This window comes from Populus trichocarpa, chromosome 3 (genome assembly GCF_000002775.5).
Source record: "Populus trichocarpa isolate Nisqually-1 chromosome 3, P.trichocarpa_v4.1, whole genome shotgun sequence".
Classification (NCBI taxonomy): Eukaryota; Viridiplantae; Streptophyta; class Magnoliopsida; order Malpighiales; family Salicaceae; genus Populus; species Populus trichocarpa.
The window spans coordinates 13,795,563-13,867,106 of record NC_037287.2 but is presented as its reverse complement, the minus strand read 5'-3'; the positions used below and the strand labels follow the sequence as shown (position 1 = coordinate 13,867,106).

The 71,544-nt window shown below is 31.9% G+C and overlaps 7 protein-coding genes across 13 annotated transcripts in view; 3 read left to right on the top strand and 4 right to left on the bottom strand.

The window, feature by feature from the left end:
- LOC7479233 (ACT domain-containing protein ACR8) overlaps window positions 1-465 on the top strand; it is a 3,298-nt gene extending 2,833 nt beyond the window's left edge. Inside the window, exon 7 of the mRNA XM_002304407.4 lies at window positions 1-465. This exon is cut by the window's left edge and continues 354 nt beyond it. Coding sequence (XP_002304443.1) covers window positions 1-12 — 12 coding nt within the window. The 3' untranslated portion in view covers window positions 13-465.
- A 17,093-nt stretch (window positions 466-17,558) lies between these two features.
- On the top strand, window positions 17,559-22,714 carry LOC7479232 (AT-hook motif nuclear-localized protein 1-like). The gene is made up of 5 exons (XM_052451640.1): window positions 17,559-18,493; window positions 20,656-20,723; window positions 21,077-21,208; window positions 21,782-21,943; window positions 22,093-22,714. Exons 1-5 carry the CDS (start codon window positions 18,112-18,114, stop codon window positions 22,318-22,320), a joined length of 972 nt encoding a protein of 323 aa, XP_052307600.1. The 5' UTR covers window positions 17,559-18,111; the 3' UTR covers window positions 22,321-22,714.
- Window positions 22,715-29,078: 6,364 nt separating this feature from the next.
- On the bottom strand, window positions 29,079-31,438 carry LOC7465811 (protein cornichon homolog 4). The gene is made up of 4 exons (XM_002303503.4): window positions 31,143-31,438; window positions 30,444-30,625; window positions 29,385-29,507; window positions 29,079-29,290 (listed from the first exon to the last, which is right to left on the bottom strand). Exons 1-4 carry the CDS (start codon window positions 31,212-31,214, stop codon window positions 29,251-29,253), a joined length of 417 nt encoding a protein of 138 aa, XP_002303539.1. The 5' UTR covers window positions 31,215-31,438; the 3' UTR covers window positions 29,079-29,250.
- Window positions 31,439-32,105: 667 nt separating this feature from the next.
- On the bottom strand, window positions 32,106-35,537 carry LOC18097026 (uncharacterized protein At4g22758). The gene is made up of 2 exons (XM_024596311.2): window positions 34,967-35,537; window positions 32,106-32,674 (listed from the first exon to the last, which is right to left on the bottom strand). Exons 1-2 carry the CDS (start codon window positions 35,355-35,357, stop codon window positions 32,517-32,519), a joined length of 549 nt encoding a protein of 182 aa, XP_024452079.1. The 5' UTR covers window positions 35,358-35,537; the 3' UTR covers window positions 32,106-32,516.
- Window positions 35,538-38,777: 3,240 nt separating this feature from the next.
- On the bottom strand, window positions 38,778-40,510 carry LOC7465809 (uncharacterized protein At4g22758). Of its 3 annotated transcripts, none has more exons than XM_024597077.2 (3): window positions 39,928-40,510; window positions 39,510-39,717; window positions 38,778-39,258 (listed from the first exon to the last, which is right to left on the bottom strand). In XM_024597077.2, exons 1-3 carry the CDS (start codon window positions 40,276-40,278, stop codon window positions 39,008-39,010), a joined length of 810 nt encoding a protein of 269 aa, XP_024452845.2. In that variant the 5' UTR covers window positions 40,279-40,510; the 3' UTR covers window positions 38,778-39,007. The 3 variants fall into 3 exon arrangements, with proteins under 3 accessions (XP_024452845.2, XP_024452846.2, XP_052307165.1); XM_024597078.2 differs by having other exon boundaries at window positions 39,500-39,717; window positions 39,928-40,327; XM_052451205.1 differs by lacking the exon at window positions 38,778-39,258 and adding an exon at window positions 39,265-39,438 and having other exon boundaries at window positions 39,928-40,327.
- A 2,642-nt stretch (window positions 40,511-43,152) lies between these two features.
- Window positions 43,153-46,814, bottom strand: LOC7479231 (pentatricopeptide repeat-containing protein At4g22760). Of its 5 annotated transcripts, none has more exons than XM_024596559.2 (2): window positions 46,666-46,814; window positions 43,153-45,662 (listed from the first exon to the last, which is right to left on the bottom strand). In XM_024596559.2, the coding sequence occupies exon 2, from the start codon at window positions 45,587-45,589 to the stop codon at window positions 43,859-43,861; it is 1,731 nt and encodes a 576-aa protein (XP_024452327.1). In that variant the 5' UTR covers window positions 45,590-45,662; window positions 46,666-46,814; the 3' UTR covers window positions 43,153-43,858. The 5 variants fall into 5 exon arrangements, with proteins under 5 accessions (XP_024452327.1, XP_024452324.1, XP_024452326.1 ...); XM_024596556.2 differs by having other exon boundaries at window positions 43,153-46,572; window positions 46,666-46,799; XM_024596558.2 differs by having other exon boundaries at window positions 43,153-45,821; window positions 46,666-46,775.
- A 13,612-nt stretch (window positions 46,815-60,426) lies between these two features.
- Window positions 60,427-64,115, top strand: LOC7479230 (methylsterol monooxygenase 1-1). Its single transcript, XM_002304404.4, has 5 exons — window positions 60,427-60,878; window positions 61,405-61,727; window positions 63,349-63,496; window positions 63,576-63,608; window positions 63,806-64,115. The coding sequence occupies exons 1-5, from the start codon at window positions 60,549-60,551 to the stop codon at window positions 63,884-63,886; spliced, it is 915 nt and encodes a 304-aa protein (XP_002304440.2). The 5' UTR covers window positions 60,427-60,548; the 3' UTR covers window positions 63,887-64,115.
- The last annotated feature ends 7,429 nt before the right edge of the window (window positions 64,116-71,544 follow it).

The following is a 71,544-nucleotide window of genomic DNA, read 5'->3' as shown; positions in this document are numbered from 1 at the left end:
TCATATTCTTAAAGTGGGAACATAAAAGACAATTTGGTGTTAGGCAAGAGATTTTTATTGTTCACTGCTCTTTTGCTGCTGCTGGCATATTCTTTGCTTGAGGTTTGGGCTTTTGTGTTGTTCTGTACATGTGGAAAAAGGTGGAGGAATTTGGTGATAGTAGATTAGTTATAGTTGGGTTGGGTTGGGTTGGATTGGATTGGATTGATTGAACAGATGGAGATACAGATCGGAGGCTGCTCCACCATTACTATTATTTATTAAGAGAATGCTTTGTTTGAAGGGGAAATATTTGAATTTGAAGAACAGATGGAAAGTAAAAGGTGTTCGGTGGTAAATAGAGGTTTGCTGAGGAGAAAATTAGGTAGATAGAAAATCAATGGCTTCATATACCTTTCACAGTTGTACATATAACAACCCTTTAATATATTAGTTTTAATAGTTGACTTGGTTTATTCTTTATAAGTCTTATTTAACTCTCTCTCTCTCTCTCTCTCTCTCTCTCCCTTCCATGGATGAAAAAGAAATTAGCATATGGTCCCTACAATTATGCATTAGAAGTTTCCACTGCTTCTCGATGCTCTTTTAAAACTCTTACAAGGATACTTAGGCGCAAGTTGTTAACCATTTTACAACTTGCCTAAATTCATGACTTTATCTTGATTGGGGATGGAAGTTAGAAAAATGGAAAAAACTGATGGCATCAAGTAAAGAACTATGTGATTGTTATCATTCATTGACAGCCTTCTGCATATTTATCAAAGGGTTATTGAGTACTTAGAACTTGGAAGAGCAGCTTACGATGACTTTTCATGATGTAGGTGGTGCGGCATGCATCGACCACTGGCCTAAACCTCATGATTAGTTGAATTTTGCAGACAAAAAGAAGGAGGTGCTTTCTTTGAATTGTTAGTTGAAATGGGGGCACAACCACCAGTTTCTTAGATAGTCCAAGATATGGAGGGATCCGTAGCTTCCCAATTATTCTAGGAACTTCCTGTCATGGCATCAAATAGAAATAGTGACATTAATCGTCCAAATGTCCCAAAAGCTTTCGGGTTGTTTTGGCTACAGCTCTGGTTCGAGGGTGGTGATAATGCTTTTTTTAACTGTGCACCAGAAGAAAAGTCTTCATGTCTCAGCGACCTGGTTCTTACCTTTTCGTGTTTGCAAACCGAGTACGTCTTTTTATGGTCTAAAACAAGCATCAATCAAGTGCTTGGTTTTCTCGCCTTGATACTTTACTTTTGGGACAAGGTTTCACTGGCTCTAATATCAGCTCAGTTGATTAGGTTACTGATGTCTTCACTAAACCACTCTCTTGTATTAGTTTTGATCTATTCACGAAAGACAAGCCTCGTGTTGCTCCTTTGCCCATGTGCTTGAGGAGGGTGTTAGGAGACAAAGTCCTTCTCCTAATCCTTCCACACCTATAAGTCCTAGTCCTGCTACAACTACTAAATCTCCGGCTGGATAGCAGCAGATATTGATTACAAGGTTCGCCTATGGAATTCTTTTAATTGGTTCCGAACTTGGAAAATATCGTGACATATTGGACGCAAGAAGATTATGATTGAATATAAGTCCCTTGCTTGCCATAATATTTAACTGTCAAATATTTTATTTGCAAATTGCAGAAGGAAAGCAGTCAAAGAAGGAAATAGAAATACTTAAAAAGATAATGCAAGACGGCTAGTTGTCTTTACTATGTTTCCATCTGTCGAAGCAAAACAACACGACTGCCGACATAGTCCCTCTCTTAAAAGCAAGTTTTCTTGTTTCAGAACTTCTGATTCGTCTTCTTCCCCAATCCCCCCCGCAATCAAATTTCAAAAGAAAAAAGAAACATTCTGTATATTTCAAGATGCCAAATCCCCTTGACCTTGAGTATTGCATTTCAACAAAAAAAAACTCCCCCAGTATTGCATTCCCTAATTAAATCAATTTTTGCTCTTAATAATAGAATTGAAATTTAATATTAGGTTTTTCTGTATATGATTCTTTATGCTATACCTTTACCAGACTTTTCAAACTGCACATTAACCAAATCATTATAAAATGCTTTTTTAAGTTTCTTACAAGTTCGATGACTATTTTGTTTAAACATAGGTGGTCTTTATTAACTAGTAACTGTAGATGCATATGCTAGCTCCCATGACAGGTCCAAGTGATAGGAATTAAAAAAAAAAAAAAAACTCATTTAGATATATATAGAGGTAACAAGTCTTGCCCCTGTCCTAGCTCGTGATTCACAGCTAATTCTTTTTTTAAATAACATAGTTTATACAAATTACAATTAAATAAATTTTATCTAGTCATAATTGAGAAACGTGAATTTTATAGCTTATCGCTATTTAGAATAACAATAAGTTATAAATTTTTTTATTTGTAAAATGAAAAAAATAAAAAATCATATACATAAATTCAATTTTATTTTTTGTTGTTAATGTTAGCTAAATATTAAGCTGAGAAATTAAGAGTTAGATATAAATTGAAATATATGATTTTATATTGCGAGGAGTCCTTCAATTTTTTTATATTTAATTATATGATAATAATTGTTTTTGTATAAGTAGAGTAATAATTTAAGTTTCATTGAAAAAAAATAATTTTCAAATATGATTCCTTTTTTAATTAATATTTTTTTCACAAAAAATATTTTTTTCTATGTTCTTTATTTAATAAAAACCAAAAGCAATAAAAATAAATATAAAAATAGATAATTTGAAACATAGATGAAAAAGTTATTTCTCTAATTAAAACCCTTTTATTTTATTAAAACGCTCCTCTTTTAAGGTATTTTTATATTGTAATATTATCATAATCATAAAAATAAAAGCAAGTTTTAATTAAAAATAATAATATTATGTTAATCTTTATGCACATATATTAAAAAAATATAACAATAATACACCAACCATGAGTTTTCACATTGAACTTTTTAGCAATGTTATTAAACCCGGCTTGGCAAGTCAACCTAAAAACACATTGATCCTTATTTAAAATCAAATTGAGTGGGAGTTATTTTGATGTGACTCGGTTGACCTGGTGACCTGAATATAATTCAATCGACCTAATCAAAACCTGACTTGACTTAATTTTTCTTTACAAGACAACATTTTTATAATTTTTTTTAAAAATATATTTGTCTAAATTGAACGTCCAATTAATGTTAGAATATTTTTTCAAAATCGTGAGAATCACATACTAAGCTATTTGAAATAAATCATCAGCTCCAAATCTTAATAAACACAACGTGTAAGGATAAAACTAGAGAAAAAAAAAATCAATAATCAAAATAGAAAATGCTTGAAGGACAAAAAGGAAAGAAAAAAGAGAACATTATTCCAATCCAAAGTCTTTTCCCTCATTATGTACAATTAATGCCTGGGAGGGGAGTTTTAGATTTTTTTCTTAATCTTAATGATCATGAAAATAGTTTTTTTGAGTACAAAAGTTCCAAAAAATGAACTTAATGTGACACCATTGAATAATAAGAAAATCCCCTAATTATTGAAAATAAAAGACCTCAAGAGTAATTGATTTTGAGTCATCCGGGTGGATGTAAATACGGCAATTCAGGGATCTTCATCTTCAATGCTAGAGCCTAGAAGTTCTTGGTGGAGCTACCACCAAGCTAGTGGTTCACGCGAGGAAGATAGAAATGGGTTTTTTCCTGTCACTTTTAAGTGAGGTGGGTGACATACAACTAAGAGTCTTGACTTGCGAGTCCAGAAGTCCTGAAAGGGCAAAAGACTGATTCTTGAATAGCAATTTGCATGCATGGTTTCTCCTTGGCCCTGGTTTGCGTGAGCGTGGGGTTAAGACTTAAGACAGCACCTGACTTAACTTACCGGCTAACGTGCCGGTTTAGGCGGGTAACTGAGCTGTCTATCACTGCTAAGAATTAAGAGAAGGTTGCAATGTGCAAGGCACGTGCTTGTTTACAGTTGAAAATCTTCATTGGCTCAGCTTTTAATAGAATCATGGATTTGTTAATTTCTTTCTCTCCGGCTCTGCGTACATGTCGTGGCCTAGTTTGGAGAAAAACTGGACACCAAGGGGATGTTGCCTTGACTTGACTGGGTCTGGGGCTCAAAAAAGCACACATGGCTCCCATATTTTATACATATTTGCTTTTGAATTCTCTTATTAAAATATTAGAAATAGTCTGTGGATTTTCTTCTTTTCTTGAATAGGCAGTAGTCCACAGTTCAAAATAGAAAAAAAAAGAGGACTGGACAGGAGTTTTAAGTGAGCTACCCATCTAATCAACCCTTGCCTAGATTACCGTTTTCTTGCGCTAAATATAGCTAATACCAGTTCAGAAAAGAGAAAACTGGGCAGTCGTTTTGAAGTTTGAAACTTTGAATACTTCGAAGTTTCCTTTATCAAGCTTTGAGAGGTCTTTTTCCTTCTTGGAAGAGAAACCCAGCAATCCTTCCATCGGTCATTGGTTTGTGTCTTTGTGAACTCCAAGGTTGGTGGATCTACTGCACATGTTAACTTCTGAAATTGTAAGATGGAAAAGTTTAGGGCAAACATGTTCATATATCTAAATATATTAACTATTTTTGTTAACTAATCAGTTATTAAGTAATTATAATGAATGTTGCTTTGTACTAACAGCAGGGGAGATTTCATGCGTATGCACGTGCTTACATCATATATTAATTATGTTCATCAATTATTTAGCTGGATAGTCCACACATATTGGACTCAATTTAATTTTGTAATTTATTTGCCAAACCTATGACAGACGCTTATAAAAAAACGAAAAAGAAGAAGAGACCTAGCTATCGCTAGACTAAATTGAACTGGGAAACATCCTTAATTTTTTTTCTTTATTTTTGTGAGTTGTTTTTTTTTTAATAAAAAAACTCTTCTTCTTAAAATAAAGCTTTCAAACATGTATGACATTCCGATGGTACGGCCATTCGTAGAGGCAATTAGAATTATTGACAGTGGATTTGGATAATCAGTGGCTTCTTTACGCTAAAGTGTGGGATAAAGTTGGAAACCGATTCGAATATAATGTTTTGCAGCCCATTTGCAGAAAGAACCATTATAAATCAGCTGCTGCTAATTATATAATTTTAAAGCCAGCTGAAGGCAATATCAGTTCAAAACATTAAAAAAACCATAACAGTGTCAAGCGCTTTAAAAGAGGATCCATGCCTTTAGCAAACCTTATCACGAAGGGACAGGCCAGCATTAGCTACCCCACTAGGCAGCTTAATTAAAAGAGGATTCATGCCACAAGCTACTTGTGCAACGCAGAGATTACGAGTAGAATATTTGCCCAGATGATCCAAGCATTTGTTCCAAGATATTGCATGGGGATTTTTCCGAGTCAGCTCTTAAATCTTTATACTTGCTTAAAAAAACCACATATCCACCCCACATGCGACTCTTTATCCTTACTTAAAAACCAAATATCCACCCCACAAGTGACTCTTTAACAGCCATCACTTTCTTTCCACCTCCATTAATACAGCCATCACTTTCTTTCCACCTCCATTAATATTCTTGATACTAGCTACTAGATTGATTCTTTTCGTGCAAACGAAAAATAAAATAAAATCCTCTTTAATGTCTAATACTATTGTCAAAAGGAGGTGTGTAGGTCCTAATAAAATTTAGATGCTTTTCCGAGTCACACAGCTTACAGATCTAAGATTAAACCTCAAATCAGTCCCTAAACATTCAGTTGGCACACGTTTCACTGTCAGTGCATGCCTTTTCAACGTGGTTTTTTAACACAATTTTTTTTATTTGTAAATCAAAATAATGATGTATATATTTAATTAAATAAATCTAGAATTATTTGTGCAAATAAATATAAAAAGTAGTTGTTAACGGTGACTAAAGAATAAATTAAAATGTTAAGAAATAAATGTAAGTCAATATATTTGATCTCGCAACATAAATTATGAATCCAATTGCCCCAACATGATCCAATAAATTTAAAAGGTGCAAAGGCAACTCGATCAATTAGTAGAAAAAGTGGTTTGATTTCTAAAAAAATTTTAAAATGATCTTTTTTTAATATTAAACCGACGACATATATGTTAGATTGACCTGGACTTCATGACTTAACCCATCAAATCTATAACTTAGATGATAGACCCAACTAGACTTAAAAACTTTATTTAAATTATTTTTTACTTAATTATAAAATAACTAAAATACATACTTATAAAATCAAGCACAAACCATGTATTAGGATGTTAGCTTGAGACTAGAATAACTAAATAATTTATGAAAATAAATTTAAAATCAAGAAAATATTAAAGGACGAGATTAAGAAATAAAAAACAAAAATGAAAGAAACAAAGTGGGGAAATTAGAAAAAAAAAATGAGAAAAATTCATCTCCTTACCCCCAAATCTTTTGAAGTTGTATGGTAATTCGTACGTAATTTAAACAAAAATATTGATTATATTTATGCTTAATAAGAAGGGACAAAGAATAAGTTAAGATAGTCGTAATAATGGCATGAAAAACAACCAAACACACACACACACATATTAATTAATGTGTTTTGTTTTGCTTAAGATAAGTCATTTGCTTTTAATTATATAATCCCACTAATCTATTCTTCTTGAACGCAGTTTTTTGCTATAGTTTGCTGGGGAATCCAACAGGCAATTGCTTTATAATAAGATTAGAAATTTTGTTTGCCATTAGTTGTTTTCTTTTGCAAGCAAGAATCTCTTTAATTTTATTCTTGCTTGGAGCCTTTTCTAGTTTCATATAGCTTTTCATTCCTGTTTATGCAAAATGCACTGGAAAAGCATCTATTACATATGAATCTTACGACGCTTGCCTTAGCTTCATCATAGTTTCTAGCAAAAATAGTAAGGACTCTCACTTTTCTCTTCCCCGTTCCCTTTTTTCTTTTTGCAAAGGAGATTCCATTAATCGACTTGGAAAATACTCGTATAATGCTAAAAACTATGATTAGTTATTACCTAGGTGTCAATAAGTAGCAGCAAGTGTCTATATATGAAGAATATCTCCTCAATGTATCATTCTAGGCGAATACAATATGTCGTGTCATGGTGGCATTTTCCTTTAATCAATCTCTCCCCTCGACGTATCTCATTCTTAGCATGTTTGGAATATGTGAATTTAATTTCATTTATAGAGTTAAAAATCAATTCTTATATTTGAAATCCTTTTTAGATTATTAATTTGAACTTCAAATAAAATTTAATTCATAAAAAATAAATCATGAAGTGAGACCATTTAATTTGACACCATAATTCCTTTTAGAATTAGCATGGAAAGTAACATTTCAAAAATATCCATCTATTTCTTTCCTTTCAAAAAAATAAAAACGTAGACTGTGTAGTAATAATAATAATAATTAAAAAAAAGGCAATTGTGTGGGGGGTTTGGTTTTCTAACGTTCCTTTTCTTTTCATTTCTTTTTATGTTTTCATGTTGAATATTGCAAGTAATTATCAAGTTTATGGTTTGCAACTCTTGTGTTACATTTGTTAGGAAATATATCCTTTGGCCAATCAATTAGTTAGTTTTATATATATATATATAATATGCTAATTTTATTTATATAAACATATTTAATTTTAATAAAAAAATTTATTTATCTTTAATATACATTATATAAATACTTAATTAATGAATCTATAATAAAAATAAAATTTTTAAAACAAAAATTCTTTATAAAAAAAATTATGAAGTTATTATAATTATAAATTTTTTATAACATGACACATAAAATAAAGTAATTCTTTTTCAAGTAGGAACAAAGGTTCTATTCCCGTCATTAATACTTGACTAACTAGCTGCTTTGTTAATAATGTTGGATATTATTTTTCTTACCTAGTTGTCTCTTTTTTTTTCTTTTTTTCTTTTTTTATAAAAAAAGAAGATAACTGGGTAAGTATCTTAACCAGCAAGGTTAGGACTTGATTGACCAATTAAAATAAAAGAACTTCTCAAAGTCAAATTATATTCTTAATTTATTAAATAAACAACTCATCATTTATATAATAGTCTAGCAAATTCATCTACTACTCGTTGACAAAACAAGAAGCTAGGACCTAGGAGGACAACATATTGAAAGGCAGGGAGCCAGGGATAGTTACTATGCTTACATTTTTAGCTAACATAGAACGTAGTTTTTTTTCTAAATATTTCTAGAACGGCAACTGCGCAATAGTGTGCGTAGCTAGCCATCACTATGTTGTTCCAATTTTGCTGCATGTCTCTAAAGAGATGAACAAGTAGCTCGCCAGCTATATTAACTCAATTAATTTTGTTAATTAATTAGTTTATCATTCCATGTATAATTAGAGATGATAATTTCATTTATACTCGGTGGATGCTAACCCGAATATCTATAATTTCTTCATTTAATATATATATACACACACTTTTTATTTTATTTTATGATAGTATTGAATACTAAATATTCATATAAATACTTGAAACCTTATAAATAATAGGGTATGTAAATTTAGAATTTTTATCCATTAAGTAATAGAATATAAATATAGTAAAAATCCCATCCGTGAATACACATCATCATTCCAATGTATAAAACGCCTAACTTATCTCGACAGTTTGCTTAAGAATCTTGGAAACTAAATGTTCTCTTGTGCTTGTAACCGGAATCTATCCAAATGCTTGCTTTTGGACTTTTGTAGTTGTAATTTGTTCATGCCTGTGCCGTTGAATTTTCCAGCTGATGATGGAAGAAGGTTTGTAATATTTTTAATGGAATGTTCCAAAACGATGCTTTGTCATCTAAATGAGACCTTATAATAGAAAGAAGATATTCCTCACTGGCCATCAGTTGAAATCATCGAATGATGCTACAATAATTGGCTTCCCTGTGCCCTACCTTCTTGTCATATGGCACATCACATGTTAACGTTGCTCGTGTCATGTAGGGACTCCTTTTGTCTCCCTGTGAAAAGGATCGAACTAGTTGATCGAGCTATATATATATATATATATATATATATTTTTTCCGAGTTGAATTAATAGCCTTGGTGATGCAAGTATGCTGGGGATTTTCAAGTTGGCCATGGATAAGTAGACTCCATGCATTCAATGCTTCAAAATCTGCTAGATAAACATGATGAGAGCTGACAAATGAACTCTTTAATGATCAAAAAAGAAAAAAAGAAAGAAATCTGCAGTGATCCATTATTTCCAAAGAAATAAAAATATTAATGTTAATAAAACACGACAGAGAGTTGAAGTACTTAGTGGTTCTCTTTGGAGGAAAGGGGAGCAAGTTGAAATGTTAGGGAAGAACTAATTAAGGGAATCATTCAACAATAAAGATTGAATTTTTTTACTTGATCTTTCAGATATTTGCTTAACAAAGGCTAGAGCAGAAGAGATTCTAGGAAATTGGTCGGGCATCGAGATCGCTGGCCTCAAGTTAGAGCCTGTAATTTTATCTAGCGAGAGCACAAATCCAATATTGCGAAAGTGCTTAGGCCTCTTAAAGGCCCTAGATATGGGCCATTTTACTTTTTATAACATTAATGGGCAGTTAGATGTTTAAGCCTTTTTAAACCAGGAATGTGTCGGGAAACAGCTGTTAGCTTACTGAATTGGGCTGGGTATTTGCCTCTTGAGACCAGGAATTTTGGAAGGGGCCGACAGGAACCCAACGTAAATTTTCGCATCAAGGAAGCCTGTCAACTGTTTGTTCTGATTTGGCATTCGAGGTATAATAAAACATGAAAATATATAAATTGGTGGAAATTTATATCATGAATCTGATTCGTATGGCTCAGAGAAAAGGTTTTTTGTTTTTTTAACTAACGACAAAACGGATTGATTGTTAGGTACACTGCCAATCATCATTATCATTATAATTGTTATTCAATCTAAAGTTTACCTTGATGGTCAAAAACCGTTTATTTTTAATTTTGACCTTCCGAACCTTAGCATTAAAAGCAATAGAAATGTATTTATTTGATTAAACTAACTGTATCTGATATAGTTTGTGCATTCTTGAAATTATTAAAAAAAATCTTAATTAATGTTTAAATTAATATATCTTTAATTGTTGAAAATAACATCTACTATTGTTATTCACATAACCAAACTTACATAGTAATTTTCTCCCTTTTCCTCTCATCCTACCATAGATAGTACCTTTTAAAATAAAAGATGGCTTTGAATAATGATGAGCTCAAAATGTATACATGTTTTATACCTCGTTTATGTTTATTTAGTCGTTACTTTTTCATATTTCTTATAAGTTTAATTTTTTTATTTTGTTTTTGTATTAGGTTTGAATGAAGAATAGCAAGACATGAAGTTTTTTGAAGTAAAATTGAAAATCAACAAGAACTTTTTCTTCTTCAATTATCTAGAATGGAAAGAAAACAAAGGAAGAGATATTTTTAGAGAATCATGCAATTTTCTATTTTTTGGAGCATGCCTTAGTATTTTGGATATAACTTTCTTTCTAATTGGGGATTTCAAATTATTCTTATGGAAATGAAAAGGATAACTCAATGGGCTACAATTATTATGTTTATTATTTGGTTTAGATAAAACTAGATAAATGATTCACACTACGCTGTAGATTAGGTTAAATTTTTACTAATGTAAAAATAGATGTTCATGTGATATCAACATTTCAAAAAAAAAAAAAAGAAACATCTAAGAATTTAGTAACTAAAAAAGATTGAATGTGTTGTGAGATCAGTGATCTAGAAAGAAAACAAAAACAAAACATCATGAATCGAGCATCTAATACTTACTTTCACGTAATTTTAATTTAAAACACGTTTGATTTCACAAATTACTTTCATAAATTGCAATAAATAGAATATGGATGAAATTGAAAAAAACACTTGATTTCACAAATTATTCTAAATTTTAAAACTCACAATAGAGAGAATAGGGATGAAATTTTAAGTACAATAAACCTTAGGGGCTGATTTGAGTTTTTTAAGGCTAGCACAAAAATCAAGTAGGAAAGAGGAGGGAAAAAAAAGAAAAAACAAAAGCCCACACGCGCCACCTCATCCACCATTGAGCTACACATGCCACTTATTTGTGGAGGGGATGCCGGGAGACTTTGCTTGCCATCCTGGAATCATGATTTTGGCTATCGGATAGTGCCACACGCGTAGTTAAAAAGCAGCGAACATTGTTCATATTTTTTTTTTACCAAAATATCTCATTGCCTCTAATGATACTCAATAACTACAAAATCTCCACATTTATATGACAAAAGAACCACTGAGTCAAAGATAATTTTTTTTTTAATTTTCATGGGTAATGAAGTAACTTACTTTTTTAAAAATTAATTGAAAGACTATAAAGCTCATTAACCCAAGTTATTTTTTTTTGTTTTTCAATGACAATTAAGTAATCATACTGTATAAAGAAAATGCAAAAATATCATTTAACCCCTTTTTGTTTTTTAGTAATGATCAATGTATCTTGTGAAAAGACTCACCAACCTCTGAACCTAAGCCCTCTTAATTTGTTAAAAAAGTTTATTATTTTCTATTTCAATTTATAGATTCAAATCTTGAATCAAGAGAATTATTAAATTTTCAAAAATATCCTTTATTATACATATATAAAAAAAGAGTCGTAGTCTGATGGCATTAATAATGTTTCCATCTTCGTAGCCTTACAATAAAAAAGATCTTGTTCACCAAATATAAAATGAAAAGAATCGCAAAATTAATGATGTTTCTAACAAACTCGGCTGTTAATGGACCATCAAGCTTTGGATGAAGAGCTCTACCGCCATGAATCATGCTAAGAGGATGATGAACCAAACGATGCAGAAAGAGCATGAAATGACTCTTGCCATGGTCCAAAGGACTTTGATCACTGCATGAATATCCTGCAAAGAAACCCCTCATGATATCTGATTTTTTATTCAGAAAAAATTAAAAACCTTGAATCTCTCTCTTTCTCCATTTATTAAACTAGAGTAAAAAAACATTTTCATCAAGATCTAACCTAGATTGCAACAACTCATTTGACTGATATTTCAACTTATACTGACTATACTTCCAAAACACAAGCTTGTTTAAAGATGGCAACAATGTCAGTGAAATTAGGTTAGATTTGACTAACTATTGCCGGTGAATATTTTTCCAAAATTTGCGATTTTGTCAAGCCAATATAACCCACAATAAATGGAGAGCCGGCACCGAAGAAAATAAAAATCATTTTTTTATAATTATAAAGACAGAAAGCAAAAAAAAAAAGTTTTTTTTATTTCTTTTTAACGAAAAAGTTATTGATTTATGTTCCATCTCCATGAGATTCCATTTTTTGACATGGACGTCCAATATAAGCACCACTAACTTCAAGTGGTAATTTCTTTATATCGAATTTGGAGATTTTTCTTATTGTTAATTCAAGTTTTCTCTATCCCATTACTTAAATTAATGCACAAGTTAGGTCTGATTACCGACCAGTATTTAAAATATTAGTATATAAGCATGCAAAAAGAAATAAAAAGAAATAAAAAAAGAAAGTTGTGGAAGTTAATATACATCGAGGTCATCACCATATTTATTCAAATGCTCAAGCAATTTAATAATTAATTGGTTCTTATCTACAGCTGGTTAGTTTATATATTTTTCTTGTTTTTGCTAACTAATAATTTAACCCTTGTTCAGAAAAGATGCCTTTTAGTTTTGTTTGTGAATATTAAAGCTGTCGTTAATACCATTTTTTTAAAAAGGTCATATGTTGTGGTCCCGTGAAAGAAGAATAAACTAATTTTATGATATGTGATCCCTTCTATTTTTCCTATCCCACGTGTATATATATATATATATATATATAATAAAAGATGTGGTTTTCCTATGGAATTATTGTTTATTTTATATTAAAGCTAATTACTTTTGATTTATTAGGTAAGAATAAAATTGAGAGAAGAGGAACCAAAATAAAAAAGATGTTAAACATGGGTGGCATGCCTGGAATTTTATAAAAAATACACTTAAGTTCTCAATCTTTAAAAATAACACAATTTATACAGTGTATGTCCCTTTATATTTAAAAAATCACTTTTGTTACAAAAATTTATTTGTATTATTTTTCAATCTATGATTCAAGAAAGGAAAGGGAGTGGCTAAATTCTGACAATGAGAGAGAAAATCTTCGTTCAAGTCATTTCCAACCATTAAAATGGATTTATTTTTTGTTTCCACATGTTCTATGTTATGTGATGGGTTTGTTGATGGTGTTTTAGAGTCTCAATATTATTTAAGAAATATATCTAAGTCGAGAAAAAGATAAATCTAACTTGGTTTGATTTTGGGTTTTTGGATTTTTTTTTTAGGGATTTTTGAGTTGATTTGTAGGTATTCTAAGGGTGTTGGTGAGGTTGTTTTTTTTGTTGTTGTTGTTGAAATAGCTTTAAAATTGTGTTTTTCGAGCAAAAAAAATATTGTCCTATTTTTTCAGCCTCCACAGTGGTAGCTGAAATCTAGGCTTTCAGATAACACGTCATTTATGTAATTCTTTTTTAAAATAGATCATCAATACCTTGAAAAAAAAAAGCTCAGGCATGTTATCTTGGGCTTGAAGGCCAACATACGAACCCAAGTTTTTCCTTGCAATGGCCCAGGCGTGTTGACCAAAGACCAGTGTGTTTAGACTCTTTTTTGCCATAGCCCGAATCACATGTTTAACAAGTTAAGCCACAACACCTGGGCTATTATGTTTTTTTAATTGATACATTTTTTAATGTTTTTTTTAATAAATTTTAAATTTATATTTCAATTAATATCATTCGTCTGAGATTTTGTTTTGTTCACTTAATCTTTTTTGGATATAGATTTTTTTAATTTTTTTTTGTATATTTAATTTTTGAAGAAATTTTTCTGATTCATCGATAATTTTTTTATATCTTTTATATAGATGAACTTTATTTTTTGAAAAACAAATTTTCTAATATGTACAGCCTTGCATAATATTTTTTTCTCTTTTATTTTATTCAATCAATTTAATGTGTGTATCTATTTTTATTATTGTTTGACCGAATAAAAAAATTATTTTGATAAAAAAATTTAGCAAACACAACCGAGTAAATATTTCGTTTTATGAGATTAAATATCTTGATTTACAATTGTCTTTTAATTTTTACAATTTTATTGTTAGTTATTATTAATGACTCTTTTTTCATTTAATAACACATATAATTGTGGATTTATTTGATTATAAGTATAAACTTTTTTATTTGAATTTAAAATTGTTTTAACTATAAAATATATTTGGAAAGCCTTCATATATAATTTTGTTTTTGTTAGAAAAAAAAAATCTAATGCGCCACAAATCAAGGGTAAAATAGTTATTGTGTGTCTATATATATTAAACGGTACAAAAGTAGTTAACGTTTGGTAAGGAAACGAAATAATGTGAGCAATAATTTTACCCAAAGGCTACAAGTTTTTCAGAGTAGGCGCGACAAGGGTGTAGTTGTGTTTTTTTCTTTTCTTTTCTTTTCAAGTCAAGTGTGAAAGTATAAAACTAATTACATCTTGTTTATTTGGTATTATAGCGGTGATTATTTTTTAAAATATTTTTTATTTAAATATATATTAAAATAATTTATTTTTATTTTTAATAATTTATTTTTAATATCAGTATATTAAAAAAATCTGAAAATACCAAAAAAATATTAATTTGAAAAAATAAATAAATAAAATTTAAATTTTCTTAAAATTGCTTCGAAATGCAAAAAAAAAGAAGCTTACGTAATAGTTAGCCAAGAGAAAAATAAATTAGTTTGATCTCAGCCTCTTCAACAAAAAGAAAAAACCCACATGCATCTTACTAGATAAGTGGTCCGTCCACACTCATCCAATGTTAGTCAGACAAAGTGGTTTGGCTTAAGACTTGCTTCGTCATAAGTTAGGTAAATTTTTTATGTAACTTAATGACAATGAAGTGCCGTTGATGTCTTCTAAAGCAAAATCTAAAAAAAATTTAAAGAAGCTTAATTTTTTTAAAATCTAATATTGAAGGATAAAATTAAAAAAAAAATAGTGTAAAAAATATTCTTAAAAATATTCAATGTTGATCCAGGTTAACATTTTATACTTGTGACCAGGGTCATGAGATTGGAATCATCGCATATAAAAAAATAATGAAGTTCAATTCATAATCAATCCAACGTTGAAGAATGAAATTAAAAAAAAAGGAGAAAAAAAAGCACTAAACGAATAAGGATCAATCTGATATAAAAATAAAATGTCAAGTGATGAAATTGAAAATTAAATTTGATTAAAAAAGGATATAAAAAAATAAAAGCAATTAAAAGAATGAGAACTAAACGCAAAGAGATAAAATTGAAAAGCAAATCAATCAAAATAGGATCCAAGATAAATAAAAAGCAATCAAAAGAATAAAGATTGCAATTGAAAAACAAAAAAAAAGGATGCCAATTAAAATTTGGCTGGGTCAGGAGAGAGAAAAAAGAGGGGAGAAAAAAATCAACCGTCATTGAATTACCATAAATCCCATTACATGCATTGCTCCATAAGATGTATCACCACTAGATGCTTTGAACGATATGTCAGTTGCCTATTTTTAGCTATTGGAAGGCACCACATGCTCCACTCAAATAGTAACGGAGCTTTATACATTGGCATGTGCCAACAACTTTTTAATTTTGATAATATTTTATATCTTTAAAAATAATGAATTGCCCATGAGACTCCTCATTAGTTACAAAAAAAACAGGAATAAAATGACAAAAAAACCCCATAAGGCAGGCCTAATTCTTTTTGAATTTAAGGTTAATTTAGTCTTTTAAATTCTCAAATTAAACTGATTTTCTAAAAATGCCCCTTAAACTAATTAAATAAAATTTGCTTTTAAAGATTATTCAATAATTTTACCATATAAATAAAATGTGAGATGATTAGATGCCTTCGGTGAATTTGGCAATGGCAATTTGATCTAATAGAAAATAAAATAACATATTACCCATCAAATCAAGTTAATGATTTTATGTAATAAGTGCGAAATAATAAACTCTGTTTAGCTTTTGTTTTAATAAAAGAAAAAAAGAAAAAAGAGGACGGTGATATTTCCCTGTAAAGAAAGAGTTGGGCGAATTTCTTTATAAAAGAAAAAAGAGCGCATGGTATTAAGTAATAAGATACGTACTGAACCTCCTGGTAAAAAATAAAAATAAAAATAAAATAATGAAGAGATGGATTCCTAGTAAAGAAGATGATGTGCTCCCTCTAAAGCTGCTAAGACTTGATCTTAAATTACACTCTGCTACAAAAAAATAAAATAATCTTAAATTCGTTCAAAAATATTGTTTGTTCATAAGAAAAAAAAAACAAATAAACAATTGAATTATAGGCTTATCAATGCATTTTTGAACATCGGTTCATCACACCCCTGTACAAAAATATTTTACTATAAACCATTTAATAGGTGATCCAGTAATAAAAACTTGGTATCAGGAGCTTTGTTTTCCCTATGATTTCATGTTCGAGTTCTATGGTTGCTAATATGATGGCCACTGGAGATTTACATGGTCGTTAATTTCAGGGTCTGTGAGATTAATTAAAATACGTATAAACTTACACCCATGTTAATAAAAATAAAAAAAATATATTGATACATCTTTTGAAAACTGGAATATCACACACTCCTAGAATAAAAAGAAGAAAAACCTAAATTTAGAAGAAGAAGAAGAAGAAGAAAGTTTTGCTTATTATTTGATTCTCAAGTAGGGTCCAGCTAAAAAAAGAGAGAGGCAAATAAGGAAGCAGTTGAAGATCTATCTGCTCGCTCCCCATTCATCAGGATGCATGGCAAATCCATGAGAACAGCTTTCATCATCAATCCTTTTCACGGCAGCATCATCATGGACAGGCAAAGGGAACAATACAAGAGCAAGAGAATGAAAGCCATTTTGCATAAGCAACAAAGGATTGCATCACTGTGCTCTCTCTTTTTCCGTCGATGAAAGCCATTTTGCAGAAGCCATTTTTCATGTTTTTGCTTGTATCCGATAAAAGCTTACCAGGCCCCATAAAAAAATAAGGACATGCTTGCCTTGAGCCAATCTCCTCCTTCCCTTTTCTAGACAATATATATATTTTTTAATTTCCCTGGCACCTTAATTTTACTTGCCATTCACTCAAAATTAAACAAAAGAAAAGAAAACTGCTAATAAAATGATGGCAATAATACCATCTCTTGTCCCTTTCTCTGTCGAAAATAGAAAAAAATAATGAAAAGAGAGGATAGAGAAAGAGAAAGGAAAACCCCTCCCACTTTCCGCTTTATTTAATTAATTAATTAATTTATTTATTTTTCCACCAGATTCCAACCAAAACATCAATATCTTTTATAATCTATCATAAAATACAATTCTACAATAATCATTACGCGCGCACGCACATTTATATTCATCAATGCCAACTTTCTTTTTGTTATTAAATTCTTTCAAATTGCAATTCTTATTATTGTTTTTCTAATCATATTTCGGACAGACTTAGGAAGGTTAAGAACTAAATTAGCCCAACAACAACTAAAAAACAAAACAAACTTTTCTATTATTTTTTATGACAGAGAAAAAAAAAAAAAACCATTTTCCAATCCAAACCACCCCCACTAATTCAAAAATCCAAATTCACTTTCACAGCTTAAATCCAATCTTTCCTTCTCCTCTCATCGCCCTCTTTACTCCAAAAAAAAGAATAAAAATTTAAAACACAAATTTTCTTTTCCTTGTGCTTTTTTCCTTAAAACCTCAGTTAAGTTCTGTTTCTGCTTAACCTGAGCTCTCTAATCTCAGAAATTAAGCTAAAAAAAAGCTCAAGTTTTTATTTATTTTTTCTTTTTTCTTTCAAGATTAATTTCTCCTGTAAAAAGCTCTCTCTTCTACCTCATACTCAGCTTTCCTTTCATTTTTTTGTTCCTTTCTGGGTTTTAAATTTTGGAGCTTGTTTTTTTCCTCTTAAAAAGGATGATTTTTTTAGGTTTAATTCTCAATGAAAATTTGAACTTTTTTAATATTTTGAGATGATTTGAGCTCAAAATCAAAATGAGTTTTTAGGAAAGATTTTCATAAAAGAAAAATCTCCTTTAAAGGGTTTAAGCATGGAAACAACTGTGAGTAGTAACAGTGGTGGCGCGGGGGTAACAGTGGTGGCATCCGATGCTCCTTCAAATTACCAAATCGCTCCTAGGTCCGACAGCAACCCGAATTCAACACCTGGATCTGCGCCACCTGCTCCGCCGCAAGCTCCGCCGCAAGCTCCACCTCCCCACCCGTCGCCCGCGGCGGCGACTATGCCATTGAAGAAGAAGAGAGGGAGGCCTAGAAAGTATGGTCCAGACGGGAGTGTCACCATGGCTTTGTCTCCGAAGCCGATTTCGTCGGCGGCTCCAGCACCATCTCCTCCGGTGATTGATTTCTCAGTTGTGAAGCAAAAGAAAATAAAGCCAGTGAGCAAGGCCAAGTTTGAGCTGGAGAATTTAGGTAAGGAACGGAGAAGTTTGTCAATTTATTTATTCCCTTTTGAGCTAAAGTGTTTTTTGTGCTTAAAGTTTGAATCTTGGTAAGAAACTTGACATTTTTATAGGTAACCTTTTGAGCTTAATTGTTTTTGTGCTTGTTTTAGGTTTTAAGTTTGGATCTTTGATGTTTTTATATGTTGTTTTTTGTGTTGTCTGTTTCAATGTTAGAGAAAGTCGGGTGGTTTTTAGTACAGGTTCTGTGAACGTGGGACCTGTGAAATGATGCTTCAGTTGAGATCTTGATATGTGTGTTTGAGTGTGTGTGGTGGGTTTAGAAAGAGAACGAGGGTATGTGAGTTGGTGTGTGGTAATGAGGGAATCTTGTTATGAGGGTGTTATTTTGGCACTTATGAACCCTTTTTTGGGGAAGAGAATTTGTGGAAGGTACTGTTGTTGGGTACTTGCTAAAAGACCGGTAAAGGTCTGCTGCTGTGTTATGGTTTAAACAAAATTGGAATAGAGAGATCTCACCGATTTCCTTCCTAAACAATGGAGGAAGTTTTTTTAGTTTCCATGTTTTGCTGATATTTATGGTGGTTCTGTTTACCGTGTTTTGTATTCTGGATATTTTTGTGGCTAGTTTTTAGATTCTTGTTCCTTATGCTGTGTGATCATTTCCTGCCAAATGGGTCTGGATGTAAGTTGCCGAACTTGGCCTCTTTTATCATGGTGGGCTGCTTGCTCACTTGCTGAAATTGGCCTTCTCTCCCCGAGCAGTTCTCAAGGTTCTTAATATCCATGTAGCTACTACATGAATCATATAGAAGAGAAGAATTGTGGTCAACTGTGACTAAGCACGCACAATCTAGTTACGTAGTTGTGAGTTTTGACTTCTTATCTCTTCCATCTCCGGTTGAGTTGGGCTACTTGGTTGCTTCCTGGAATACAATTTTCTAGCTTAGATGATAGAGAGCGAAGATGGGAGTAATTATTTTGTAGTTCTCTATCGACCTGGGTAACCAGCTTCATGGGTGCTGCATTACTTGGAACTTTTTTCAAATTGCAGCAGAGACCATAAAATGCATGGCTGTCTTTTGAACATGTCATCAGTAGAATGAAGTGCCATCTATTCCCAACAAGCCATTGACAGTTTACTTTAGGCAAGACACTTCATTTCTTCATAGTTAATTGAAAATTTGCATATTATTTATCAAGTAAAAAGGGTTTTGCTTGACATTTTCTATAATCCCTCCTCAATTTACCTGGTGTTTGATTATTTCACAGACAAAATCCATGAGTTTGAACTCTTGAGACCACCTCTACTGGGCAGTCTAAGCTCATGAATGATTATCTTGCTACCCCTTTAGCAACAGTGCTTCAATTTCTGGCATTCCTGTTTTCTTTCTGTTTTCAAGTAGCAGTGTTGAATCTGATGCATAGAATTGAGATTCCTGCTCATGAGTAATCAGGTAGCTTAGATGGTGCATTGGTTTTACCCCCCTTGGAGGATTGTTCCATTTGCATGAAACACCATAATAGCTTTACATAATTATCTAGAAATCGGGTCATAAGACAATATCCTTAAGCCCTTCTCTTAATTAGAGAGATTCTGTACTTAGAGAGGCTCTTCTTTTGCTATGAGATGGCTTTGAGCTTTTCCTTTGGTTGTTTGAGTTAGTTACCTACACCCATGCCCTATAGGTTGAGGAGCCTTTAACAACTGTTGCTGAGAACTTCTGCCTGGAGGTTGAAGAGTCCCCAAATATCTTTATGCTGGTACTCAAGTCATACCAGTTATTGATGCATGAGACTTTTCTATGATTATGCAATTTTTAAGTTCTTGATGGTCTGCAGAAATGTCACTTTTTTTTATTGGTAATGCTGCCTTAGAAAGCAATACGAGCTGTTTTTCTCTGGCCATGCCACCATAAGGTTTCATGTAGTCTTTTTCCACATCAATGGGGTCTCCTATTGCCGAAAAGGCCACCCTAAATATGATGTTTTGCCTGCTTTTCTTTTCAAAGCAAGAATTCTGAATTTGAAATTTCTGAAATTTTCTGCCTTGGTTTTCCTATTACCTTTGAGGTGCATTATGTTGCTTGAAGTCTGTGAATTGAGATTCTGATTGCGGAATGAGAATTTCCGTGTCTTGGTTGCTGATGCTTTGGCAATTTGATCTTCTAGGTGAATGGGTTGCATGCTCTGTAGGTGCAAATTTTACTCCCCATATCATCACAGTCAATGCGGGCGAGGTACATAACCACTGAATTTTTGTATTTATTTCTAGTATTGACATTGCATTTTTTTTCCTTTATGGCCATTTGTTCGTATAAGTGCAAACATAACATGAATTTCGTGTTAAAAAACTGTCGCTGGGATTTGAGCAACTGTAAACATTAATCAGGATGTCATATATTTCCAAAATAGAGAAGGCAGAAAAAATTGATTAAAAACTTTGCTTTATGTAACATTCCCTGATATCCGGTGAAATAGCCTGGAAGTTGCAAAAACATTATTTTTTGTCATAACTTCTGAGATTGAATTATATGTTTTCCTATGATTCAAGGATGACTTACATAAATAGATTATCATTTTGGTTGTTTAGGATGTCACAATGAAAATCATATCATTTTCCCAACAAGGTCCTCGAGCTATATGCGTGCTCTCAGCTAATGGTGTGATCTCCAGCGTTACACTTCGTCAGCCTGACTCTTCAGGGGGTACACTAACATACGAGGTGATGCATTTTATCCTTCCTTATGTACAATGATTTCTTTAAAACAATGGTTTGCCTTTACCTTAAAGGTGCACTTCTGTACAAAAGTTCAGCAACTGCACTTCTACATTAAGAGTTTCTAACAATTCTAATCAGGAAATCTGTGTCATTCAACTCTTTATAAAATGAAAAAGAAACATATGCTTGTGGTTGGTGATGTGTTCCATGCTGGGATTCATCATAAGCTCTTGTTTAGAATTAATTCTCTTCTCCTGCTGCTTTTTATACTTGGGTTACGATGCTGGTTGTTCATCTAAAATAAAGGTCTTAGTTTAAACCTTTAGAAGTTCTTCAAAAGTGGATGTTAACATGGTCCTGGAGTCACATTTGTAAAGTGGGATCTTTATCTACTTTGCTCCTCCTCTTACTGGTGCCCTTTGAACTTGTAAACTACTTTTCCTCACTAATTCAATATTGGATTTGTAATAACACTTTAGGACCATTTGTTAACTACCTAATCCTAGCACCTCACGTTGCTTGTACTTTTTTATTTTTAATATCTATTTATCAATCTTTTCCCCTTGATTTTTCCAGGGTCGCTTTGAGATATTGTCTTTATCTGGTTCATTTATGCCCACTGAAACTGGAGGAACAAGAAGCAGATCTGGTGGGATGAGTGTTTCATTAGCAAGTCCTGATGGAAGAGTTGTGGGTGGTGGAGTTGCTGGTCTGCTGGTAGCTGCAAGCCCCGTACAGGTTGTTTTTCCAATTTAACTGTTCTCCCCAATCCCAGTGCACTATCTAAACTGTGGTGTTAAACCTATGTCAGAAGTAATAATCATCATGGATGGCTTTTGAGACAGAGTTTGATATTCCTTTTCCTTTTCTTCTTGTTAATTGATTAGGTTGTAGTAGGTAGTTTTCTGGCTGGGAACCAGCATGAGCAGAAGCCAAAGAAACAGAAGCATGATTCGTTATCAGGTGTCATGCCGACTGCTGCCATTCCTATTTCTATTGCTGATCCTAAATCCAACTTCTCATCTCCCTCATTTCGAGGAGATAGTTGGTCTCCTTTGCCTCCGGAATCAAGGAATAAGCCGGCTGACATTAACTTAACTTTGCCAGCAGGGTAATGGGGTTCACCTCAATTGTGCATCAAAAGGCTTGTCACTGACGACAATGGCATTCAACCTCCAATCTTATAATCTCACCTTCAAGTGTTGTTTTATCTGTAATTTTATCAACAATTTATCAGTACTGGCATGTCGATTTTACCTATTTTGTTTTTCAGGTAGAATTTTAGTTAGCTGATTCGTTAGGCCCCTGTTGCTGTTGTGCCATGTAGAATAGCTGATGTAATATTTACCCCCTAGAGTTGCCTTTCTCGGGATTGATGGACTCTTGCAAATTGCTGTTATTTCTAACATTTCATCTACTCTTTTTAAAGGCTGCTAATGTTGCTCTGCGTGATGCAATAGTGCAACTTCTTAGAAATAGTTGTAATGGCATTTTCAACTATTTTTATAATTTTTTTTCTCGTTATGCTTTGAATGTATTTATTTTTAATTATTTTTCCATGTAATCATACAGGTTCAGTTTATCGCAGCTGTTTAAGATTCTCTGTATTTTTGCAGTTCCAGATCAATATATAAACAATTTCCAATGCCAGAAACCAAAGCAAAGCTAACAAAGAAAGGCAGAGGTGTTGATTTTTTTATGTTCTCTCCCCTATCTGGTTGCAAAACTGCAAGTGGGTCTTCCATAAATGTACAGTACTCCCACTAAAGTCAGCTCCCTATCAACATCAGCATGTCAATGAGATCAAGCATTTCAGATGCAACGTCCAAAGAGTTCTAAATTCCCTGGAAGCGCACGCATATACGGCACGTAACTGGTTGTTTTTAGCGTAGTTATTGAGCTCAGTCATGGGTTGACCGACATGTAGCTAGGTTTCAGGGGTTAAGCTGAATTAACTTAGAAAAATTAAAGAAAATAAAATATTTAAGATTTTAATATTTTATATAATTTTTTTTGAAACAATACATTTAAATATAGATTATTAAAAAAAATATAAAAAATAATTTTTACTATAATTATCTCACATCAAAGAGTTAAGAAACAATTATAATGAATATAAGATATATATAAAAAAATATGAACGGTACATTGAGCTCGGGCTACCATGTCTGAGCCCACTTTTCTTGGCCCCAACTGTACATTGAACTCGAGTTACCAAACCCGAGCCCAAGGGGTTTTTTTGGGCCTATTTTGGAGGAATGTTTTAAGTCTATTTTGAGAGGTGTTTTAGGTTTATTTTATTTGGATCCATCAGCAGCCCCCAAGTCTTTGTGGTATTAATCCGTAAATATTTATAAAAATATCTAGTTATCATGATGATTTTATTAAATTTTTTTCATATGAGAAGAGGGGTTGAAATCTCAGGTAATAAACTGCAGAGCCCGTGTGGAAAGGAGAGCCCGTGTGGAAAGGTGTGCACCATATTTAAAAAAAATTCTAAATATATAAAGGAAAATCATGAAGGAACCATGTTTAGAAAAAAATTTTAGGAGTGAGGTGACATATAAAATATACGAGACTTGAAATATTTTTATAAGAGATCAAGAAAATTTATGGGAATTGTTTTTTTAAAAAAGCAGAAATTTTTTTAAAAGGCAGAGAGTAACAAATCTATTTCTTTTAAAATTAATTAATTTAAAATAAAAAATAATTCGAAATTTTTCAAAAACGTAGTTTAACCGTATAGCCAAATACATCCACAATCTAAGAAGCTCTGCGGAAGTTTCTACCTTATGATTGAAAACTTGGGTCGCTAGAAATAATGACCTAAACTTCTGTGAAATTAAGTGTCATATACCATACCAATTAAAAAAACAGCAATTTCCGAGAATCACACATCGGTTGGCCTCACGTATAACCCCATGCAACTATATAATGGAAACCCCATTGCAAATTATTTAGAAAAGCACTTATTTGCTTAGCTGTATCATCTATTTTTGTACAAGGAAATGAAGCTCGTTGCGTTACCAGTGTCTCTGTTCTTAAATGCTTCTCCGGTTCTGAACTTTTCATCTGCTGTGTTTTTGCATTTGTTGCTCAACATCTTAATTTGGGTCATCGTTTTATGGAGTTATAAGCCATCCAAAGATGAACTTGATGGACTCTGGCTACCTAAACCGTCTTTATGTGAATATCCATATGTAAAGAAAAAAGGTGAGAATCAGAGCAATGGGAATGCTGAATCTTCATGTGAAGTTGCTGGAGACACATGTTTTAAGAGTAAGAGTGAGAATCACAGAAATGAGAAGGATCGGGACAATGACAATGGCAAAGACAATGATGAGAAACACAGTTGTTCTGATGGTTGTAATGAAGACGACTACAACAATGGGAGTGCCAGTGTGATTGGTTGTCAAGATGTTGCAGAAGAATTTGATGATAATCTGGAGAAGAGAATTGAAGACTTCATTGCTAAGGTTAATAAAGGATGGAGGGAAGAAATGTTAAGAGAAGGGACCAATAAACAATCACCTTCATCATAAGTTGTGGTTCGAGTAAACACGTATTGAGACTACAGTCAATAATTTTTGCAGCTCCCAGAACCCAGAATTTCTGCAGGGGGTTCTCTTCATCAAGCTTCCCTTTTGTACTCTACTTTGGTCTTTGCCTTACTGATGTGTCTATCATTAGGAAGACAATCAAATATCGAATGCATAAGCATAAAGGTACATACTTGTATTTTCTTCCTACTGGTGTCATCGCCCAAAATGAGGCGGCTGAAGTGAGAAAGAACGATCCAAAACGTAGCTTAATTGGACAGAATCCACTATAAGAAAGCCCTGAATTCATAATATTTTCAGCAAAGACACCCGAACGTTTTGTTAAAGCTGTCTTCGGAGTCCAGTAAATCTCACTTGTCCATTCAAGTGTGAGACTGGAAACCAGACTTCGTTTGAAAATGAAGAAAGAAAAAGCAAAAATCTAAGGTTATTATCAAGTATATGATGCTACTTATAGTACTATAATATTCATTATTTTTTATTTTAAATTAATTTTTTTATATTTTTAAATTATTTTGATTTTGACTTACTAATATTAAAAATAATTTTTTTAAAATAAAAAAATACTTTAAAAAATATTTTAATTTTCTTTCGGCCTTTCAAAGTTAATTTAGAGAAACAACACCAGAAGATCCTCGAGACTGACTTCAATCATATCAGCAGACTTTATTTGATTTTTTGTCGTTTTCAGCAATTTCAGAGAAACTTCACCCACACACACACACACACACACAAAAAAAAAAGAAGCAAACATCGAGGGGAGATTTTTCCAAATTGCTTCATGATGTGTCAACGACGTGGTCAAATGAAACATGCGCGGAGGACAATCTGCTACTCAACTCCCTTGCTTGCAGAGGGTAAAATATTTCTATTACATTTAGTTCACGGAACTCTCAAGGTAAAGGTTCCAAGCTACAAACAAACCTGGTCAGGACGAATCCTTCAACTGCATTTTAACCTCAACTCCGGTCTGTATGCCATGAAAATAATTGACTGAACAACTAATACATTTGGGATTTTTAAAAGTTTTTTTGTGAATAATAAAGTACTTGGATTTTTTTTTGTTCTTCATTGTTTATTATTTATATGAACAATAAAGCATATGAGGTTTTTTTTTCAATTTTCAATTTTTTTTTTCAATTGAATCTTTTTATGGACAAATTAGATCAAATTATGTTTGAAATTAAAATAAAAATACCAAATTAAAAAATAGAGAACTGGAATGTAAAACATGAAAAAAATACATAGTTCACCCAAAATTAATGATAAATTTTATTTTGATCCGAAAGGTTTTTTTTTTAGTTATTGAATTTGAAAAAGAAAGTTATTGGAAAACAACTAAAAAAAGAGTTGTCAGTTTTCGTGATTCTGACAACCAAAATAGCCAAGCTTTGTGTCAAAGGATTCTATTAGATGAGAGGAGTTCGATGGTGGTTATTCTTTCCTCTAAACATGGCCGGAAAGGAAGATCAAGTTTGGATTTGTGTTTTGGGATTCAATAGATCTTTCTTTTTTGGAGTGAATTTTTGGTGTTTTGGAGTTATTTAGATAGTTTTTTATAGAGTTATTAAGTGAAAATAAATTAAAAAATATTTTTTATAACAACCCAACATGATTTTTTAGTTAGAATTTTAGAGAAAGTAAGTGACCTTTTGTATGTGTAATAAAAAAAGGGTTACGACATGCAGGCTTGGTATGTTTTGTAGGCCATGAACGGGGCCTTTTTTTTATGGGTTAGATGCGAGGCCTCTTAGATCCAACTGCATTGCCTCTTTTCTATAGCCCATTATTTTATTTTTTAACTTGTTTTAAACATTGGAAATATGTTTTTTTAATATATTAAAAAAACTCCCATTTTTAATATTAACACAATATTTTTATAAAATTATCCAGCGATTTTTTTCTACCTTCCATGACTTATCTTAGTTTTTCATCTGAATTTCTTTCTTTGTTAAAATTTGTTATTATATTCTAATACTTGTTTTCTTGAACAAATTAACAATACCCTCGCTTCTATTTTTTTCCCCCTCTCCATGAGAGAATTGTCTAATACGAAACTAAAGCACCTACGATGAGAACCCGCAGGTTGTGAGGAAAAACTTGTAAAAAAAACAAGAGATAACCTGGATAGATTCGCTATGAAAAACCCCAATACCTACGAGGGAGACATGAGAGAAAACCAGGGCAGGTGTTTTTCAGTCATCTCCAGCTTTAATTGGATTACACTGTGATCATAATTTACTCAATATATAATTATCATCGGAATAACATGACTTTTTTGAAAGGCTTGTATTAGAATAAAAATGATAAATAATGCCATCAAAACTTGAAAGCATACCAATCCCCCCAGATAAATAAATAAGTGAGTATGAAAGAAATGCTACCTTGTATTCATTGCAACATATCACATTGAGGTCGAACAAGAATCGCCTAAAACTAGATAGGTGGTATGTGTTTTGTTGCTGATAAAGTTAATTTTTTATAACTTAAAAAAAATAATCAAGTGTTATTAATGCATTTTAAAACTTAAAAGAATTATATGACTCAAGTTATAGACTCTACTAAAACCAATAAAATAATTTAATTTAATTACATGATAAAAAAAAGCGACAACAGCAAATATATCAATGTTAATCTAGGTTAACATTTCATACTCTTGATCTGGACCATTAGATTAAAATCATTGTATAGAAAAAAATTATAAAACTTAATTTTCAACAATTCAATGTTAAAAGATAAAATAAAAAAAATCAATTTTAAAAAAGAATCCAACACAAAAAAGAAAAATCAATTAAAAGAATGAGAACGAAATTTCACATAAAATGAAATAAAATAAAATGATGTAAAAGTTTTAAGCCAATCCAAGTTTGAGGTCAAGTTATTCTTATAGAAAGTAAACAAAGAAAGAAGTAAAGAAGTTTAATCTTCAATAAACCTAATATTAAAAAATGAAAATGAATAATAAAATCAGTGTAGAAAATAGAAAAAGAAAAGGCCAATATCAATTTGGGTTGACATTTCATGCATATGACTCAGGTCATAAAATTAAGATCATGGAACAAAAAAAAACTACAAAGTTCATATCCTAATTAATATAATGTTGAAGAATAAAATTAAAAAAATAAAATTAATTTCAAAAAAGAATCCAAAGAAAGAAAAAACAATGAATACTAAATTTGATTAAAAATAAAATTAATTAAAATGATGGAGGATGAAATTGAAACACAGATTCAATTAAGAAAAGGATATATATATATATATATATATATATATATAAAAGATCATATTTGATATAAAAATCAAATAAATTCAAATGGTGATGGATGAAATTGAAAAAAAAAATTTACAACAAATAAAGATCAATAAAAAAATAAGAAATACTATTGAAATAAAAACAAAAGGGAGAACAAGTTTTTATTTTGGCTATCCAGCATGAATCCCAAGGTGTGGAGAGAGAAAAGATAAGGGAAGGAAAAACTTTCATTGTTGGTTGTAATGCTACATGTGTCACCTCAATGGATGCATCATCACTCGTGGATGCATCATCACTCGACTCTTCAGATAGCACGGTGGTTGAATATTTTTTGTTACCATGAGATGTCACACGCATCACCCAAGAGATAAGAGTAACTCTCACTTGCTAATGAATGTCAATCATTTTTTTATTAAAATATTATTTTATATTTGTTAAAAAATTCAAATTTTCTCTAAACCAACATGATTATAACAAAAAAAAAAAATTAAGTAAAAGTTGAAAATGCTTCTTGACTTCAATTTAATAATTTTATGATTTTAAGGATAATAAGAATATTTTATTGTGCTTGGAATAATAAAAAAACTAAAAATCACCTGAATTTTTTTTTTTAGTTTTTTACTTTTAAAAATATAAAGTAATTTTATTATGAAAAAAAATATTACAACCAATTTGTTGTCAATTAATTTTACAATGACTAATAAGTCATCATAAAAAAAACTCTTGGAATTTGTTTGTGAAGAGTAAAAATGATCATTTCATTATGTAAAAGGATCAACTCTTGTAGGTTTTTTTTTTTTTGATTAATTGATCTTAAACTTCTACAAATTGATGATTCCAATAATTTATTAAAGAAAAAATTCCAGCTGAAGTCGAGTTGCTTCCAACATCTTGAAGAAGGCCACTTAAAACCACATCAATTGATTGAAAAATTTTTCTGACAACTGTATTACTTTTCAGACATGTTCCAAGAACTGAATCACCAAGGTAGGATATTCAAGCTACAAAAAGTCAAATAAAAATAAGAAGAAACCAGCAGGGGACGACAAAATATCATGACTTAGCCAAAAGCAGTGGAACCTCAAATGTTATTCAATAAATGAACAGCATTCTTACAGTCCTAGAACTGGAACTATATCAGTTACAACAGGCCCCTTAGTTTGCACAAGGGAGCAGTTTACGGTACCCAGTATCTCCAATTCATTCCTCGCTGGAGCAGGCAATTATCCCAACTAATCATAATCACTGTCTTCCAAGGCGGTCAAAATCATCCTGTAAACAACGAGTAAAACAATCTTGTTTTAGTTTCTTCACTAATGATTATGATATGTTTTAAAGGTAGCAGCTATATGGCATTGTCACCTACCAGAAAATCGAAAGAAACAGGAGAACAATGAGATAGCCTAGTTTGAAAAGTCGTTGTTTCTTTTCCCAATTGAGCATGTTGAATATCTCGGTCACATCTACCAGATGCTGTCTTCGTGTGTAACTAATCAAAAGAATGAAAAAGGTTGGAAGAAGCAAAGCATATCATGTTCCATCATGAGTAACCAGCAAAATACAAAGCTTAGCATATTCCCAAGTCACAATCACTGCAACAAAATGAGATTATTTACGTGATGATCCCTTTAAGTAATGCATGAGGTTGCTTCTATCAGCAAGGTAAGCAAGAGAGTGTTAACCCTAGCTATATATGAAATCAATCCAACTTGCCTGGGAGATCAGGGAAGACCCTGACCCATCAACCCCAAAACTTAAAAACTGTGGCTTGAGAACCTCACAATGGCAACACAGAATGTAATATAACCATGTCAGCCCAATGAATCATAAAATCATAATGATAGTTCAAGATTAAGATGGAGAAAAAAAAAAGCATTGATGCATCCACTGTGAGTAATGGCAGAATTTCGGATAGAAGTCTAACTCCAATACGAACATGGCTAAATAATAGAAATGACTGTCCTAGATAGACTGACAAACATGAAATAAACAGTGCAAGACTCAGAAACTATGTGAAGCTCATGATAGGGATACAAATAGGTTGCTTGAATATGAGTTCATGGCTCCAAACATGGACACTCAAGTCCAAGTAGCATTCAAGGCTGTACTTCTAAAGCATTGAAGCCTTCTAAAACCATAGCTATTTAACTACTTCTCATGCTTCTGTCTAACAATTGAGCGAATAATCAACTTGACCAATCATGATAGCTTGGATTGAGCGGCAGTTAGTTGAAAATATTTTATTCACACTGCATTGATGAAACGGTATGCTTTTCACTGGTAGGCAATGAATGTTTAGCCTTAGTACAGTAGACCTCCCTCTTAAAAGCTACATCTCTATCTCTCTCTCATAGACAGATAAACAACCATTTTCAGATGTGAGCAAAGTATAACCCTTCAGAACAAAGAAGAAGATAAAACTTACAGCCTCGCGTTGTAATAAAGGTATGGAACACACAAAAGTGACATACACCAGTGCCCTGTAACAAGAAAAAATAAGCACAAAACCCCTTCTGTTATATACTCTGGCAAAATCACTTTATTTATCCTAGATGAGGAATCGTAAGGATTGATGTAATCAAACTCCAGATCCGCCAAGGCCATCAGCTGCAACAAATTCTTCAAAATGTCAAATTCCATTTTTCAACATTATACACCTCAAAACATACACGCAAGCAAATGCCAGACTTATCCATACATGTAGCAATTCCCAGACATTTTTTCTTTGAATCTCTTTAGCAAACATTCTCTAAAATCATCTTACTTGTTACAGTTACTCTACCTAAAGCTGAGGCTTTTTAATAAAATGGGTCTTCGCCATTATCCACAGAAAACAATAAATTCCAGGGCCTTATCAAGTTGGACAGTGAATTGATCAAAACCAATAAGATAAACAACCCATCAGCATTTAACATTATCCACTACCCAATAAGCAATCGAAGTCAAAGAATGAACAAAATTGATAGAAACAAACACAAAACTTTCAGCAAAACCCTAATTTACTTAATTTTAAAAGAGATAACATTCAAAAATCACCAAAAGTTATGAACTTTTGAAAGGTATTAATTTGACCAAAATAAAAAGTAAAGTAGAGAAAAATAAGTAAAGGGGTTAGAAGAATGACCTGAAAGATGACGATAACAATTAAGGAAATAAGGATGAAGAAGGATATCAACCATACAAAGAGATCTCCCATGCTCCTTACCCTACTCTTAAATCTTTTCCTCTCTTCCCTTTTAACTCTGTTTCAAATTTTTGTTAGCTCAGAAAGAGGCACAGCCAAGTGATTGCGTTGGTTTTCGTTCTGTCTGAAATGCAACAATTCCTTTCTTGATCGCTTTTCCTTGATTCGATAATTTAGGATTCTAACTCTTTCTTTCTTTCTTTTTCTGGGCTGGGTTTATAAATGAGTCCAAGTAAGTATGTACATAGTTCAGTCTTCCGACATCGAAGTTTCCATGTAGAATATTTGTTCTGTTCTGTTTTTTTTTTTTTTTTTGAAAAAAAGGCCTCCACCCCACCAATTCATACAGATTATTTAAGAAGTATACTACGGTTATTAAATAACCATTTTTTTTTATGATGCTTCTAAATCTAAAATGTTAAGGAAGTTTTTTTTTTGTTGTGTTTAGATAATATATGATAATGTATTTATGTTCATCTTCTATTCTTCATAACTAAGAACTCTTGGGAATTGGTAATAGAAATTGGATTTTTTGTTAAATAATTTTTTAGGAAATTTTAGAGATTTTTTTATACTTAAGTCAATAACTTTATTATAAAAAGTTACAATAAATAAATATTATATTCTAAAAACAAGAAAGTTTATTATTAGTGTATGTATAATAAATATTGAGCTTAGGCTGATTTGTTACATCAGTTTGATTTGATATTATATATAGTATATGTAACAAGGCTAAGAGAAAAAGAAATTCTCATAAAAGATATAAACAAAAGAAGAAGAGGAAACTCAAGACACTAAACATGCTGTATCATACATGAAGAATCTTTTGAAAAAACCTAAGTTGATTTGATTGCAAAAATATTTAAATTTCTATCGGAAGAAAGCTTGGGAACTATTTGAGCATCAAACAAAAGTGTAAAATTTCACTACTGCTAAATCGAACCAACGTTTTTACATAGAAATTACATCTGTGCAAGTACGGGTGCACAAATAGTTTAACTCTAATATAGAATTTATCTGCCCAGCATAAAAATGTAGAATTTTCAATTCCCATCTGCACAACAAGAAGCTGATTAGTGTAAAGCTGATTCTCCAACTGATCACCAGTAATGTGCCGTGACCGTATCACAGGAAATGCTATATGCATAGCTAGGAGGAGTGCTCTGGGGTATGAAAATCAAGGGATGATCGCTCACTGTTTACAGATTATGCTAAGTTGTAAATGTTGATGGATCTTCTCTTTCCTTTTTGGGGAGGTAAAGAGGCACCGCACAAGGCATCATCAACGTTTACAAGTTAGAGAAACGGAAGGAGTTATAGCAAGAAATCCATCAACTTTGTCAATGGAAATGGGTATTTAATTGCCATCTTTGTTCCCTCTGTGCAAGAAGAATTGACTGCGTTTGAAGGCTTCGAGCACAAGAAGAAATTTCTAGACCCCAAGTTTATCAACTTCTCATCTGGCTTCAAACCTGCAGCACAATACCAACATCGTCACAAGCTTTGAATATATAAGAAAACAGCAACAAAAGAAAATGACACAACCCAGCTTCACAAAGATTAAATACAGGATTTTTCATCTTGGGCCTCGAAAAGCTGCGAAAGGTTTGTTTGGGCTGATTTTAGCAGTTCTATTTAAAAGCACATGTCTATAAGACTATGAAATTGGTCTGGCCACTCCTGGATAATTTTTATAAGTCATGTTTTGATAAGAGACGGATGGGGAATAAATACCCAGAATATATCTAACTAGCTATTCAGGGTCATAATTTTTTCTTAAAAAAAAAACTAAGCAAGCAAGCTATTTTGATATATTGTTTTACATAAAAAAAATAATAATTAAAGTGTAAATCGAAAATCTTACGCAAACATCTAATCAAATAAATTGATAATCATCTAAATAAATAAATAAATAAAAATCATTAATAATAATTCAAAGATAAACTGAAAAAACTGAGAGATAGATATAAATCAAGACATTTGATCTCGCAAAATAAGAAATTTACCCGTTTATATCAATTGAATTTTTTTTATTAAAATCAATAAACAAAATAATAGAAATAGAAACACATATGAAACTGATCGAATAAAAAATAAGAAAAAAAGTATTATACAAGACTGAACATATTAGAAATATTATTTTAAAAGAAATATTTTTTATAAAATAAAGCTAATTTGTATAAAAATAATTGTTCAAAAATTAAATACAAACAAAATATATATAAAAAAACCTCTATTTTTTAAAAAAACCATGTGAAACTCATGGTCTAGGTCATAAGATCGAGATAAACTGATAGAAAAGAAATTGAAGATAACCACAAAACTAATCTTTTGTTGAGAAAATAATGTAGAGTGATAAAATCATAAAAGAAAATGAGAAAGAAAAGGATGTCGAAACACATTAACTTTTCAAACTCGTTACCCATGTTATTAGATCGGAAGCACCACAAATAGAAAAAATATGAAGTTCAATCCCCAACAAATCAAACAAGGAAGGATGAAACCAGAAAAAAAATCAATCACACAAAAAATTATAATTAAAAGAATGAGGGTGATAATTAAATAAAACATAAATTAGAGGGCATAAAAAAATTAAATTGAAGGGTTAAATTGAAAAGAAAAAAAACTTTAACAAAAGGAAAAAAAATAAAAAGAATGAGGGCTAAATTGAAAAAAATAAAACAATATAAACTTTGATTGAAGAAATTGAAAACCAATAAAAATTTAACAAAAGAGCCAAGAAAAAAAATCAGAAATCAAAAGAATAGGGACTAAATTGAAAACAAATAATATATGACAACTTATAACTAAGGACTAGAAAACATAATTTTTTTTATGAAAGGATCAAGGATGAAAATAATCAATAAAAAACATAAGGATTGAAATTGAAAAAAAAAATGATAGACATGTAATTTCTCTAGAAGAAAAAGAAAAACAGGAAGAATAAAAAAATAATTGTCAGCGACAAATCGCCCATCATTTACCATCATGCACCACACCAACAAGAATACGATACAATGACATTTTCAAATACATGGTTAAATAACAGGTTTGATCACCAGATGGCGTCGCACGCTCCTCGCAAAGGGCAAGGGCGCCACCTACATGCCAACAATTTTTTCGAGTAAAAAATTATTTTTCCAACTTAAAAATACCATAATGCCTTCTTGAGCTTGAAAATTAAAAAAAAAAAAAAAACAAACTTACGTGAAAGGGGAAAAATGTCACTAGACATATGCCTTGTTGTTGGTCTTTTCTAAAGATAAAAACATATTTTTACTGAAATATAAGAAGCCAAAAACCAAAAAAAAACATTTGGTCAACATATCTATTTTTTTTATTATAGGGATAAAAAAGTATTTTTATTATTTTAAATTTTTTTAAAAAACAAAATAATTTATAGTCAACAGTTCTAGATTTTGTTGACCTTAAGATAAATACATCCCAAAATTATTTTTTAAAAAACTAATATATCTCTAAATAATTTTTCATTGATACCCCGTCAACAAGACTCCCATGTATTCCACTCACTAACAAAATAATAATTAGTGTAGCAACTCACATTACACGCAATACATGTTTTTCTGTTAACAAAAAGGAACTCAGATTAATTGACAACATTAATTATTAAATTTCAGGCCAATTAACCATGAAAGAAATTTTTAATAACCACGAAATTACAAAACCAGAGGAGTGCCTTTAAAAATAAAAATAAAATCACGAAAACATGAAAACAGAAAGTATACACGCAGCCAAGAACTTACTTTCCAAGCTAAACTGTGAGTAATGGAGCTCAAACCGATCGGGGTCAATCTGCTCTAAGAGTGGCCTTCTCCTTTCCTTTACGTAAATATCAATCGCTGACTTTACCAAATCCTTCACTGTATTCTCTGGTGACAAAATAACATGAACAGGCCCTAAACTCCTTTCTATATTTACATTCAGCAGCAACTTCGTCAGCACTCTCTTTGACGATGACTCATTTTTCTGCTTCGCCGAGATAAGATTTCTGGGAACCGATATCAACCCTCCTCGACGCCGTACAAGGCCCGAGTATCTCTCCGGTGGGAAGGTCTCCAACGACCTCTCGGAGGTGGAACGACGGTGCCTGCTTTCGATGACGTGGCGAAAGGTGAATGGAGAACGGGAAGTCATTGTTGATGTGTATACTTTTTTCAAAATAAAAGGTTAGCTGAAGAAGTTTGTTATTGTTAGGGTTTTAGTAGAGAATTAAAGAGGTTTTGATGCATCAAGAGATGGAGGTAGAGGAAGGTGGTGTTCAGTAACGTCAATAATGTTTGGATTTTGAAAGGAAAGGCGGAAACTTCCTAGAAAGTGTTAACACATGCGATTGCCCTTGGACTTTTGGATAATAACACACAGAGTTTTGTTCTGGATATCCCTTCTACGTCTTTCCTAGTTTTCTTTGTCACTTTGGAAACAAAAATATTTTGCATCTGGTTTGGATATATACTCAGATCATTGCTCGCATGTTAGAGATTGGATTTTTTTTTTCAAAACATAAAAAATATTCAAGTGCTATTAATTTTTTTTTTAATAACTATATGGATATTAATTTAATGTAATTAACATGACTAACTCACATATTCAAATAATCTAGATAATTAATAAAAATATAGTTTTTTTTTAAAAAAATTAAGACGATATCTTTTTTATAAATATTGAAACGACAACATATTAGTTCGGCTTGAATTAATTTAGGTTAACCTACCAAATCTATTCTTAGGTCATGAAATCTTGATAATTCATTAGAAAACAGATAAAAAAATTATTGTTAAATCCAATTTTCAATTAACTCAATATTAAAGGATGAAATTGAAACAAAATTCAACTAAAAAAATGAGTTGAGTCAACCTGAGTTAACTTATCAAAAATAAATCAAGAGACCAGGATAACCCAAAAAAAATTGAAACAAATTACAAAACTCAATTCTCTCAATCAACTCATTGTTGAATGGTAAAATTAAAAAATCAATTAAAAAAATATAAAAAACCACTCGAGTAAACCAAAAAAACCCATGAACCGGGTCATGAAACAGGAATAACCTCATAGAACTCAAGTCAAAACAAATTATGAAATTTAATTCTCAATCAATCCAATGTTAAAGGATAAAATTGAAAAAAAACCAACTAAAAAAATAAAAATACAAAATAACTAAAAAAAATAGTATTTAAAAGATATGAACAAAACAATTTAAAAATTCAAAGAGATGGGGTATTATTTAAATTGAAATAAAAAAATTAATGTAAGATAAAAAAATAAAAACAAAAGAGAGAAGGTATTAATTAAAAATTTCACAAAAAATAATAAAGAGAGAGAGAGTTCAATTGTTATTGAGTCTGGTTAACTAACCGAGTTCAGGCATGTTTGGGCTTGTAAACACATGCACACGCACTTGAGCTTATATGGTTTTTTTTCCAGTAATTAGTGTCATCCACTTCTTTTTAGTTTTTTTTTTAAAATTAAAGCAGATAATACATCACCTACTGCAAAGATTTCAAGTGGCTAGAAAACAGCAAAAGGTCGGGTTTTTTTTGTTGGACCACAAAACCCATTTCCACCAATTTTTCATATGAAAACACCTAAAAATACCCTGTAAACCTCAATAAATCCATTCATAACATTAAAAATAGCAAAAAAATCAGTTAAAGATCACAAAAATAACCTAAAATAAAAAAAACTTTCTAGGCCTATGTTCACTTTTTGTCCGGCAAGATGAAGAACAAAAACAATTGGCATCAAACTCTTCACCTCAAATAAAATATTTTGACACCTAATTTAGTTATTTTGGTTGTCGGAATCGTGACAACATGCAATTTTCTCTCTCTTCTCTCAAATCCAAGAAATATAAAATTAACAAAATAAACTTTTTAATCAAAATAAAAATTGTTATGAATTTAGAATTGATCATGTATTTTCTCTGTGTTTTACATTTCAGTTATTTGTCTTTTAATTTAGTATTCCTACCATAATTTCAAAATTAATCTTGTCTAATTAAGTCATAAAAGGATTCAATCGAAATACAAAAAAATTAAAAGATATAATTTATAAAATGAAAGGGGAGGCAGCTTTTTCATCATTCACATGAACATAAGTAGTCGTGAAACCCCATTCTTTTAGTTGTGCGGGTGATTGGCTAGGCAGGACAACCACTGTTTCGTAAAATTTTGAAATTTGTGTTCGTTTAAAATTAAATTTTTAATATTTTTAAATCTTTTTAATATACAAATCTCAAAAATAATTTTTTAAAAATAAAAAAATATTATTATAATATATTTTTTAATGAAAAACACTTCTAAAAATTATCATTAACACACTCTCAAACACCCTATACATAAATAATAATAGAAGTCTGTCATTTACTACATGGTTGCTATAACTTAAACCAAAGTTTTTAAACCCGGCCCGGTCCAAGGCCCGGGTTCCGGGTTTTGACCGGGTCGGCCGGGTCAATTCCTATTTTAAAAAAAATTCAAAATGGCGTCGTTTTAGTAAAAAAAAAAAACAAGGTTTTTGACCGGGTTTTGCCGGGTCAGCCGGGTCACACCGGGTCATGGCTTATGCAATTTTTTCATCAACCCGGCCCGGTTCCAGCCCCGGGTCGGCCGGGTCCCGGGTCGACCCGCCGGGGCCGGGCGAGGTTTTAAAACACTGACTTAAACCATTAACAAGGAAATATCAAGGCAGCGTTAGTCCATTCAAAACTTAGACATCGGGACAAATCGTCACCGTTTCTATCTCATCGCCCTCGTGTTTGGGAGCTGGGCTATTTTTTTTATTTGGGCTATTTTTGGCCTTGGACCAGAAATCTAGATTTGATTTCTGGGTTGGCCCAGTATGAAAAGTTATTAAATGTTTTTATTTTCCTTATGATAATCTACAATGTTCATCATTTATTTATTTTCTTCTCTGGAGAGTCAATCTAAATTATTCAAGAGAAAAAAATAACAGTTAGATTATTTTTTTTATTTTTTCATGGAGGATGTATAAGAATTAAAATAACAACAACGCACGAACAGTTCACGGTAGAGGAATTAGTGGTTGTATAAAATAAAGAAGGAAGAGTAATAATTAAGAGCAAAAGACATTCAGGCAGCTCAAGAGCCCAAACCCGAGACCTAAATGGACCGAGACTCAACTCATACAAGAGAAAACCCAACATTTTATAGCCCAATAAGCCAACACTAGTCCAGTAAGAACTTCAAAATCGGACTGAAGTTAAAATCATTCAGTTTATCAGCAAGAAAGAGTCATGAAAATAGTCCATAAAGACAGTAAAAAGAAAAAAGAATAATTGCCAAACCATCCTATCATGTGCAAACACTCCATAATGACTAGTCAAGATTATTGGCTTAAATCCTCAAGGTCCGCGACCGACCTTGAACGCCATATTTGCCGACCATTTGTTGAAAAATAGAATGGTATTATTCTCTCATCTACAGCACTAGAGGACGTTATCTTTGCATTTTCAAGTGTGCAAGGTGTTCAGCCTTTAAACAAGTTATGGAAGAAAAAGGGACCTGCAAGTACTGATTGAAGCAGAAACAGAAAGCGCATCAAAATCAGAGTACTCTATCACATTTCATTTGATTGAATTACCTCCGCAAAAGGGTGATTTTCACAACAATTACAAAGCCAAAGACACCAACAAGTGAAGGAGAAGCGCACCGTGACATCTACAATAGCATTTACAAGTTTAAGAAGATGAAAAAATGGATCTTAATAGATGTTAGAGTCCAGTAAATAATATGCTATTGAACTCTAAAAATGGCAAGATCTTGGGGTCATTTCCAGCAAACCAAGACCCGCCAAAGCTTACGCGCTCTTCTCACAATTTTACCCCATTTGCAAGCAAGGAATTCTGGCAGTAAGAATGGGGGACCTTGTATTGGTGTTGGTGGTAAGTTGGCTCCTCCAGAAACTGTTTCTGCAATTGAAGAAGTTGAGCCTCCATTAGAACTACGATTGCTGCTGCTTCTTCTGAGATAGAAGCTCCTGCTACCAACATCCCCAATCAATTCTGATTTATCTAAACCTGTTAACACCAACTTATAAGGTTTAAAACATCCAACTTGCAAATAAGAAGATTAGTTTAAAGAGTCTATCAACAAAATCCATGCATATTAGCTGAATTATAAAGAAATTAGCAAAACAATAACATCCTTGATGATTTTCGCTTCGTTTGGCTGGTGAATGACAGAGACTCACTTAAATCCTAAAATAAAATGCAAATTCACTGTGATACGATTGCTAGTAATCAGATTTAAAGCTCAAACCTTGACTTACTTTGAAGGCTGAAATGGGAGTGATGCAATTCGTATGTTAAAGCTGCGTCCTTATCAAGTTTTGGGGTTCGCCCCTCTTCACTGTATTTGTCTACCACAAGCTTAATCGTGTCGTCTACACTAGATCCCAGTTTAACCATGGTCCTAACTGGCCCTGGACTCCCTTCAACTGTTACATTAACCACCACTTTTGCATCCTTCTTGTATCCCTGCACGCACTCCAAATTTTGCATCGAACAGTTAAGCATAAAAGCTAAAATGTTCACAAAGATACAAAAAGGATTATATATATATTTGTGTTTCAAAAATTTTTATCAGTAAAATCTTAATCCAAATTATTGGCAATAATTTAAGGGTTAATTCACCATATTTTAACAATGTATTAGTAAAGGGCTAATTAAGTGAAGAACTTTTGATACCTGATCAAAACTGGAGCGAGGAGAGAAATTTGTAGGCATGATCAGAGAAGGAGAGGATAAAAAAACATCCGTACAAGTATGAGGCCTAAATAAAACACCCCTACCACCATCACTCTCATAGAATAAGAAGCTCCTCCTCTGTTTCTGCTGATCAATACTATCTTCAGTACCGCTCCCCCACCCCATCATGGGCTCTGAGGAGCATCGTTTCAAAATCTTTATGGGTTTGGAGGGCTTCACCGATCGCCGTGGTGGTGGTGTTCGTGTACTTGGAGAAGGAGATGGGTGTGGTGGCCTGGTCTTCCGACCACCTTTCGCCGCAACTTTCCGCCGGACATGACTCTCTGGCATATACGTGGTAGTATGTGTGATTAAAACAGTGATAAAAGGTTGTGCGGAGGATTTGGGGGGGGGGGGGGGGGGGGGGGGCGCGTGTGGGTTGGTGGCGGGCGGGCGGAAGAGAAGGTGGAAATCTACCGTTGGAAATTGAAGGAAAGGTAGTTGAAGTGTTCACGTGACGGTGGAGGAAACTTCCTTCTTATTAACTGTTTTTTTCTGGCCTTTCCCTTTCTTTGAACTCAACGTCGTTACTTTCCATTGGTGCAATATTTTTTTTCCCTCTACTTATTCTTGGAAAGGTTCGAAACAAAATTTAAAAAACAATCCTCTGAATATATAAAGTAAGTTTATATAGTATGTTAAAATATTTTCCTTGTATATGGTATTTCTTGAATCAAATAAATAAAATAGATGTAGAGCTTGTTTATTTTATATTTCAAAAGTATTTTTGAAAAAAAAATTTAAAAAAAAAATTAAATTTTTTTGTGTTTTCATATTAGTTTGATGTGCTAATATCAAAAATAAATTTTAAAAAATAAAAAATATTATTTAAATATGTTTCTAAATGAAAAACACTTAAAAAAACAACTGCTACCACAATACCAAACAAATTCATAATTTCATTCAAATATATTCTCAATCATAAAACTAAAAAAACATTATTTTGATAGTGGATTATATATGTATTATAATATAAAAAATAAAAATGTGTGATTTATAACATGTATTATATATTGTTATTATAGGAAGTCATTTTTTTTACATGAATAATACAAATAGGGCAGCAATAAAAAATGAGATATCCAAAATTTATAAAAAATAAACTTGATTGGTTATATGCATAGAGGAATTGATCTAGTTGATCTTAATTTGTTCATGAATCTTTCTAGATTGTAAATATAAAACGGAATCAGATTTTCTATCATTCACGCATTTAATTTTAAAAAAAATTTATTTTATAATTTTAGATGATTCTAATATACAATGTTAAAAATAAATTATAAAAAATATTATTTTAATATATTTTTAAATAAAAAATATTTTTTTAAAAAAATTAACCATCATAATCTTAACTACTAACCACTACTCGTAAACAAAGATAGAATGTCTTAAACAGAACCGAGATTTGTGTTAATAAATCATTTTAGTGGTAGAATAATAATACAATAGATGGCTAGCATCACCGCCGGGAATTATTTTATCGGAAAAAGAGTGTCAGCCGTTGATCCCACCGATAAATGGTGGATATGAATTCTTCCCACGACACTGGGGTCACCTAGAAGGATTCCTGTTTTATTATTACCTAACCCCGTGTCGCAAATAGGCGGTTTATAGCGTTTTGGACATTTGACGACCACTGCCAAATCACCCTTTCAATGTTTGTATTCGTCTTTAAGGCTGCATTTAGAGCCAATTTTTGTAATCAATGTCTCAATTTCCTAAAAAAAAAAAAAAAAACCAAGTTACATCATGTTTCGTATCGGTTAATTATATTTTATAAATTAATATATTTTTTAATGTTTTAATATTGTTTTAATATGGAGATGTTAAAAATAATTTTTTTAAAATAAAAAAATATTATTTTAATATATTTTTAAATGAAAAAAACTTCAAAAAATAACTATTTATATATTTTTAAATACCGAATTGCCTGGGTCGTATGATTTCACTTGTCCATGTTGTGTGGTCTGATCACATATTGAGCATCGATGTTCATGTGGAGATGGTTTTAAAAAACTTACCGAATCTAACTTCGGTGTTAAGAAATGAAGTTGGATGGTTTCTATTCCTTGCTTTAGACACTGCATGCTGAAGATGCTCTATTTGTCTGCCCATTTTCCATTTATTTTCTTTCTTAGTTAATTTTTTTTTTTTACAACCCGGGGTGTTCAGGCCAGCTTACGCGCACCACGACTAATTCCCGGATTCATTGAACACCCTGCAAGCCCAGTATGTAGGTAAGATACCGCGGGAATGACAGACATACACACTGAAACTTGAACTCAAAATACAGAGGTAAAATAACCCTGCCAGGTATTATTTATCATATTTGTGGCTGCCTGGTCCTTTTCATAACTCCTCTCCGTAGATTTTGAATGGCTTTTACAGGTTTTTGTGGAAACTTGTTCCTTTTGATAATTAGCTTTTGTCGTAACTTAACTGCAAAGAAACCCAATTATCTATCCCAACTCTCATCCATTTCTTTGCTTTTTGAATTTTCGTAGTCTTTTAATAAAGTTTTTTGTTTTTAAGTTTTAAAAGTATTTTAAAACAAATTAAAATTTTTTAATTTACTTCAAATTATATTTTTTTTTATTTTCAAATTGTTCTAACATGCTAATGTTAAAAATAAATTTTAAAAAAATAAAAAAAAACATTATTTCAATAAATTTCCAAAAAAAAAAAAACAATATCTACTCCATTAATGATCATTCTCACATTCTTAAAAAAGCAGAACCATCTCTATGAGAAATAATAATAATATATTAATCCAAAAAATTATATTATAAAGACCCGTGATCAACAGACAATTCAACCCTCCCCTCCTCGAAAAAAACTAGGCCTGTGGTATTGTTCATCGAATTAATAAACTCAAATATGATTTACCTATTAATTTAAATATTTTCGAAAATATTAAAATATGGAAAGGTACTTCTCATACTAGCACCAAACTCACGAGATATAAAAGAAGGTAATGATATTAAATCGAGTACATTCCATCTCTTTTGTTTCCCTTAGCTTGGACTGGTGGTTATTTGCTGTAAAACATTCCTAGATCATTGCCCTTTGTCCCCTCCCCCTCTTTACTCCATCTTTCCTTGGAATACACATCTTGCATAATTGTTTCATTCACATAATAGTGTTCAAACGACAGTAAAATGTCAATGATCTAACTCCACCAAATCCACATATTATTCAGCGTCTTCAGGGTTGAAATCAGCAAGTTGTAGAATCAATAATACATTAACTTCAAAAGAACAAGCATCAATGATGCCGAGAACAATTCAGGGTCAGGCAGAACTCGTTTTGCTGCCGAATGGCAGGTTACAAGTTAAGTTCTTTTATGAAACCATTAAAATACCAACTTCTATTTGAACGAGGCAGAGAAAATAAATGACTTACTAGGAAAAGATCCGTGCACCTCGTGTGGACAACGAACCAAAGGATGAAGAAAACATCGGTATTTAACCATGCTGCTGTTCATGAACCAACCATAAATCGGACATGTCCACAGACATAAAATGATCTTGCCATGCTGAGGAGTATGGTCCACTGGAAAATAAGACCCCAACCCACAATTTCATGACAAAGCAGGGACGATATTCATTTTCTCCCAATCAGCTTCATCCTTCATATCATACTAGATTTGGCTTTCTCAAGTTGATTTTAGCCTTCGTAATATAAGACTTGGCCTCCCTGATGAAGCTTTAAGGACATTTAAAACTCAAAGCAGATTCATGCATGACTTGACCAACTTTCTTCTACATTTAGCAAATTGAATTTGCCATCCCAAGACCAGATTTGGAGCCAGGGGGGTCTACGATCTACAAGGACTCACAGACTAGCATCTTACCCTCTGAGTACGCAAAAGTCAAGTTGATTCTGTCCAACTACACCCTGATAACTTGGCCAATTTCTTCTCTTTCCACAACTTTCTCAATCTCCCGACATCATCCCACCTTCCAGCAGAGGAATAAATGTTGGCAAGAAGAGAATAATAAGCAGTTGCATTAGTCTCCAAATTAAAACAATGCTGAGCTGCAATCTCTCCTAACTCCACATTGTTATGCACGTTGCATGCAAGCAGCAAAGCCCCCCAAACCCCAGAATGAGGTTGCATTGGCATACTCTTTATCAGCTCATATGCATCTTGTAATCTTCCAGCTCTCCCTAAAAGATCGACCATGATTGCATAATGATCAGTTGAAGGTACAAGGCCATGGTCCTTCATGGAACTAAAGAATCGGTAGCCCTCTTTGACCAGTCCAGCATGGTTACATGCAGTTAAGAGCCCTGTAAAGGTGGCTAAATTTGGATGGATTTGGGCATCCACCATCATGTCAAACAACTTGATAGCATCAGCAACCTTGCCATTTATGCCACATCCTGAGATCATAGCACTATAAGCAACCACATCCTTCTTGTTTAAGCCATGAAATAGCTCGTATGCCTTGTCAACACTCCCACACTTTGCATATAGGTCAAGTAAAGCAGTAACCAACTGGTCATCAATCTCTGTTCCAAGATCATTTACGTATGACTCAATCCATGATGCAAATCTCAAGTCTCCCAATTGTGAACAAGCTGATACAACACTTGCCAAAGTCATCTGATCTGGCTGAATATTTGCATAAGCCTTAAGCATCTCACTAAACAACCAAAGGGCCTTCCTCGGTTGGCTATTCTGAGCAAAGCAAGATATCATGGCATTAAACGTGAGCAGATCTTTCTTAGCTATCTGATCGAACAGTTTGCTAGCAGAGTCAACATCTCCACATTTTGAGTACCCAGCAATCATTGTGATCCAAGAAACACTATTTCTTTCGGGCATTGCATCAAAAAATCTCCAAGCTGATTTTATGTCCCCACAATTGACGTATCCACTAATCAATGCATTCCAAGAAGAATAGTTTTTCTCTGGCATCTGTTGAAACAGAACACATGCGCGGTCCATGTCTCCTATTTTCGCATACCCTGATATCATTGAATTCCAAGATATGACATCCTTCTTTGAAATCTGGTCGAACACCCTCTGAGCCTCCAGTAAATTCCCAGATTTCAGATGCCCAGATAAAATTGAATTCCATGAAACCACATTTTTCTCTGCCAGCTCATCAAAAACCTTCTGCGCGGTGTTCATATCACCCAGTTTTGAATATAAATCCACAAGTGCTGTTTGAACATAAACACAATTAGAGAACCCATATTTATAACTCTCAGCATGGATTGACATTCCACCCATCTTGTATGTGGTCCTAGCATATGCCCTTAAAGCAGAAGATACAGCAAATGTGCTTGGACACAATCCTTGTCTCTGCATCTGAACATAAAGATACAAGGCTTCCTTGAATTGGCCTTGCTGAGAGAAATATCTAATTGCCCAACCCCATGAGAATGAATCTGGATGTGGCAAATGGTAAAGGATGCTATGGACATATTGAGAAATTCTTCTAGGGTTATTGCGAGCAGACAGGAGGATTTGACGAACCAAGAGAGGCTCCAGGTTATTAAAACCATTAATGATGATGCATGCATGTGTTTGTTTTGCCTGATTGGCAGTCAGATAATTGTTCAATATCGTTGTCAGTTTGGCAGCCAGCATCTGGATGGCAAGGTCGAACAATCCAAAAAGAACCTGTGGTTGTTCAAACCATTTGGTCGCAAATTCTTCGTTTCTAATCAATTAGGAAAACATAGTTTCAGTTTGGCTCATGATCATTATATCTTGATCTTCTGAAATGGCATCACAACAAAAGAAACAAGGGAACGCAAGCCTTAATAACAATGATACTTCTTTATCTCTTGTGAAGGTCAACACACAACCATGCACCACACTGATGGATGGTTGGCCATGATACCCATGAAAAATAAAAGATGGTAAGGTTAGATGTATTATAGCACAGGAATTCAATCCTTGAAGCTATTCACCTGAACAAAGAGTTGTCCTAAAGATAAATCAGACCAGAAACAGTAAAACCAAATCACCCACCTTACTTTGACATAACATCACACCAAAAAGTCATTTATCCAACTGAATTTATGATAACACACTTGCAAGTTAGAATTTACAAGCTGGTCGCTCGGAGGCATTGGTACCCACTGTCCGATCCACCGAATTTAGCGACGATGAACACATTAAGCAAACAAACACGCAGTAGAACACCACAAAGCGCATAACAAAGGATTCAATTGGACACAGCATACATCTATGTAACAAAACAAATAGCATGAATTCAATAATCTGATAGCCCAGCATATAATCTTGGTCTTTAAGAAAACATCTATAGAGAAATCAAATACATGAAGGAAAGGCCATACTGGATAAAAACATGGGACTAAAAACAGCAATCAGAATCATAATTGCTCAATATGCAAGAAAGTCATCATTTATAGGAGCCCGTGTCACTAAAAGAGCTCAAATCCTTTCCTTCATTTGATAGAATCTCCAGAAATCGCTCGAGTAAACCAAATTAAGACCAGAAAACTAAAGTAAAAAAAAAGCATTCATCCCTTCATTAGGTATACCAGCAAGCATACACACTTGCATACCCGATAAGAAAAGACTTCAAGTTCTGAGCTTTAAACCTTAACAAGGAGGGAAAAAAAGAAACAGAGATTCATATAACCAAAGGAACTGAAAAGATAGAATTAAAATAAATACAAAATGGATTCCCAAACCTGAATTGAATATGATGCCGTTTCCATTATCTGGGCTTTCTCTTCGACTTCTTAATCTCCCTGCCCCTGCCTCGAAACATGTAAAGTTGTAAACTTGCGACATTTTTATGGCTCTGCTCTTGAAGACGGTAAACTATGAGGAGCTAACAAAGAGCCCAAATCAAAGGCCTTTCTGTATTGGTAATTCAATCAAAAGCTTTGTAGTCTTATCAAACAAGGGCTTCTTGGAATAACGGGCTTACAATTATGGCCTGCTTAGGGTAAGGCTGTCACCTTAGACTTGGAATAAAGGTACTAGTTTCTTTAAAAAAAACAAAGGAAAAATGGTTAAATAAAAAAATGAAAGGTGGTTTTTTTTTAAAAAAAAAGTATTTAGCATTGATATTAAACCTGACCTAACGAATCAATCTTGAAATTTTTTATCCCGATTTTTTGCCTAATTGGAGTTTAAAATTAACCTATATAAAAGTTAACTCTAAATGACCTAGTAACTTAGCTTTAAAAGTTAACCCAAAAAACCGGTAAAAGTATGATTTGATTTTAAAAAAGTTTAAAATGATATTTTTTTAATGTTGAAATGGTAATATATTAAATCACCTCGGGTTTCATAACTTAACTCACAAAACCCATGACTAGGATCATTAACTCCATTGAGTTTAATTTTTTTGTTTTCTAAACTAATTTTTATTTAATGATATGATAACAAAAATAGACACTTGTAAAAATCGAGTATCAACCAAAAGTCAAGATGTTTGTCTAAGACTGCAATAATCTCGTAAAAAAATTCAAAATAAATTGCGACAACCCTTTTTAAATTATTAAATGTTAAATAATAAAATTAGAGAAAAACAAATAGGAAAGTAGAATTTTTAGAAAATAAAAAGACAAAGGGAGAACATTTTTGAAAAAGAAAAAAACACGAGATGCTTCATTGATCATATAATATTGAGACGGTGATAAATTAAATCGATCTAGGTTTCACAACTAAGATCATCTTCCATAAAAGAAATTGATACTAATGGAATATTTCGTGCCGAAAGAATCGTTTATAAACCCATTAGTAAAAGTCATGACATCTATAAACCGGTCAGTAAAAATAATGCTGATAGAATCATTATCCAACTACTAATGGAATAATTCGTCAATAAAATGTAAGATTATGGTAGTGTCATAGCCATCACGATCCTTTACAAAACAATTGCAAAAATAATAATGGTGAAATTTAGAACACCTTTCATAAAAATAAATTGATATCCCGTAAAATTTTAAAAAATTTATGGTACATTTTAAGTTATTAGTAACATTCTATTAGTTATTATATATCTTTTTTAAATAAATAAATAGAGAATGAGGGATAAAATAAAATTCAAGATCCATGAAAAATAATAAAAATATATTGACTTAATATTTCTCTCTCTCTCTCTCTCTCTCTCTCTCTCTATATATATATATATATATATATATATATATATATATATATATATATATATATATATTTTTTTTTGTTAAATTATTGATCTTGGAGAGTAATTGGACATTGTTTAGCAAGTGGCGGGTGATAATACAAACCTTGAAAAGACAGGCTTGTACTCATGCGCAAGCGACGCAACAGGAACCCCCCTTTATTTCATGTTTTAAAACCACTTTAGAGAAAGCATGAAAATCAATAGTTTCCACATAGGCCCGCCTCTCAATTTACGCAGTCAGTATACTCGTCAATCAATCCCCCAGCGAGATCATGCCCTTTCACATCGTAATTCGCATGGTATTAATCTTACTGAATTATTAAAGCTTTGCCGTCTAGAATTATCATTCAAATGGCGTGGATTGTCACGCACAGATGCATGGTGATAGCCATATATATGCACGAAAAGATTAAAAAACGAGGGTGCATGTGAAATTTAAAAAAAAAACCGAGGCGGCCTTTGTCCCCACGCGTATACATGCATGACAGTGGATCGTTGAATGCTGCAGATCATGTTTTTATTTGCTCACATACGCGAGTTTCTGTTCTGATATTATATATTTCGTTTCTTTTCTATTATAAAATCTAACAAGGGTTATCAAGCCCTGAGAAAACAGAAAACAAATTATTAATTGATATCAGTAAAAGTATGGAAGGAAAAGGAGCAAAAACATGGAAGCGAAGGTACAGCACCTCGTGAATATTCTTTGCTTGAGGTCATTTGCTATTAAAAAAACCTTTCGAATAGAGAGGGATTTTACAAAATCTTAAGCATCAATGACGATTGATAGGTTTTATATCACCAGCCATGTCTAAGGCTTAGGTTACGCTCGAGTGTAAGAACATAGAAATGGTTACAAAGTTTTGAATACTTCCACAGAGTGCTACAGGAAATCAACAACACTCTCTCATGCAATTTGTCAAACACTTAAGACAAACTACGAAACGAATAAATAGATACCAATAATTGAGATGAGCAAGCCTCTCTCTCTCTCTCTCTCTCTCTCTCTCTCTCTCTCTCGAGTTTGATATGATCATGGGTACGACAGTCCAACCCAAACAAGACTAAGCATGAATTTCTAGCCTGCTAGTCCTATCCGGCTCAATTACTGTAGGTCGGGCCCTAGCAGGTAAGCTCGAGTGGCCTTCCACTATAGAAATTAAATATATTTTTTTCTTGAAAGAGGCTGCGGGATATTCTCAAAACTAATTTTTATTTAATTTTTCAGTAATTTTAAAAAATACCCAAAAGAATTTTAATAATTTAAGTTTTAGAGTAAAAAACATTTTTTTTAATAAAAATTACATTTCATGCATTTTCTTATTTGATAAGTTTATGATTTTTGTATCAACGACAAGGTTTTTCTTAATAAGAAAATAATGCAATTAAAATAAAGAATTAAAAAAAAATTAAATGATTTAGATTTAGAAGGAAAAATGGATTTTTCTTTTAGCCAAAACTACCATTTTTCTACTCATTTATTTTTTTTATTTGGATGATTTTTTTCTCATGATCAGAAGTATGGTTTTTCATATTAAAAACTTATCATGATCTATGAACTAACTTTTAACAAAGAAATAAAAATAATAATATCTTGATTATTTTTATGCATTGTGTGAAAAAAAAACAAAAGAATAATCAAGTCAAGGAAATATATAAAAAAATGACAATAAAAAATAATACAATGTATATTTTATTCTCATTTATTATCATGAATATTTTTTTAAAAAACAAATATGGTGCATATTAGTTTCATATATTATTGTTAAAAAAATGTAAATATAATCGTAAAAATCTCCAATATTGGTTTAAAAAATATGGGATATTTGAATAATTTTAAAACATCATTTTAATTATTTATTTAAAGAGATTTTTTTTAAGATATAAAAATGTTTTTAAAATAATAGAAGAGGTGGGCCAAGAGTGGTTAGCGCTCATGGGCCTAAATTACCAAGCTTGTGTGCTTGACTCATAAAAATACCCAGGCTAGTGTGCCTGGTTTTCTTTAAAAATACTTAAGTGAAGGACGCACTGTTTGTTCGTGTTTTCCACTCCAACAAATTTATATCATTTCTAGTGGTTTTAAAATTGAGTTTGAGATATTTGGATTTAAAAATTTTAATTTTTAACTTATTTTCACTTAAAAACATCAAGAACTTATAACTTCATTTATAATCTCAAAACACCTTCTAATTAGTCTAGAAACTTAAAATTAAATCGAATAATATAAAAAATTCAAATTCTAATACTTTTTTAACATGATTAGAAATTCAAACCATCTTCATGGAACACTCTTATTCAAGATGATTCCATCAACATTAAGATTTGTTTTTTTATTTATAATAGAAATATGACTTTCTTTCTTTTTTTATTTTTAATATTTATAAACTAAAATATAATAAAAATAAAGTTAATAACTGAAACATAAATATCTAAAATTAATAAAATTAAAGAAAGTAAAAAAAAGATCAAATTGTAATTTTATAAGTCTAAATAACATTAACTTTTACGCTATGAATGCGCTATAACAATCTAGAGAGCATCTATATATGTCTTCTATTACACAATCTGCCACATTAAAATTTGATAACTATTGAAGTTTATATCGTAATTAGTTTATATCTTTGACGTTCTACCGTACAATTTCTTCTTGGTTTAATAAGGGCACCCTCCTGGTTTTAATTTGCTCATGATAATGGCGGTTACGTTTTTATTCGGCTGCTATATATCGCTTACGCTGATATAACTGTAGAAGGATTTGGACATAACGAATTTAAAAAATTATCATTCAACAAGTGTTTTTAAACAAGTATTCCCAACAATGGAGGACAAATAAATAAGAAGGTTAATGATCACCATAGAGGCCATGGCTGTACCTTTCATTAATTATAGCAATCCATTTTGCCTCGTCTCGCATGCTAGTCAGTTTCTGCACTACTGCTTGGTCAATCATGCCTTCAAACCCGACAACTACGTGGTAAAAGATGGAGGCTTTTTGTGCTGCCACAGTCCACGCACCAAATCATTTGCACGGCACAAATCACATCACATCACATCATCATCAACATCACTAAGTCATTTGATCAAAATAAGGTAGGCCCAATTACTGCATCAGAGTGGAGATGGATGAACCCCATCACATGATTGGATTTTGATACGTGATCCCTTCTGCACTTTCGCTGTAAATCAAAACTGTTTTTACTGAAAAAGATGAAAGAAGATGCTATCCCTCAAAGCGAGCTTTGCTTTAGTCTAGGCTTTCTGCTTGAAAACTTTTACACAAGTTGCTTTTATTATTTGGGATCACGTAAATGATGTCAGAATATTGTCAGTGATATTATGATCAGTTCAACGACCAGTGAACCAATTGTTGGAGGTCCGATAAAAAGAAAAACCTTAATTTATCAGAATTATCTGGTGGGAGTTTTTAAAATTATACATGTATCTTGTTAACACCTACCACAAAATCCATTATTTATATTCTAATTTCTCAAGGATCGAAACCGATGCTAGGCATGCAATTCGTGTCTGCGAGGACATTCACGCAAAATTTAACGAGAACTCCATCCCAAAATTCTTCAAAAACTGACCAAGCTGAGTATCAAAGGGCATCTCCAATGACGTGTAAATAGTCTTCTTGTTGATTAGTTAGGAAGTGCTATAGCGTGAAAGAAACTAATGATTAAAAAAATTACGAAGTCAATTAGCAACTTATAATCATGGTGATCGTGCTTCTTATTGTCATTTGTGACGATTCTTGGTCTAAACACTCAATGACTTTGTTTCATGGCAAGGCTTTCTTATAATATTCTACTAGCTCTGTATATAGGTGGAAGGAATCAAACAGCAATGAGAAATTGTTCACAGCTAATACCCAGATCAAATAAAGGAAGTCAAATTAAAAAGAAAGGAAAAGAAAAAACAGGGTCCACGTCTATCAAAATTTTGTATCTGGGTAGGTGAGATCTCAAGGAAATTGTAAATGCAGCAAGATTTTCCTTGGTCTTTGAAAAAGCAAACTAGATTGCCTTTCTGTCTTAATATTCATTAGGTTCAAAACCCAATCATTCGGTCTTAAAGGAAAGCTGCCTGTACAGAACATGAATCTGTATGCAAAGGTTCTGGTAATCGGTATACAACATAAAAAAAATTGTTCATTCTTTTTTCGTTTTATGTTATTTCTCACCCTAACTTGAATTTTTATTCTTATTTTCTTGGTAAATAATGATTTAGTCATAATTTATTGGAGTTATGGCTTTATTTATATTTAAATATTGCATTTGAGTTGTAAAATACTGTCTATTTATATGTTACATGATAAACTTTGTAATTGACTGTTCAATTTACACCAAGAATTTTTTTTTAAAAAAAAAATGCTTTCCACCCTAAATTACATGATAATCATTTCCCCCTTAATTCAACCTAAACTTTCGCAATCTCATTGTCCTTTTGACTTCTTCAAAATAAATTACTTTTCAATCATAAACAGCCTGAGAAAGATATTATTTTCCTTCTAATTCAAATAAGACTATATAAGTGGATCAAGATTTTATTCTCTTATCTTTATTATTGTGCTCTGATTTGTTAATTTCATGATAATTTGATTCGTTGGACAAATAATAAAAGTGCTAAACATCTCATTTCATGGTTCCCCTGAATTTCATATATTGAAATGGAATGTTGACGGCTCTTATATCAGCAAACCTAAACTTACTGGTATTAAAAGGGTTCTTTATAATCATAAATGCTTGGTGTTCTGATTTTTCTATACACATGTATTGAAATTAAATATTCAAATGAAGCTGAGTTACTAGCTGTGTGATTAAAGCGGTGATTTTGTTGGAATTAAGTTTATTTTTTAATTCAATTTGATTGTTATGGTTAACTAGATGAATAAATCATCTAATAGGCCATGAAGATTTCATGAGCTTTTCATCATCTCGTCTAAATTTTTTTCATATTTAGATTTCATGTCTTTCTCTCATACGTACTCTAGGCGATGCAAACTATATATCTTTCTGTCATCTAATCCGATGTATGTCTTTGATCGATCTTCCAGGTTTTTTTTATCGATCTTCATATTTTTGTTACTGTGATGTCTTGGTTATGCAGTTTCTCTTGGTTTAGAATAACTGATGAACCCAGAGATTTGCATATTTCGTTATTGTCCTTTTTTTTTCTCTTCTTTTTGGTGTTGTAATGCAATTTATTGCTTATTAAAAAAAAAGTCAGAATATTATTCTAAATTGGAACAGTGTATAGTAATTTCATGTACTGAATCAAAGGATCGATCAATTCAAATCATCTTATTATCCAATTTAAACCATATATTTCAACATATCAATACAATTGTAAGGTGGTTAGAAATATTAAAGAGATGTTATCCTCTACTGGATCGATTAACCTAGCATGTATATATAATTTGCTCAAGATCATAAGCCTCGGATATGTATCATGTGAATCGAATAATAATTGATCATGGCTTTCAAAGACAAACGTGAAACCAATGGCATGAAAGATATCATGAATGATGAAAAGAAACAACAGAGTTCCGATGGGCCATGGAAAATCATCATACCAAGGATGTCATGTTTCCTATCCTCTTTTTGTAACAATATCGTTTCTTACATCACATTCTTGAGCTAAACTTGATTTTGTTCTTTCTTAAACATGATGGGAGTCAAACAATAGATAAATTAACCAATAGGATTCGTAATGCACGAGAATATGATTGAAAAGAGAGATTTTAGAGGATGTTTTCCCTTTCCAAGCATGCCTGCATGCTTATAGTAGGGACGTATTGCTAATTATAACTTCGACCTGGATTTTTTTCTCCTTTTTATTACATATTTAATTCAGTGCTCGTAGCATGCGTATAGGCATAAGCAATGGGGGTTATATCAGGTTACGCTATATCTTTAATATCTCATGTTACACAAGCTATTGATTTTAAGTCATAGTTCTTATTCTTTGTGTTGACCCTCGTATGGAAGTAGCCTTAGTTCACACACTTGGGAAATCAATTTAAGTTTATTGAATTTTGAATTAATATCTTTTTCTTTCTTAATTTCTGTTAGAATTAGAACCCAAAACTTTCTTGCATCAAGAGATTAAGACAATGTTTGTTTTTGTGATGACATTAACCCAAAACTTAATGTATCCATCGAGATATAAGTTCCAGGTGATGTCAAATCACATTTGGTAATTAATTATAAATAAAAACACATATCGTGGAAGCATAGCTTCAACGTGCTCTCGACAAAGTACTGTCCAGTTCGCAAGTGGAAAGCACACAGAGTCACAGAGAGTTTGTGTTTCAAAAGAAACAATCATTGAGTCTCAAAGATGAGTCAAACGAAAGCTGACTCATAAAGTATGACTTTGAATATGACATGAAACAGTTAATGGAGACAAGATTCTCTTATCCAGATTTCTGCAGCTGATCTAGTTGATCAGGACACATCGCAGATCAGCACATTGTTTCAACTGACAGCAAGCTTCGGCTATATGATCTCGTCTAATTAACAAGAGTACTTATGCCCTCTATCAGGTTAAAAAAGAAAAAAGAAAAAAGAAAAAGAAAAGGTTCCAGCTCGAAGTATTGAAGCACACCATTCAAATTTGCAATCGCATCTGAAGGCGCTAGCTAGCGTACGTGAAGGCAAAGCAGTAAAATGATTCGAGCTTCTGTGTATACATTCAAGAAGATTTTTGGTTTTATGTATCGGATTTATCTCTTCAATTCGGTCAAAATAAGATTTGATTATTATAATGTAACCCGAAACTTGGAGTCTGGGCATTTCTCTCTAGCTTTCAAACCGATTCTCTCTGATCAAGTCAACAAGTAATCGTATCTTCAACACGGTTTACAAATAATATTTTCCTCAACAAATTAAGATGATTGATTTTAATTAATGAGAAAATTATCGATTCTTTTGTTTTATACATTGAAACGTTGAAGAAATTTTAATTTAGATCTTTTTAATATCTCATGCTTTCTTGTACCGAGTCCATTTATATGGGTGATTGAAGATCTTAATGATTTGTACGGGATCAAGAAAGTGCGGTAGTGAATGTATTTTACTCGGAAATATATTAAAATAATATTTTTAGTATCAATATATTAAAATAATTTAAAAATATAAAAAAATAATTTTTTTCCATAAAATATCATTTAGACCATGTTTCAAACAACTTCTTAATTCAAGTGCATTGTAGGTATGTACATGATATAAAATCTCTAGATGCTATTCCACAGCGAGAATCATATTTTTGTAAAACCAACAATTTGTACACTAGGATCGGTCCAAGGCCCCGTCAGCTCTTATTTATACAAAGAAGTTTGTAAGTTTGGTTATTGATGCATCGGACCTTTGACTCCTGATTTTTTTTATTTTCATCCTCAACACTCTTTAATTCTAATAACATCACTCGTTATCCTTGTAATCATTTGATGATTTTTTTGTCGACTGTGTTAAATTATACAGATGCATGCCATATGTCTTTTAGAAATTGGTATGAACATGTGTCATCATCTAGTTGGTTTAAGTATCTATGATATTGATATTGTGTTAGTTTTTATTTTTTAAAGTGTTTTTCAAATTATTTTTGTCTAGAAAAGCATGAAATTGATATTTTTAGATTTTTTTGATAATTTTAATATGTTAATATAAAAAATATGAAGAAGAATATTATTTTAATATATTTTTAATTAAAAAATACTTTACATTACAATACTATACACACATGCAATGGATCAATTTAAGTTGATTGCATAATTAGAGAGTAAGAGATGATATTATGACAAAAGAAAGTAGTGGACTAAATAAATAAAAAAAGTTGAGAATTGGGATATCATTAACCCCTTTTCAATTCAACCCCGTGCTTATCAAGGTTCTCTTTTTCGCAAGATTGGAGAAGAGGACAAGGTCGTAGTAGAGATGCTGACGCCTCCACTTTCAGCCAGTTGCTCAGCCAGTTGCTTGCATGTCTCTACTGCATAACAATAACAAGTGTGCTCTACATCTACACGTGGGTGCCCGGACCATGCCGGTTTTTTTAGAGTTTTTAAACATGGCTAGGTGGTCCATCCGGTTCAAGATTCGGGTAATGAGTTTTGCCCGGGTCATGGTTTTTACTTGGATCACCTGTGCCAACTTCAATTTTTTTTATAAATCAAAACGACGTCATTTTGGTTAAAAAAATACATAGTCAATGGATTGTAATTAGGTTTTTGATCGAGTCTTGCCAGGTCAACCGGGTCACCGGGTCAACCCGTCAGGTCAACTGGGTCACTCGGGTTTTTGACTTTTCTTATTTTTTTTAAACCCGGCCCGGTTCCAACCCCGAGTCAGTTGGGTCATGGGTCGACCGGTCGGGTCGGGTTTTAAAACTATTGGTTTTTTAATGTTAAAAATTAAAATGTTTTTTTAATATAAAAATAAAATCTTTGTTGATATAGAAAAAGAAATGTTTCTTACATTATATATAATTGAACCCAATCTAAAACAGCATTCTCGTAGAGAAAAATAAAGAATAATGGATTTCAATGTAATCAACAAACACCTAAAAAAATAAAGAAAAAAAAAATTACGAAGAAAGTTGAAAACAATGCTAGATCAGGAGAAAAAACAAGTTTTTCTTATATATATATATATATATATATATATATATAAACTTATACAATAGGAGAAAGGGATGAGTGAGATATATATATTTTAACATCGGAAGTCCAACAATAACACTTTTATTTTAAAATCTTATAATTATCATTCTTTTCGATAGATAAATTTAGACATCAATCACCAAAATCGTTGAGGAAATCCTCTTGTAGAACCACAAATCCACACCAAAGACATAAAAAAACCTCATACCACAAATCCACACAAAAGGTATGAAAAAAACTTCATAAGAAGTACATAAATCATATAAACTGTAAAACTAAAATACATTAGATCCTACATTCGAAATTATTAAAAAAAAAATGTTGCATCCGCTAGTGCTCTCTAATATACGATAAAAGGATAGATCTTATAAAAGTTTTTTGAGAAATTCATATATGTTGGGTTAAATGATTAAAAAACTAAAATGATTTATAAATTCATCTTTATCATAGTAGATATTCTATTAAAAAATATCTAGGTTGATGAAGTCTTATTTTATCTCGTGAGCTTGAAGGTCAGGCTTAGATCTAGGATAAAATCATTAATTTTCTAGTTCTGGTAATCTGACTCACCATTTTAAGGTGAAAGCAAAAGTAAATCATCGTCGTTACCTACAAAAAATTCCTTTTTTTTTTTATTTAAAGACTCTTCAATGATTAAATTAGAATCGATTTAGGGAAAAAATCACTTATCCTTTTGAATAAGAGTTTTTTTTTAAGATAGAATTGTCATTGTTAAAACAGAGACAGAAAAATATTTAAACCCTCAATCATTTTTTTTTCCTTTTTTTATATCCCTCCAAGTGCTTCTTTTTCTTGTAAGGAAAATGTTGGTTTGTTCGTAAAATATTTATGTCTCATTAGGATACAATATTTTTGAACTAGTCTCATCGAGATAAAAATATCTCTTATCTATTCGGGGGTATCTTGACTCAAGGATGATGAGTCTGATAACTTACTAGACCTATAAGTTTTTGAACTCAGCACCTGACTTAACCCAGAAACGATGAGGCATAACCTTTTAATAATCAGTCTTTTAAAAAACAGTTTCAATCAACCAAACAAAAAGTGATAAATGCTTACACTTCATAAATAATTGAAGTTTTCTCTCTCATTTTTTTCCTGGATTCAGGATTATTGATCGAACACAGTTGATATTCAAGATACTGCAATTATTAAAAATAAAAAATAAATAAAAATTGAATAAAATAAATAAAAATATCTGAATAGATATCTCTTGGTTGGAAGTCTCTTTCGCATTCTGTGAATTTTTTATGTTTTCTCTTAGCTCTTGTTAAAGCCAACGACAACAGCATTTTGTCTTTTTCTTTTTTCAATAATTTCATATCTATATTTTATGTTGTTAGATTTAATATTTTTGTTATCATATCCACATCATTTGATTTTTTTTATGGAGATTATGATGTTTTATTGAAGTAGTTAAGATCGTCTGCACTCTTTTTTTGGCAGAACTGGACTTCTTGTATTTGTATTGGGTTTGATGACATATGTTATCCTTAAATTATTGGGATTGTGATAAAATAAGGCCTGCCATCAAATTTAACTATTAAAACTAACAGTCAAACTCTAAACATTAGTCTAAATGTTGTAGATTGCATCGTTTTGAAACAATTTATTAATTTTTTTACAAATAAAAATAATTAGAAAATGACAAACTTTATGCATCTTGTCAATTCAATATTGTCCATTTGATTAATCAATTCAAATATATATATATATATTTTTTAGGTTTTTTCAAATTGTTAAAAACATTCAATGATACATTATTTAGACTTAGAGTCAAAATTTCACAGCAAAACTTAATTTGCCTAAGAAAATAATAATTTAAGGATATAGTAGATAAAATTGGTGTCTAGACCTTATTTTATCACAGAACCTATAATTTACGGATAAAATATGCCAATAAATCATTTATATTGAGTATTTATTCGAGGTTATAAAACTCATTTGTTTTCATCATGATATTTACTATGTTTCTTGTGAAACATAAGTACTTCAATGCTTAAATTAATAAACAAAGATAGAATAATATATAAGAAGAGAAACATAAAATAAAGATGTAATGAATATGCATATAAGTGCAGTGACTAGAAATTAATTATATAGTCTCTTATTCTATACTAACTCTTTAATTGAGTATTGAATTTCACTCCACTTGACCCCAACCCTTTTATTTTAATTTAGCCTTGATTCTCTAATAACTCTTTAATTTAGTATTAAATTTCATCTTATCCACTTTAAAAAAAGATCTAATTGAGAAGAAAATAAGGAAAGGAAAAATAAATAGATAGTTGTTTGACTGGTTAGCGCATCCTAGTCGTGTCCAAGCCTCAGGTAGCGAATTTGATGGCTAATCCGGGTTGATCAGGTAAAATTCAATATGTCATTATCTCAATATTAAAAAAAATTATCCTGATTTTATTTAGCTAACTCAAATTTTTATTAGTCGTCTATATTATTTTTGGACCATCCAAACTAAACGAGTTATATCGTAACAATTCTCATACAATTTAATTTTTTAATTTAAAATTTAGAGGAGGCAAATAATCAGATCAAAATATTTCAAGATTAACTTATTGGGTTGATTTTAATGATACTATAAAAAAAAATTCAAGAAAAAAATTGTTAATGAGACTTGCGTACTATTTCTAGCTCTTATTGGTAAATGCAGGTTTCTTGCTTGTAGATAATCAAACAGAGAAATTTTATCTTTAGATACATTTGAAAATTTACTTTTCGTTTACGAATAATTTTTATGATTGATTTTATGTTCAAGAAATTCGATTCAAGAAATATTGAATACTTTTTTAAAATAATAACAACGAAAACTACAATCAAATCCACAACGATGCTTTTTCTAAAATTATTAAATTAACCATTCTATCTTAGCAAAATTGAGAAATTAGTATATTTCTTTCTTTCATGTCACGGGAATCACTCAAGAAAATCAGTGCTTGCAAAATTAAAGGGTTAACTGTCTGGAAGTTAGAACTTAGTTTTTAGCCATTGAAAAGTTGTTAAAGTGGTGCTTAACTGTCCTCTTAAAAAACATGGGTAATGCTTAATTAAGAGAAAAATGGCGATTTGCAAAACAGAGACACGAAGAAGACGAGTTATAAGTCGCCAAGCATGATACATGACAGGGCGGCCCAAACCGAGGGGAAAAGGGCAAACCTATAAAGGATCATGCCAATGATTAAGCTCCTTCGGTTGCATCAGAATAATCAACGATAGAAGATCACGCCAACAATCAGTCAAAACCCAAGAACTTTGAGATTTACTTTGAGCAGAAAACATAATGGCATCCAAGTGTAATTATGCTGGGTATTGATGGGTCATGTCAAGAATGATAGAGATTATTTTTTTTATTTTTTTTGTTTAAAAATGTATTAAAATACTTTTTTTATTATTTTAAAATTTATTTTTAATATTAATATATTAAAAAAATAAAAAATACAAAAAATATTATTTTTTTTAAAAATAATTTTTAAAATTTTCCACCGTTCAACTGCATTTCCAAACAAAAACAAAAGCTAAGTATACTTGTTACTATTATATTATAGGACCGTGGTCCCTCGGAACACCAGTATAAAGACAACCCCCCTTTTGTTTTGTGTCCTCAAACCGGTTTAAAAATTCCCGCATATTTTAACTAACAACTATCACCCCCACCCCCTTCTCTCTCCACCACCCCTTTTCAGTTTTCACACCAAAATCTAGTCTCCGCCGCCGCAATGCTCCCGTACGCCACCCTGGACGAGGCAGCGGCGGCGCTAGGAAGGAATCTGACAGTAGCAGAGACGTTATGGTTCAATTACTCTGCAAAAAAGTCAGATTATTATCTTTATTGCCATAACATCTTGTTTCTTTTTCTGATCTTCTCTGTCGTGCCTTTACCCGTGGTTTTCATAAGTCTATGGCGATCTAGTGGGTTTGATAAGTACAAGATTCAGCCTAAAGTCAAGCTGTCTCCTTCTGAGACTTTCAAGTGTTACAAGGATGTTATGTTTATGTTCTTTTTTGTCGTGGGGCCTTTACAGTTGGTTTCTTATCCATCTGTCAAGGTGAGACAGTTTTTTGTTTTTGTCATGAGAGTTTATTTGTGAGATTTCGTGTGGTTTTGATTGTTAAAGTCTGGTTTTTTGGCACTTTTTTGTTTCTTATCTTGGGAAATTTTGTGCATCTTCTGTTATAAGAATTTGTTGGTGTGGTTTTGATTTGTTAAATTGATTTTTGATGAGCACTCTGGCTTTGTAGTAGATTCTGTACTATGGGATCTGCTGGGTTTTGGCATTGGTTGCCAATGGAAATCACAGATTTTGTTGATTTATGTGAATTTTGGATAATTATTGATATTTTGCTTTCGGGTAATTACTGCGGAGTTTCTATTAATTAAAGCCATCTGTATTGAATGTTTTTCCCTTTGATTGATTTTCTGGGACTATGTTTGATTTTATTTTGGTTTATTGAGCGATCAGTTTTAATTTTTGATTCTTCAGAATGTGATGCTGACTGCTTTTTTCTTTTTGTTAAATTTTGAAATGAGATTTAAGGCTTCTGCTGTTGCATATTTAACTTGCATGTCCACAGTTGATAGGGATTCGAACAAGTTTGCCATTGCCTTCCGGATGGGAAGTCTTTCTACAGTTGGTGGTGTATTTCATGGTGGAAGACTTTACCAATTACTGGATCCACAGATTTCTCCATGGTAAATGGGGATACGAGAAAATCCACAAAGTTCACCATGAATATACAGCTCCTATTGGGTTTGCTGCCCCATATGCACACTGGGCCGAAGTTTTGATCCTCGGAATTCCATCTTTTCTTGGTCCAGCTATGGTTCCTGGGCACATGATCACATTTTGGCTTTGGATTGCTTTACGGCAGATTGAGGCGATTGAGACGCACAGCGGGTACGCATGCTATGCTTTTCTTATTTTCTGAGAGCCCTTTTCTGCTTTACTTGATTGTGACAAAATGATAACAACTTTAGAACTCCCTTGCTGCTTTACTGTTAAATTATAGACTTTTCTGCAAAATAGCGGGAGATTTCAAGTATCTTCAGTAGTGGCTTACCTTTTCTTGATGTGGGGATCAGCACGGCCCGTTTTCTTTCTCTTTTTTTTTCTTTGGTTTAGTCAGCGAATTGTTATTGATTTATAAACAACTCGACAATCTTTTGTACCTGATCAATTAGTAGAATTACGGTAGATGAAAAGCTAAACTTGCAAAAAGAAGCTATTTTTTTCTGGAGAGGGTAGGCCATGTCACTTCCTCCACAGCAAGCTAGAGCTTCTGTAAAGTACCAAATTCCATCTTCTTGTTGATTTTATTATTTTGTAAATTTTTAAATCATAGCATAGGTGATGGATGAATAATGTGATTAGTGCTAAGAAATGATGTATGCTAGTTCCTATCCTTAGATTATTCATGACAAGCGGCGTAAGATCAGTGAATATCACCTATTTAGATTTTGGCCATTTACTTTTCCCAAAATTTATGCAAGCTCACTGCTCTGTGCATTCCTTGTAAAGGTATATGAATGGTGCAAGTCATAAAACATTGCTAAGTTCTATGTCGTATTAGCGCCTGTCATTTGTGGAGATCAGGCAACCTGAAGTTAGCCCACATGACAATTGTGGCGTAGTGATATTGTGTTTCTGCTGTTACATTTGGCTAAATGCTGCTTGCTTTCTAGCTATCATGCAGAGTGGTTCGCAGGTTGAAATTGTTCGAAAGTAAATTTGATGTTAGGGAAGTACATAGTCTCCTCGTAAGCGTTGTAGTATTTTACTGTTGTGTAGGCTTTAAGACATGTAAATCTATATGCAATAGATATACGGAGATAAAATCCAGTGGTGCTACAATAGAGGAGCATTCTTCTCCAAGGAGCCATGGTTTTGATTTCTCTGTTGGGATGGCTCGAAGTGATAGATAGCTTCATTTTGCATTGAAATGACTTGCGTGGGGCTAAGAGGTAGTGATCATGATGCCGTCTTTATTTTCCATTTTTTTCAAACTCCTTTCTCAATACAGATTTGGGAAACCATATGGAGCTTAAATAGATGCAAAATATTACTCAGTTGTTTCCTTCCTCTTATGAAGGAAGAAAAAAGGAAACAGGAAGGATACTTCCAGAAATTGGGGTCTGTGCCACAAACTAAGAATGGGGAGGTGTCCATACTAGACATATTAATGTATTGTTTCATTGTGATAGACATTTAGCTTGGGACATTTCCCGGACTTCCTTTTTCCCAATTATCAGTGAGGAATAGTTATGCATTGAGGAATGTTTATGTTAATTACAGCTCGAACCACATTGAGCATGTTTCATGTCTTTTATGATTTTTTCAGATCCAATTAATACATACGGCTCCTTCATGTGTTCTGTTTTTTGTTGATAAGCTGCATAACAACCGTGTATTTACTCTTGTGCTGCTCTTCATCTCCTGGATATATATGTTATGCAATGATGTTTTAACTTAACTATTGGAGAACACATGGCATGCGAGTAACTTATGTCTTGCTATGCAGATACGACTTTCCCTGGACTCCCACAAAATATATTCCATTTTATGGTGGTGCAGACTACCATGATTACCATCATTATGTTGGAGGACAAAGCCAGAGCAACTTTGCATCGGTGTTCACATACTGTGATTTTATTTATGGAACTGACAAGGTAAGCAGATATTTTTTGCAACTAACCATGCAATCCTGGAAATTATGATAACTGATATTTGAATGCTTTCTTTGATCAGGGCTATCGGTTTCAGAAGAAGCTTCTTTGGAAGGTAAATGCATTTTTCATTTTTTAAACATATCGATTGACCAATGGAACTTGCTTGATGTCTTGTATCTATGCTCTCAATCACATACAATTATTGTTCAAGATAGGTCAATGTGAAGCAGTATGAATACAGCTATGCCTTCTAGTTGGATTCTGCACCATTAATTCCTGCTAATATCGTATCCCTTTTGTGCAATTCAGTTGAAAAAGGGAGTGGAAAACGGTGTTGAGCAGAATGGAGGTTCCTACTATGTTCCTACACAAGATCTTAAATCTGACTAGCTGTCGAACAGCAGAACTCTTATTCAAGAAAACCTACCATTTCAAGCTGACGTTGTCCATATGCTAGTCCGGTTACTTTCAAGTTGTTAGTGTTTCAGGTGGATATGATTTCATGTTTTCTGTAACTTGAGGAGGGGAGTTTTAGCGTTGAATGTTGTCAAGTTTCAGAATGTGGGGTTTTCTTTAATTGAAAAGCTGCTGGATACAATGTCTTGCAACTTCAGATTTTTCCGGTGGTGTTATTTTAGTTTCTGCTTGACATCCAAATTTAGAAACTGCATATATCCACTGCAATCCCAGCATTCAACATCCAATGTAATTATTTGTAACACAACAGAATGAGGTGAAAGGTTCGAACTGGGAAAATACAACTTCCATTCCTAAGATAAACTTTTTACATTTAAATAGAACAGTAAATTTAAATTCCTTTTTTTAATCTTAGCAGAGCGGGCTGTGGCCAAACAGGCCACAGATTGAAATTGGAAGGTGCCAATCGTTTTCTTGTGTTATCCGTGCATGAAATGCAGATAGTTTTTGCTTTTTTAAGCAAGAAGAAAACAAGATATAGAGACTCATTGCATTTGGATCAACGGTCCACGTCCTTTAGTTCAATTGGCAAACTGTTCATGACCTTTCGATCATAGGTCCCAACTCCATTTTGATTTTGTTACTGTGTGACAACTGACAACCGAAAAGAGAAAAGGGCCATGGACCTGCAAATATATGTCTACAGAAGCTGGACCATTACCATCGTAGGCCTTTCCACAAAATATCGTGGTGTAACTTTCTTTATGGGGCCCTTTTTTCTCCCCTGAGAGTGAAGTGACGTGGGATTGCTAGTCATTTGGCAGCTTATCAGAGGATGATAATCGATATTCAACGGCTTGGGTTTGTAATATCCATATCCAAACTCAAACTCAAATTTAAAATAATTATTTAAATTCAATCACAATCTAAATGGGCATAGATTTTTGAAGACTAAACTCTATTCAAATCCGATCAAAACCTAAATAGATATAGATTTTTGAATTTAAAATAAGTATTTATGATCCAAACTCAAATTTAAAATTTAAATATGAACTTGAATCTATAATTTACCACTATTTAGTATATAATTAGTTTGGTATACATTTAATTTTTTTAAACTTTAAAATTATTTATTTATTTGAGATCAGGAAAACCAATCAATATTCATAATTAACTCGAAACCCGACCTTTAATATCCATACTCAACCAAAAACTCGATCTTTTATCTTTGAATTTTACTCGAATTCAGTCAGGTCTAAAAACTTCATTGGATTCAAGTGAAATTATCATCCCTACTTCTTAATAAACACAATCCTCCTTTCACAAACAAGTTTATTTTTTATACAAGATGTTGATTTTTAACATGATTATACTTTCAACGGATGAATGTATTTTCAGACCAATTTTTTTTATATATTGATATCAATTTTTTTTATCAATTACTGATTTTTGAATTTTTATTTTCTGGGAATGGAATATGGGATGATAATATAAAGATTGAATATAAAGATTTATTGGATATATTGTTTAAAATACAAGATTAAAGAGGCTACTTACCCATTTATTTATGACATGGCGTATTTTTTTATATCAAAATATATCATATGTAAGTCATCGTGATTATTCTATCAGTAAAAAATATTTGTAAATATAATGATTGATTAAAAACTCCATGGCGATGGTAATTTTGAACCAAGTCAGCCCACGCAGCAGTGATAGGTAATGTCATGGAATTTAGGATGCACATAATTACATATATGGACATGGGCCATACTTCCATTGTCAGTCTCAACGCTAAGGCCTTTGAGTTTTGCTTTTGGGCTTAGCTGTACTGTTATTATTGTCCCGCATAGTCATGGGACAGCCATAAACATGTTAAGAGTGTTATTAGCCCACAAAATAATCAAAGTGGGATACTAAATAGCCCAACTGAGGATGTAGAAGATGAGAAAAATAGCATTGTCCTATCAAAGTTAATTTTGAGTGATTTTCAGATTGGAGGAGAAGCTTGCCAATTTGGTGTTGCCGATTAAGCTGTTTTTGATGAAATTTTGATTTTTTTTAAAATTTTAAATTACTTTTTTAGTATTTTTAGATCGTTTTTATATATAAAAATAAATTTTAATATATCTTTGAGCAAAATTTCTTTTAAAAAATAACTATTATTATATTTTCAAACATTCACGACTAAACAGCTCGAGAGCTCGAGCAAGACTAATCAGCTCGAGCAACTAATCAGCTCGAGCAATAATGCGTTAGATATATCATCCACCTGCTCTAATATGTGAAAAGAAGTTATATCATTGAAGAAGAATGTATTAAAATCTGATTGGCCCAATTTCCTTTTCTTCTTTCCCACTTTTTATAAAGGAAGTTTGAAATTTTGCAAATGAAATCTCTCATTATTTCCTTAGACCTCATTGGCTTCTTTTTCTTGGGCATCATTTGGGAAGGTCATATATCCTTATTATCAATCTTTATCATACACGTGGACAAAATCCCTTGGCAATCATGGATCCAAACACACCAATCTTTATTATTTTAGGTCCACAGGAGAATATCGATCATGGAAACATCAAATATTACATGTTCCGTGACATTCATGATCCCTAGGGTTAAGGTCAATGGAGACATGTTTACCGATCACTTCCACCTTCTCTCGCTGTGTCGAAAGCAAATTTCAGGGAACTGGTTTTCATGTAAAGCAGCCAACTTTACCCGCATTTTGCTACGACTACGATAGAAAATTAGTTCTTTAATGTAAAAACCAAAAATGCGAGTATTGGCACCACGTTTGTAACTTAAAGAAATTTTTTATTGTCAACACAACAGTTGAGATATTTTCTTAATCAATACATTACAAATGTTTAATAACGTTTTTAATATATTTATTTTCATAAAATTTAATAATAATAATAATAATAAAATACATACTGTGCAATAGGCCCAATACATAAAGGTCAAACGTCTCAACCTGACTGGCTCAATACTCTGACCCATTTAAAGAAAAATATGCATTTGCGTGGGCCAGGCCCTAGTGCCTTACCCCTTTTTTGTCCTTTGAAAAAATTTCATATGTATCTTTTCTTCAAAAGAAAAATAATAAAAAACAAATGATGTGTTGTCTGCTTATCCAATTTTCGACCATTTATGATCACTCAAGAGGTGGTCGAAAAATCAAGTTAGGGTTTCATATATATATAAAAATCGTTTTACAATGTATTTTCACAAAATAAAACACCTAATAAACCTTTTTATTATGTCAATAATCTAATTTCATAACTCAAAACATCTCTAAATTGATCTAAAAAAAAAAAAAAAAAACTGGAAAAAAAGCCCCCCCCCCCCCCGGCAAAATGAAGGCTTTAAAGCACCTTAATGAACTTCTTTTCGTCTAATAAAACTCATTAATATCAAGATTGATTTTTTTTTTAATTGTTGTGATGTGGTTAAATGCTAATTTTATCTCTCATTCGTTGTTTATCAATAACTTTCCCTTTCTTCTTCCATATCCAAGGTTAAAAATAATTTTTTTGACTAAAATTAAAAATTTAAAAACTAAAGTGATTGAATCGGACGAAAAACAAAAATATGTGGGGCAGATAACATTTTTTTTTACCAACTTTAAGACTAGTCATATGTTTTCCCCATTTCTTATACTATAGTCCTCTCTCTTTTAATCTAATCTTTCAACTACAATTTAAAATCTTATCTAATGAAATTAATTAAAAACGATTAAATTAAAAAAAAGGTTTAAAGAAAAAAAGTTTATCTACTTTGAGATTGATCACTTATTATAGTTTTATTACTTTTAATTTGATCTTTTAACCACAATATCAAACTTTATCTAATAAAATTAAATAACAAAATAATTAAATTAAAAAAAAAGATCGATAAAATATTTAAAGAGATTATAAAGGGGGAGCAGTTTCATTGTTCATATAAGCAATGATTCCTCCCCTAGATCTTTTAATACTATAGCTAATTAGTTGATGCACTTCTATTTTTTTTTCCCTTTTTATAATCATCTTTGTAAATTTTTATTTCAAATAAAACATGCTTTATTATTATTGTTGTTGAGTTATTTTTATTGAAGTATTTGTTATTATGAAATCTATCACTACAATGTATTTTTTTACTTAATAGTTAAATTTATTTTTTTTAATTATTCAAACACGCTTTTTTCTTAAAAAAAACTCGTTTTCTTTATTTCTTTAAATCACCATAAATCATTGATTGGTGTTTTCTTTAATTATATTTACATATGATTCCCTTTCCGACTTTGTGATCTCTTTTTTCGCCTGATGATATCTAGTTATATTACGCATGATTTTGGAATTGTTAGAGATAATTTATTAATCTATTACTTGGCACGCTTTCTATTATTAGGTGACCATTACAAATTCTCTCGTTTGCAATTCAACCCTAAATACCCCACATTACTTTGAGGAACAACACCAATACAAACACATACAAAAACTTTATAATCACGATTTTCTCTCGAACTCAAGATCGAAATTCTTTCACTCTCACTCTAGAGTTTAATCCAAGTTTTAGATACAATCTCGAGTATTTTAGGTATCACTTTCATATTTGTAAGTTACATTGTCAATAAGAGATTTGAAAACAATAGCTCTTTAGTAAAGTGGATATGCAAATTCTCAATGAACGATGAAACAAATCAACATGATTATGAATGAGAGAATGATATGCTTATATTTCATCTCTAATAGAATTGGTTCTTCAAAACAATGAGTGACAAGCCTATTTAAATGAAAAGAAAAGGTGAAAAAGTGAGTTGTCTCGATTTTGAAAGATTATTAGATAAAAAAACTAAAATGCATGGGTTGTATTGTGGAGATGAAATTATTCACACACACACACACACAAAACACTATGGATAGCACTGTGAATTTCTTGATAATTCATTTTGGTCCTTAAAGTTTTATTTTGGGTGATTTGATCCTTATTAAAAGCCAATTGATTTGGATTTCTTAGGTAATGATGAAATATGAAGAATAAGGACCGAAATTAAAAAGGTGTCAAACATGGATAGCGTACTAGAGATTATGTAAAAAATATACCGAGGTCCTCAAACTTTAAAAGTAACGTAAATTATACAATTTAGATCCCTTAAAACTTAAACAAAGTTAGTTTCGGTACAAAAGTTTATTTGTATTATTTTTCAGCTCCTGGTTAAAAAGAAGAGAGAGAAGACTTGCCAAATTTCAGCGATTAGAGAGAAAGTCATCGTCCAAGCCATTTTCGACAACCAAAATGAATTATTTTGGTGTCCACGAGTTACATGAGATGAGAAGGGCTTATGGTGGTTGTTTAGACCCACAATATTCCTTGAAAAAATATATCTAAGCCGAGGAAGATAAATCTAACTCGGTTTGATTTCATGTTTTTGGACTCTTTTTATGATATTTTGAGTTGATGGATTGATTTGTAGGTGTTCCAAGAGTGTTATTCAAGTGTTTTTTTTTTGTTGAAATTGAGTTTTTTTGAACAAAAAAGGCGTTACCTCGATTTCCAGCCACCACTATAGTGGACGAAATCTAGGCTTGCGGACAAGACGCCATTTATGTATTTTTTCCAGAATAAGTTGTCCACCCTTTTAAAATATATATATAAAATAGAAATAAGCCTAGTCGCGTGGGCCTGTGCTTGAAGGCCCACCCGCATATGCGGGCCTATGACCTAGCACGTCTAGGCTTTTTTTTTGGCCCTATATATATATATATATATAACTTTTCTTTCTACTTGGTTATTCCGAAGAGGATTTGTTAAGTAACTGGAGTTAACTTGTTTTTTCTTTTTTAATGTTTTTTTTATTCAACTTTAGTCTTTTTGGCTAAGTTTTTCTTTTAGAGGTCTAATTTTTTTTTATCCTAATCTCATGTCGTGAGAGGCGAGTTAGTCACCTTAACATGAGTTGACTCAAATTTGTTTTCTTAGATTTTTTATGATTTTTTTTTAAAATTTCATTAGTTTGCATTAAATTATTTTATCTCGAGCTTTGCCATTTGTTTTACTTTTCTTTCTGTTTGGTTATTCCGAGGGCGTATTAGTAAAGTTAACTTGAGTTAGCTTGGATTTTTTTCATATTTTTTTTTATTAAACTTTGGTTCTTTTACTAGGTTTTTCTTTTGAAATTCTTATTTTTTTTTTTTATCATGATCTCATATTGTTAGTGGTGGGTTTGTCAAGTTAACTCGAGTTTTCTTCTTCGACATTATATATATATATATATATCTTTGACATTATATTAGGTTTTAAACTTTACAATCTTTCTTTTTTCTAGGTTGTTTTAGTGTCATATCCCAAATTGCATTTTAGTAAATCTAACTGAAGTTATATCATATTATTATCATTCGAATATTTTTTTTAACATTGAAACAAAATTATCTTATCTCTCAACATAACACGGGACCTATTTTGTTATATCAATATACCAACAAATAGAAATAGAACACCCAAAAAGCTATAAAAGTGAACATTTGACTTGTAAGAGAGCGTTTGGAAACGCGAGCCAACCCGTGTTTCTAAAATATTTAATTTTTGTTTTTACTAAAAATTAATTTTTTTATGTTTTAGATCGTCTTGATGCGCTGATCTCAAAAATATTTTTTTAAAAAAATAAAAAAACATCATAATGATGCATTTCGACATAAAAAATACTTTGAAAAGCAACCGCAACCACACTCCCAAAAAGACCCGATATCTTTTGAAAAGAAGTTTGGCCACGTGTCAACCAATGAAAAACTATTAAAATAGTTGGTAACTAGCCAGCAAACACAAACTACTACTTGTCCACATATTTAATAAAAAGGTTCAACTTTTTAAATAAAATAAGGATATTTTTCATATTAGTGGGGGGCACTTTTTGGCCTTTTCTCAACCTCCTCTCTTTTTTTCAAGCTAGCTAGTGTTATAAGCTGAATTACAGGATAAAAGACTAGCATGTGTCTTTAAAAAAAGTGGATAAATAGACACACCAAAACCAAGGGTCCTAGAAAGCTTATACTTCATCGCCCAGCAACAACCAATCCAAAGAGGTTTAGGACCAATGATAAATGAAATATATATGCTTATATGTCCTAAGTAATTAGTCAAAGCCAAATATAAATGTTTCATAAAAGCTTAATACAAGCCAACTTCTTTGACATGAAGACTTAATTGCCACCGTCACCAACAATTTTTAGCTCCACTTCAAGTCCTACTTATTGCATTGTATAAAAGATCTTCAATCTTAAAACTCCAAGGCTTTTCTTTAATACTTTGAACCCGGACTTGTATTTTTTTATTTAAGCTCTTCAAGTAAAAAAAATTACATTTGAGATAATGACTCGAGCTAGTAAATCTATATCTTTCAGTTGTCTGGTTAAATTTTTGTGAACATAAGATATATAAGATAGAAGTTCAGGCGATGATAGGATTTCTAAAAAAATAAAATATATCACTCTTTTAATATTTTTTAAAAATATTATCGAATATATATTTGATTTTATATTAACTCATAATTTTTTTAGTAGAAAATTAACTTGTTAACAATATTTTTATATTTTTTATATAAAAAAATTAATCCAATCCACGTCATATTGCAGTGAAGGATGTAGTCTTAACAA

Coding starts and splice junctions, on each gene's coding strand:
- LOC7479232 (XM_052451640.1), top strand. CDS start 18,112: ATGGAAACAACTGTGAGTAGTAACAGTGGTGGCGCGGGGGTAACAGTG. Junction 18,494..20,655: donor GTTTGAGCTGGAGAATTTAG/GTAAGGAACGGA, acceptor TTGATCTTCTAG/GTGAATGGGTTGCATGCTCT. Junction 21,209..21,781: donor GGGGTACACTAACATACGAG/GTGATGCATTTT, acceptor TGATTTTTCCAG/GGTCGCTTTGAGATATTGTC.
- LOC7465809 (XM_024597077.2), bottom strand. CDS start 40,278: ATGCCAGAGAGTCATGTCCGGCGGAAAGTTGCGGCGAAAGGTGGTCGG. Junction 39,718..39,927: donor CTCGCTCCAGTTTTGATCAG/GTATCAAAAGTT, acceptor GAGTGCGTGCAG/GGATACAAGAAGGATGCAAA. Junction 39,259..39,509: donor CTCCCATTTCAGCCTTCAAA/GTAAGTCAAGGT, acceptor TGGTGTTAACAG/GTTTAGATAAATCAGAATTG.
- LOC7465811 (XM_002303503.4), bottom strand. CDS start 31,214: ATGGGAGATCTCTTTGTATGGTTGATATCCTTCTTCATCCTTATTTCC. Junction 30,626..31,142: donor TTGTTATCGTCATCTTTCAG/GTCATTCTTCTA, acceptor AATTTGTTGCAG/CTGATGGCCTTGGCGGATCT. Junction 29,291..29,384: donor CTGTTTCTTTCGATTTTCTG/GTAGGTGACAAT, acceptor CGTTGTTTACAG/GATGATTTTGACCGCCTTGG.
- LOC18097026 (XM_024596311.2), bottom strand. CDS start 35,357: ATGACTTCCCGTTCTCCATTCACCTTTCGCCACGTCATCGAAAGCAGG. Junction 32,675..34,966: donor CTCACAGTTTAGCTTGGAAA/GTAAGTTCTTGG, acceptor ATTGTGCTGCAG/GTTTGAAGCCAGATGAGAAG.
- LOC7479230 (XM_002304404.4), top strand. CDS start 60,549: ATGCTCCCGTACGCCACCCTGGACGAGGCAGCGGCGGCGCTAGGAAGG. Junction 63,497..63,575: donor TTATTTATGGAACTGACAAG/GTAAGCAGATAT, acceptor TTCTTTGATCAG/GGCTATCGGTTTCAGAAGAA. Junction 63,609..63,805: donor AGAAGAAGCTTCTTTGGAAG/GTAAATGCATTT, acceptor TGTGCAATTCAG/TTGAAAAAGGGAGTGGAAAA.
- LOC7479231 (XM_024596559.2), bottom strand. CDS start 45,589: ATGCTGGCTGCCAAACTGACAACGATATTGAACAATTATCTGACTGCC.